The sequence below is a fragment of the Rosa chinensis genome, chromosome 3 (assembly GCF_002994745.2).
Source record: "Rosa chinensis cultivar Old Blush chromosome 3, RchiOBHm-V2, whole genome shotgun sequence".
Lineage (NCBI taxonomy): Eukaryota > Viridiplantae > Streptophyta > Magnoliopsida > Rosales > Rosaceae > Rosa > Rosa chinensis.
The window spans coordinates 49,572,755-49,643,653 of NC_037090.1; the positions used below are offsets into that span (position 1 = coordinate 49,572,755).

The 70,899-nt window shown below is 38.0% G+C and overlaps 4 protein-coding genes and 1 long non-coding RNA gene across 15 annotated transcripts; 2 read left to right on the forward strand and 3 right to left on the reverse strand.

Moving 5' to 3' along the window:
• Positions 1-5,036: 5,036 nt before the first annotated feature.
• Positions 5,037-17,012, reverse strand: LOC112192673 (pentatricopeptide repeat-containing protein At5g15010, mitochondrial). Of its 4 annotated transcripts, XM_024332516.2 has the most exons (4): positions 15,182-17,012; positions 13,552-13,638; positions 5,464-9,272; positions 5,037-5,375 (listed from the first exon to the last, which is right to left on the reverse strand). In XM_024332516.2, the coding sequence occupies exon 1, from the start codon at positions 16,913-16,915 to the stop codon at positions 15,284-15,286; it is 1,632 nt and encodes a 543-aa protein (XP_024188284.1). In that variant the 5' UTR covers positions 16,916-17,012; the 3' UTR covers positions 5,037-5,375; positions 5,464-9,272; positions 13,552-13,638; positions 15,182-15,283. The 4 variants fall into 4 exon arrangements, with proteins under 4 accessions (XP_024188284.1, XP_024188286.1, XP_024188282.1 ...); XM_024332518.2 differs by lacking the exon at positions 13,552-13,638; XM_024332514.2 differs by lacking the exons at positions 5,037-5,375; positions 5,464-9,272 and adding an exon at positions 11,531-11,861.
• A 4,740-nt stretch (positions 17,013-21,752) lies between these two features.
• LOC112193560 (aquaporin SIP1-2) lies at positions 21,753-26,174 on the reverse strand. Its single transcript, XM_024333750.2, has 3 exons — positions 25,686-26,174; positions 25,324-25,596; positions 21,753-22,120 (listed from the first exon to the last, which is right to left on the reverse strand). The coding sequence occupies exons 1-3, from the start codon at positions 25,983-25,985 to the stop codon at positions 21,974-21,976; spliced, it is 720 nt and encodes a 239-aa protein (XP_024189518.1). The 5' UTR covers positions 25,986-26,174; the 3' UTR covers positions 21,753-21,973.
• Positions 26,175-29,899: 3,725 nt separating this feature from the next.
• Positions 29,900-32,813, forward strand: LOC112194866. Of its 3 annotated transcripts, XR_005808754.1 has the most exons (6): positions 29,900-29,916; positions 30,041-30,069; positions 30,140-30,190; positions 31,025-31,091; positions 31,788-31,884; positions 32,559-32,813. It is a non-coding gene; the product is annotated as an uncharacterized LOC112194866 (long non-coding RNA). The 3 variants fall into 3 exon arrangements; XR_005808752.1 differs by lacking the exon at positions 32,559-32,813 and having other exon boundaries at positions 31,788-32,389; XR_005808753.1 differs by lacking the exon at positions 32,559-32,813 and having other exon boundaries at positions 29,906-29,916; positions 30,045-30,069; positions 31,788-32,389.
• Positions 32,814-40,152: 7,339 nt separating this feature from the next.
• Positions 40,153-47,067, reverse strand: LOC112193088 (glyoxylate/succinic semialdehyde reductase 1). 3 transcript variants are annotated; one of them, XM_024333117.2, is made up of 9 exons: positions 46,912-47,067; positions 46,680-46,807; positions 45,873-45,983; positions 45,698-45,799; positions 44,192-44,293; positions 42,802-42,917; positions 41,897-41,975; positions 41,616-41,786; positions 40,153-40,421 (listed from the first exon to the last, which is right to left on the reverse strand). In XM_024333117.2, the coding sequence occupies exons 2-9, from the start codon at positions 46,782-46,784 to the stop codon at positions 40,323-40,325; spliced, it is 885 nt and encodes a 294-aa protein (XP_024188885.1). In that variant the 5' UTR covers positions 46,785-46,807; positions 46,912-47,067; the 3' UTR covers positions 40,153-40,322. The 3 variants fall into 3 exon arrangements, with proteins under 3 accessions (XP_024188885.1, XP_024188887.1, XP_024188886.1); XM_024333119.2 differs by having other exon boundaries at positions 46,895-47,046; XM_024333118.2 differs by lacking the exon at positions 46,912-47,067 and having other exon boundaries at positions 46,680-46,880.
• A 9,750-nt stretch (positions 47,068-56,817) lies between these two features.
• Positions 56,818-60,335, forward strand: LOC112191909. Of its 4 annotated transcripts, XR_005808614.1 has the most exons (10): positions 56,827-57,025; positions 57,148-57,211; positions 57,668-57,723; positions 58,032-58,121; positions 58,330-58,377; positions 58,530-58,670; positions 59,183-59,387; positions 59,530-59,627; positions 59,774-59,878; positions 59,987-60,335. XR_005808614.1 is itself a non-coding variant. In XM_040516837.1 (8 exons), exons 4-8 carry the CDS (start codon positions 58,037-58,039, stop codon positions 59,196-59,198), a joined length of 426 nt encoding a protein of 141 aa, XP_040372771.1. In that variant the 5' UTR covers positions 56,818-57,025; positions 57,148-57,211; positions 57,668-57,723; positions 58,032-58,036; the 3' UTR covers positions 59,199-59,218. The 4 variants fall into 4 exon arrangements, 2 of the variants coding, with proteins under 2 accessions (XP_040372771.1, XP_040372772.1); XM_040516837.1 differs by lacking the exons at positions 59,530-59,627; positions 59,774-59,878; positions 59,987-60,335 and adding an exon at positions 58,752-58,895 and having other exon boundaries at positions 56,818-57,025; positions 59,191-59,218; XR_002933046.2 differs by lacking the exons at positions 59,530-59,627; positions 59,774-59,878; positions 59,987-60,335 and having other exon boundaries at positions 56,823-57,025; positions 59,191-59,251.
• The last annotated feature ends 10,564 nt before the right edge of the window (positions 60,336-70,899 follow it).

A 70,899-nucleotide genomic window follows, 5' to 3' on the forward strand; every position in this document is an offset into this window, starting at 1 on the left:
ATTGCATATTGATTTTGTTAGGTTGAGATGGTTTAAGCATGTGTTATGTTGGTCGTTTGGAGTTTACTCATACGAGCTTGTAAAAGCTTACCGGGTTTGTTGTTTCAACCCGGTGCACTATTCCATGGTTTAGGGGTTATTGTGCAGGTCAGAGTTACAGTCGTCGAAGCTGAAGTTTTATAGTTGTTGTAGCTTGGACGTAGAAGTGTATTTTGTTTAGTCTTCCGCTGTGTAGAGAGTCGGTGAACCTGTTTATTTTTGAATTGTTGTTCAATTTAGTTTGTAAACACTTGGTGATGTGATATGTGACTCTAGAGAACGAGTCGGTGTTGACAGATGTTAGTTCGATTTGTGTAGTTGCTTAATTTTATGAAAAATTTTATGTTTGTTCTTCTTGTGCATGTTATGTTTATTTATTTAAAATTCGAGCGTGACAGAACATGCCACATAACTTCAACAATTCTTGGTGCTTGAGAAGGTCTGCCACTAATACTAATCCGATGCAAAATACAAAGCTCAGTAACCGTATTCTTCATAGTACGTACTCAAAAAATTAATCTTATGGAGTTGCATCCGAATAGAATGAAATAATGAACTCGGTAAAAGAATTGAATCCTGAAAACGGAGAGCATTCCTAGCATGCCAAATAGCATAAAAACCAGCTCCAATCATTCCCCACCATAACACAAATAACTGAGAGCTATAACCATGACGTACTGGATAAGAAAAGAAAGAGAAAACATCATTGAAAGTACTATGAACCTAAAACAAATCCAAAAGACTCCCCCAAATAACAATTGCAAAAGAACAATGTAGGAAGTGGTGCTCTGCAGTCTCAACACTACGATGACATAGGGAGTAGACTGATGAAAAATGGTGACCTCGATGTTGTCGAATATCATCAGTAAGCAGCTTTCCATGTAAGTATTTCCATAAAATTACTGAGTTCCTAGGACGAAAACAACAATGCCAAACAAAACGAGCCCATGGAACACGGTTAGGATGCGTGGGCTTCAAATCATATGCAAGAGAAACAGTTAGCCTACCATCCTTTGCAGATTTCCAAACCAACCTATCCTCCATACCATCCTTACAGGGGAGAACAACCCTGTCAATTTGATCCCAAATAGGTGCACAAATTAATTGCAAATTAGTGGGACAAGCCCAACTACCATTGTGAATGAACTCTGAAAGATTCTTTTGAAGTGCTTTACCTACTGAAGTTGGAATATTCAAATGATGAATGATAGAAGAACCCAACCAATTATGGTGCTAGAAGTCAAGCTTTGTATCAGAACCAATAATCCACTACGAACCATTCAAAATATCATGAAAGAGAGGACGAAAGCCCGGCCAAATGGAAGAACGCTTATAGTAAGTGCATGGTTGCCCCAATCTATTGAAAAAACAATGGCGTAAAAATATCAAAGCCATGGAAGAAGAAGTTAAAACATCCCAAAATTTCTTCAAGAGAAATGCTTTATTAAGAACCGGAAAATTCTTGAGACCAAGCCCTCCTTCATTGATAGGAGAACAATATTTCATCCATGCCACTGTAGAATAACAACTAGTAAGCACATTCCCTGTCCAAACAAAGTTCTTTACCCACCGCCGTAAATCTGATAACACTGTCTGAGGCCAGGCATACTTTAATTTAATCAAGCTCAGAGTGTAGTATATGAAATATCCATATTTAATAGACCTAAGTCTTGGTCTCCAGAAAAAATAAATTACTAAATACCACTTCAACTTCATATCTCATCAAGGACATTCACTACAGATTTAAATACCCAGAAATTTGGTTGAGCATATAATGGCCTATCAACGAAAACAAATTATTTAATAACTCACATAATGGTAACTCAAATTATTTAATAGTACATGCAGAGAAAACAACGTTAATAACTCATATAATGGGCTATCAATGAAAACAAATTTTGCTCTGCTAGGGTTTCTTTGCCCTAGCCATCAAAATTGATCGAGACTGTTTGATGACGACGGAGGAGATGATGGCTCCTCCTGTACTTTCTGAGGATGCCGTTGTGAGCCTTGCTGGAGGAGATGATGCGATCCACAACTCGTTTTTCTACTTATATGGCCGACTCTTGTCCAAGAAGACGGTGGTGATTCCGTCGTTCTCGGCGGCGATCTCCAACGTTTAGGGATTAAGAGAGAGAGTTCTGATTCGGCAAGAGGAGGAGGATATCTTCGTCTTCCAATTCAAGGATAGGGAGGTGCGGAATTGGGTTCTTTCAGGAGGTCCATGGTTCTACAACAATTCCATGTTGCTGCTGGCTTAGTATGACGGAGTTTCTGCTCTCGATCCGGCACCGCTGTACTTTCTTGAGGTTTGGGTGGTCGTGAAGGGTCTGCGCATAGGTATGCACAATGAGAAGGCGTTGACCCTGATATGCCGTGCTCTAGGGTCTTTCGTTCTAGTCGACCAGGGGGCAGTGCAGAGGAAAGACACGATCTAGAGGATTCGTGTGATCCAAGACATTTGCAGGCGGATATGGGCTCGGCGGAAGTTTGAATTTTCGCCGACTATTTCGGTCTGGGTGGAGCTCCAATACGAGAAATGCCATGGCCTTTGCACATCATGTGGATTCTTCGGGCATGGAGGGGGGATCTGCAATGGCGGAACTAGATGGGGGTCGGAGTGGGCCCTGGCCCCCCCCAATTATTTTGAAAAATGCTGCTAAGCTATTGATTGGTTTGTGTTTTTATCCTAATTAAAAGTAAATTAAACTATAATTTACAATCATGGCCCCCCAGATTGAAGTCTTAACAATAATTACTCCTTGTAAACTGATAATTATAATAATTAACTTCATTAGTTGACTTATTTAGCTTATAGAATTCTATAAATTATTAATTAAGGTGCATTTAAAGGAGAATATTAATGGATGCTTAATATATGGCATCAAAAATGAAGAAAAAATAATTTTTCGTTTTTGTTATTCAATATTTGTTTGTATTTGAATTTTATAGTAAATATCAGTTGTTGAAAAAAAAATTTATCAATATTTTTGGCCCCCCCATTAAGAAGTTTCAGGTTCCGCCATTGGGGATCTGTGATCGGAGACTGGAAGGGGAGGCGTGGCCGCTGGTGGTGTCGGGTAGTGAAAATCTGGAGATGGACCGTCGGGTTGTGCTGAAATCCCTAGCTTTTGTGACAGAGGATGGTGGGCAAGGATGTCGGAGCTGGAATGGAATCATTCGCCTATGGAGCCGGTGGTAGGAGCAGCGGCTATGGCTGCAAGTAGAGCAGTGGTCGTTCCAGAAAATTCGGCGGGAAACCCTAACTTTGAATTAGGGTTGACCGCTCAGTTGACTGGGACGGGTCAACATGGGTTTGGGCCTAGTCTGCATGGGACGGGGCTGGGATTGCAAGGTCTTGTTTCTGATGGTGGGGCCAATATTGCTACTGGGCTAAATGCAGAAAAGCCCCTGGGTGTGAAAAAGAAGAGTTTTAAGCCTAGGTTGGCTTTCATTCCTCCGGAATTTCAGTTTGGTGAGTTGGTGGAGGTTCCGATTTCACTGGGGACAGTTCTAAAAAAGAAAGGCCGTCCTGTTGGACGAAGGAATAAGCGTACTTTGAGCAATGAGAAAGTTGAAGGTAACAATGCTGGTGCAAATATCAGCTCCAACGAGCAAGGGGAGGAGCTGGCTATTATTTAGTTGCTTTGCTTGGGGTCTTAAGCCTGTTTGAGTGTGATTAAGTTTCTATAAGTCTTCTATGATGTTTCTAGTTTCTTACTTGTAGCACAATTGCGTGACTGGCAAGTCAGGGCTAGTTGAATGATTTCTTTCCGTAGGAGGCTAAACTTTCTTATGCTTGGGCAGACTTGCTTAAATGTGAGCTTCCCAGTGATTTTAATTAGTTTGCTTTAGCTTGGATAGGTTTTACCGGATTTTTCTTGCCGGATTGCTTATGTAGGCTTTGTAAGCTATGGCTAATTGGCTGTTGATTTATTGAATAACAATCAACTTCTATTCAAAAAAAAAAATGAAAACAAATTATTTAATCTTATGAAAGGAATCTCTTGTACTAAAAAACATCCAATAAAACACCATTGTTCCATCATCGTTCCTCTTCTATCTATTTTCAGAATTTACCACACAACTACAAAGATCTAATAGGAACTTTAATATAAGGTTACGAAAAGATGATATGGAAGATGAAAAGCAAAAGCCAAGGAACTAATAGAAATTTCTGTAAGCACAATAGTTTATCGAAGGTTCTTTGAACTTGGAAAACTAATGTTGAAGCATTTTTGACCTTGAGCACAACACCTCACAATCTATACAAGGCTTCTCTAGTAAAGATGTTTACAAGAGCTCACATCATCATTTCGACTACACAATAGATTTCAATAATCTCTACTGTCATCTTTAGAGTCAAAATTTCAGTCATGTTTGGAATATATTGGATCATCCGTTCTAGTGACACCTTACAAACAGTATAGACTGTCAGATAGAAAAAATTAGCGGTCAAATAGTTTCCAATTGACTAAATTTTTGCAGGATTCATATATTAAGAGGGATCTATAAGATGAGTAATCTTGAATAGCAAGCTTAATTTTAATTTTTAAAGCCTTATATATAATCTATATTTCTTTTGTTTCCAGAATTCTCTATGATTTTAATTTTTAAAGCCTTATATATAATTCATATACCTTTTTCTCTTCATTTCTTTGCTCCTTTTCCTCTTCATTTCTTTGCTCCTTTTCCTGAGTGGTTTATAGGAAAAATATATGAAAGGTTAATCTCCAAAATGGAGATGCTATGAAAAATGGGGTAGGATTCAGTGCACCGATGTGCACTTGCACAGACATAAATAGATGGTTAGATTATATTAAATATACTCTTTGGTTATTAATAAAATGTCTAATTTCAGTTTATCCCCCTGAGATTTAGGGATAACTTCATGTTAGTCCATGTCCTGTCAATTTAACCAGTTTACCCCTCGAGCTCTTCAATTTTCCTCAACCGTGTCCAATGTCTCATTCTCCGTCCATTTTGGACGTTAAGTCTGACAAAGAAGCCCACTTTGGGGGCTAAAATTGTCATTTCGAGAAGGGGAAAAAAAAAAAAAAAGGCACCATGACAAAAATTGACCAAATCTTCTTCTTCTTCGACCAAATCTTCTTTTTCTTCTTTGATCTCCGGCTACCAAAATCACCGCCTCCCTCAAATCCAACTTTTCTCCTAGCCTCCACAAACCCATACCTGCCCACCATCTTTTCTCCTCTCCACAGACATTGAACAAAATCAGAACCCAAAAGGCTTCTTCTTTTTTTTCTTTCATAGATCAAAATCAACACAAGAAACAGACATACCGGCTGTTCTGTGTCACAGATTGAACAAACAACCTGAAAAAGCATCACAATCACCACAATGAGAACAGAAAACCATAAATTACAAAACAAAGAGCTCAAGTCATGAAATGAGTTCACATACTTGTTCAACATCGTGGCTAACGAGCTCATGCCGATCAAAGGGGTTGCTCAACATGCTCTGAAGAAATCAAATATAACCCAGATAAGAAAAAAAAACCAAAAAACTAAGAATTGAAACAATGTTCAGTAAATATATCAATATCGAGGCTTCATTGTGACAATGGCGACATAGGTAGATCTCATTGCAACACGGAGACCGAATCTAGCATCTCCTTCACAGAAAATGTGGAAGATGTTACTAGGCAACACCCCACTCACTCACAGAAGCTCTCAATTACAACAATGGCCTCCACCCCTCTCTCCCATAGACAAAAGTATAAATAAGCTCCAAAACACAAAAAGCTTCAACCTTTCTAACTTTGGGTGGCGCGTGTCGGCGCGTCAAGCCATGTTTCAGCCTGGAGTTGGCTTGCCGGTGGAGGTTGTCTTGCTGCGTTTGCAGGGGTTACACTATTGAATTCATTCTGACAAGGTGACATGGTCAAGTCTAAGTGCTGATTATGGCCGGCAAGTGCTATGTATGTACACCTTGCAACTGATGATTGAAGCTTCAGCAGTAGTCTCTCCTTGCAATTGATAAGTACTGCCCCCAACTGTGAACTTCATTTTCATGGTTTCAAAATTCCACGGAATGTCTCCCAATGATTTAAGCCAACAAGCTCCCAATACCATCTCACATCCAGTCACTGGCAGTATGTAAAAATCATCCATGAATTCGAATTGCTGTAGCTTAAGTTGTACTCTCACTTCTCTAGTTTGCATTTTTGCTCCACTGGCCAAAATCACATTTAATGGTGAAAATTGATGTATTTGAGCCTTGGAACCTTTGAGTAATTGTGGATGAATAAAATTGTGTGCGGCACCAGAATCAATTAGGATGTGCACTATTCTTTTGTTGAAAACTCCCTTCCACTGCATGGTTGTTGGTTGTGCATTTCCTCCTCCCATGACCTGTAGGCGAATCAATGGTTCTTCAATATCAACAATTGGTGGAGGTATTTCTCATCAGTTTCCTCAGCCAATTCATCCTCATTAGGTATAATCTCCATACTCATCAATTGACCCCTTTTTTTGCAGTTATGCCCAAGTTTATATGGCTCATTGCAGAAGTAACACTGATTTCTAGCTCTTCTAGCCTCAAACTCAGCATCAGAGAGTTTAACCCTGACATTGTTGTTCCTATTTGAGGAGGTTGAGTTACTATGGTTGATCCGAGGAGTGAAAGAAGCCGCACTTGGCCAAACATTAGCCCTCACCTCAGTTGTAACCTTGTTGCTGCTACCTATGGTTGTTTTGTGACTGTAAGAGTTTCTTGAGAAATTTATGTGGCTTTCACTCCTTGTTTCATAGACTCTAGCAAGCTCACAAGCTTCATATAACTAGGTCTCTGAGCTTGCACATCCACTCTTATCTCTTCCTTCAATCCTCCAATGAAACAAGATAATAATACCTCAGGAGGGAAACCAGGTGCCCTTCTTGAAAGTTTTGTGAATTGCTCCTTATAATTCTCCACAGAACCAGTTTGACTATTCTTGCTAAAGTAACCTGGTATTCAGATCTCTTGTAGCCACTGAATTCCCTCATTAGTAAATCAGCTAACCCTTGCCAAGTGTTTGGAAATTCATGTCTAAACATATACCATCTATCTAAGGCTTTATCGGACAAATATGCATTGTGGCAATTGATAGCTTCCTATCTTCATGTATTTGATAAAACTCAAAGTATTGATCAGCTTTGTTGAGCCATTCCACAGGGTTTCCTCCACTAAACACATTGAATTCCAACCTCATCTGTTTCATGGTAGGTAAATTGGGATCAATGAAAGGACATCCAAAATAATTTGGCTGCATCTGTGGACCTGGTTGGAAATAGTTTGTATGACTCTGATGATAGGGTGGAGGTAGTATGTGTGTAAATGTCTGCATTGGAACAACTTGCTGATAATAAGGAGGTGAGGCATGGGTAGTTGTAGTGGTGGCAAGGGTGGATATCACGTTGAAGTTTGGTGTGTTGTTCTTTGGGTTTTTTAAGTGAGGCATAACAGCCGGAAGTGTGGGTGTGAAATTGATCATGGATGTTGAATAAGGTCCAGAATAGGTAATCATAAAAGGATCATGCTCATGTATGTTTTGGCTAACACCTTGGGGATAGCCAAAAGTCATGCCAGCATGTAATGAACTAGGTGGTGCACTGAAGGGCTGTGACCCCATAGTAGGCTGCTGTATAGCCTGAAGGTGAGTTCCTCCCACAGAATTATTTGCTTGAGTTATCACCCCACTCATATTTCCATGTTTAGATCCGTTAATTTGAGAACCCCCCCTTGCTCTTACTAGCATGATTTCCCCCAATCAATGAATCCACAGTAGTAGTCATAGTCTCAGTAACAGTTTTGCACAACATATCACTATTACCAGTGTTAAAAACACAAGCATCAGAGGTGTGAACAAAGTTACCCTCAGATCTGGCCACCGTAGACAAGGAAGACTCGGTAACACTCACCAACCGCTGCTGCAGCATAGGTGACGGTATGGATCCAAATTTGACTGTCCCGTCCGCCTGAGGAATGGCAATGTCGCCGGCAGCTTCCGAAGGGGGTTTGTCTTTGATAATCGTAGTGAGCTGGAGTTTGAACTACTCCATCAATAAGGATTTGAAGTTAGCCAAGGAGGTGGCCATAGAGTCCTGGAGAGAAGCTTGAATCTCATCAAGGCGAGCACTAGTCTCATCCCAATGAAGCTGCAGCTCATACTCCAAATGAGAAAGCTCACCGGAAACAAGAGGAGCGTCCGAGACAAGAGGGGAAAAGGCCGGCTTAGACCCCGCACCCTTAAGCTTGCCCATGATCAAGTGGCTCTAGATACCAATTGTTAGGGTAAGAGCCCTAACTGGAGAGAAAATGCAAAGGAAACGAAGGAAAAATTGAAGAAAATACTGATATTCATCGATGATATTCGAGCTACAAAGTGAGGCTTATATAGCCCTTATCATGTGGCAATGTGTCGCACATGGAGTAAGCATGCTTAATTAAACCCTAACATGCTTAATTAGACTAACGCACTAATTAACAGAATGAACTAATTAACCACGTGCCTAGCACATGCACGAGCCCGACTTCTCCCAATTGACTCAGAAAACCATTTCTAAGCTATTTTCGTAACAATCTGGTGCAACACCAATCAAGTTGGCGTTGTGCCTTTGGGTGATGCTTCCTTCTGTCCTAGGTGAGTTCTTCCTATGCTTGTCTCACATGGAAACTGATGGAGCGAACAGGTCATCTTCCACCAACAGGGGTAGCGTTCTTCAGATTTGGAGTATTCTTTTTGGTAGTCTCTATTGACGGCTCCTTGGGTGTGGTCGGCGATCCTTCCTGCCGCTAGGCATTGTGGCTAGAGTTTTGTTGGGTGATCCATTTGGGTCTTTCTGGGCCTAACATAGCTAAGATTGAATGGCTCTATTTGGTGGGTTTCACCCGGGGTTAATGTAGGCTAGATCTCTTCTTTGGCCTGTGGTTCTTATACCTATTCCTACTCATGCTGTCCTGCTTCTACTTATTACGCCTTAGACATAGTTCGTCTCATCCGGAGCTCTGTGTCATTTCACCAATCAAAAAAAGGGCTAGCAGCGCAAAACCTAAATCTAGTCATGTCTCAAAGACGCAGCAATCAACACCTTCCTTTGATGGTCAAGGTCTATCCTTTCCGTACTGTTGCCTTAGAGAGCAGCTGACGTTTCTTGGGTGATGTCTTATATCGTCGCCCCAAAAAGAGTCGCATCACGTGTTATCTTTAGTATTAATATATTGGAATCTTCCTATAAAAATAAAAGATGCAGTTAATCAGTATGTAAAGGGATTTACAAACCTACTTGAAGCTCTAAATTCAGCAAATCCAAAAACAAGGGAAAAATCTTTTCCAAAATTCAAATGATAAAATCAAAAACTAAATAATGCACATAATTCCTGATCAAATTCTATTGCTGCAACTTTCGACATGAGAAATAAATGGAAAAGGAGAAGCATTTCACTGCCAACACATTTTATCAAATGAAAAAAAAAATGTAAATAGATATTTCTATTGCCCGGCCTTTAAATATGTTAAATGTAGGAAGGACTAGGTTTAAAATCCAGTGAACTTGCAATAACAGACAAGAAAGTTCCCCAACCACAGAAAGCATCCCGCTCACAAACAGAAGTCTCCAAGACTATTCAATTCATCAAAGCCTCCAAGATTACCCCTTAAATTAGCCCCAGTTGACATATCTGGCAAGAATTCTAAATCAATAGGAAAGTCATCCTACTACAGAAAAATCTCAAACACAGCAATCCCAACTATAACTTTATAAACTTGTTACATTTTCCTGAAGTCAACATAAACATCTTCCCTATAATATGTCTACTGTCATACCTTCCTCAACAAATCACCAATCTCTACAGAAACATTTCATTAGTATCATTATTGTCTTGGGAGGATGAACCACGTCCTCTAATAAGGACACTACCCAGAGAAATATAAAACTGTGATCAGGATAAATTAAAAAATTCAAATAAATGATTACTCTGTGCATTTTGCAAACAGATATGTGACCAACTGCTACCCAAATGAAAATGACTACTTATGCGGGTGATAACATGATTCAAGTGTTAAATAAGACATCATTAACAAATTGTCTTCAAGTCGTCCAAAGAATTCGGCAATTCTCAGATTTATAAGCAACTTTAGAACTTTTTAATCGCAATTTCGAACTACACATTTATTTTTTAGCAAAATCAATTTGAAAGATAAGTTGCAAGACATATGAGTTAGACTTTCATTATCATTTATCACGGTCATATTATGTACTTGTGACATCATAAAATATCTATAAACTTATTCCTAACTGTGCTTAAAGAAGTATCTAATATACATAAATGTATTTATAATTCTCAGTCTTCCGCCCTGAAAAGCTTTAATATACATAGACTTCCATTAGAACAATATTTATTCTACATTTAAAAAAGATACAACATAAAGAAAAAACATCACATGCAAAATAAATACCATACATAAAATGTACCAAGAGAATTCACAATATAAACAATCTCTTTGCCTTTCTCTTTTCAACCCATGTTTGAATGTTGAAAAGTAGGCATGAGCTACTAGCTCAACAAGTAACCAAATTGCATGATAATTTTATCTTCTTTTTTCTATTATCCAGGCAAACAAGCACGTTTATTCACCAAACCAATCATGTCAGTTCTGTTGTGAATTTGGCTCATTGATATGCCTAAGTTGATTAGAGGGTGAATGAAGATTAGTGCGCACAGGAATTCTTCTAGTATCCTAATGGGTTTTGGAATAGGAAGAGTTATTCCTATTGATTTAGACCTGGAAAGTAAGTTCTATTTTAGTTAGGAATAGGAAAGCTAGCTCTCTTTCCTTGTTCAAATAGTTTTAGGAATCCTAACGTGACATGTTTGTAACCAGCACCTGTAATCTATAAATAGAGATGCAGGGAGGTCACATAATGTGTCCTCAGATCAGAGAAGAGATCAATGAGAGATCTCAGAGAGTTCTCAGTTACATATAAACACGGGCAGGGGAAGCCAAGGGTGATAGAGAGATCTAGCAAAGTTGGGGATTAGCATAGGGATATCAATAAGTACTTGTAATCAAGTTGTTATTCTCCATAGTGCTAGTGATTCTCATGAGAGATCACGAAGTGGATGTAGGCTAAAGTTTTGGCTGAACCACTCTAAAACTGCTGCAGTTCATCTATTTTCTGATTTTGCTTAAGTAGTAAAACACAAAGATCCTAAGGGGGCTTACACAATAAGTTCAAATATTCAATGGCCTTAACACATGTCATCATACCTGTATAAATTTTTTTCATCCAAGATGATTTTTATAGCCACAAAAAGCTACTGAAAAGCAATGAACATGTCAATTTCAAGGTCATACTAGAAAAGAAAAATGGTCATGCATAGCTCAATACAAACATCCATACAAATCATTTTTAAAAAAATTGCCCGAAGTCATTTCTCTAGATTGATTTTAAATTATAATAATAAACATACTTTATAATCTAAAGAAAATCATATTTGAAATATACAATCAAACTATTCAATGAATTTGCAATAATAGCTGTCAACACATGAAAGTGCAGCATTAAATCAGTGTTGAATCTTGTGTGCTGTGTGCAGCAAACTTCATAGCTTGGATTGATTTAGAGGATTATTCTCCTATATTGTACAGAACAAATTGCAAAGGGTAAGGAAAAACCATCTATATATCCAAGGAGATTATGAGCTCTCCAAGAACAAAATGTTTGCTATGCTTAATATATTTTGACATGAGGGGATACGGGCTATATATCTGGCTGGGCCATCCTGGACTTGCAACCCAGAGACCTTGCACCTACAGTCTAACCAAATACTAGGATTAATTGTGGATCCAACACAACAATAAAAAAAGCATCAAGTTATTTCGTCTTATATGTTTGGATTGAAGATATTGTGTATCAAACTTGGACAAAAAAATAAGTAAGTTGGACAAAAAGAAAGTAAGTGACTTAGACAAATCTTTCTCCCAACCAAAAAAGGAAAAAACAAAATAGAGGGTTCCCGCGGAAAGAACAAATGATGTGGTGGACTCCATGTAATCTGAAATTTCCATCGGATAAATTTGATTGAAACCAACATCAAAGGATGGTTATAACAAATATTGGACAGAAGAAAGATTGGTGATCCCTTTAGATTTTGTTGCAGTTTCGATGTGTTGACTCTGTACCTTAAGTTTCTAACAGTGTAGATATAAATTAGACATGAAAAAAACTGAATATGTGAAAACCTGAAAGACAATACCAAAAAATCTAAAAAATTACAGATATTGTGGCTCTGATCCCATGAAAGATTTGTAAAAGTGTTGAAGAATTTGGGGTTCAGGATTCAGTTAAACATAAAATAATGCATGAATGAAATGTAATTCTCATTCAATTTGCTTCTGCTACCATACTGAACCATAACTAAAGACCATCTCAGCTATAGCCTATAACTGGCAACAAACTACCGTAACTTCAATTCTAAATGTAACACATCTTAACTATATCACTAGCAGCTGTCAATCTCCTAAATAAGCTTTTACTTCATAGGAGGAAGCGTCCTCATACATTTCATCTATTAGTTTCTGGGGAAACATTCTCCATACAAAACTCACCAAAATGTAAATGTCTGATTAATGCCTGCATTATTTCAAAATGAATGTACTATAGTTTCCTTGACACGTCATTTTGAGATTTAATATATTTTTGATAAAGCTAAAGTTGAATTGGAGCTACTAAACAGAATGTACTCAATTTGAATATTCAATGAAGATACATATACAATAGACACGTGAAACTTTATTCCTCCAAAATCTCAAGTCATTTCCAGAAGATTTAATATAGTTTTGATGAAACTAAATTTGGTTTGTAGCGGCCGTCAAGAAATACAAAAACTCATAAGGAATCATCAAAATGAAAAGTTCATCAGGTCAAAATGTCAAATTTAACATATAAAAGACTACCAATATTTACAATTCCAGCAATATAAAATTTTAAAAAATAAAATAAAATACCTCTGATCCACATGGATGTTTTCTCTTCCATTTTGATTAATTTGACAGCTTTAAGTATTTTGTAGGGCTAAGGTATAAAGTGATTGTAGGGATAGGAGGGTTACTGTAACCTAGTATTTTTACTTTTTTTGTTTAGTCTGATATTGTAACCTAGTATAAATAATTACTCAAGAGTCTTTGCATGTATATTTTATCATATTCATAAATTGCAGAATATGTTTCTCTTGAGATACCTTCCCTAGAACCGAATTATCCAAATTCCAACTTTAATCCTAGAGCTATCTACCTCCTTTTTCTTGTTTGTTATCGCTGGAATCCTGTTTTCTACTGTGGTTTGCTCTGCACCACATTGCTGCAGAACTTTGTATAAATTTCCATTTACCAAAAGAGTTTGTAGAATCATAGAGACATGCTGAAAAGTCAAAGAGGAGATCTAAACACAAGAACCTGCCTTTCCATTCAACACCACACAAACAGACATGGAGTCATATTTTGCTCACCACGAACTCTTGGCTCCAGATACCTTCCCACTCCAATCTGCCTTCCAACTCAAATTTTAACTCCGGGCACACTTGCAAAGTCGTGATCTACAACACAAACAAGCTAATAAAAGACAGCTCATTGAGCATGAGTTTTTGTTTTTTTTGGTTACACTCATTGAGGACAATTGGATGAGCAATACTTTACAAAACTGCTTCAATTTTGGAGGCTTACCAATCTGATTTTTTTTTTTTTTCTATTCAAACTTTAGCAAAAAAAATTGAGTAAATATCAGATATGCAGTTACCTTTCCATTGGACCCAAGGAAAACTGGAAAATATCCAGATGAATGAACTGTGATTAGTGTTGGGGAGATGTGCTTTGTTGGGAATTGTTTGGTTTATGTGGATGGTGAGGAATAGAAGGGTCTTTGATCATGTTAAGGGAAATGAAGTGGAGCACTTATGGTAGAGAGTTCATTTTTATTATGGGCATCTACTATTACAGAAGTAGGGACTATTCAGATTCCTCAATTCTTTAAATTGGACAACAATTAACAAAGTTCCAAATAGATTGTGGCCCTTAATCCTCAATGATCATTCCTAGATACTTCCCTACTTTTGCAAACCAACTAACATACATGCAATGATGCATCCTATATGAACAACAAACCAGAAATCAATCAGAAGTAGTGAATACTTATATATGACATTTTGTAATTGGTCAAAGAATTATGACTTTGTTCCACAAGACAGAGCAACCATTGCTACAACAAGTTGTATATATTCTCATCATACAAGAAAGGTAAGTAAGCACATATAGGAAAACATATAAAGCGGTGCAAATGGTCCTTGCACAAAAGTATAATGTTGGGTTTCAGCTCATGACTTTTTCCTAAAGCAAATACTGTAGTATTGCTGCCTTAGAATACATCAAGTGTTTTGCCAGTAGGTATTGTATTTCTACTGATGGATAGAGAGATGCTAATAAGGAAGCAATAAATCATTCATAATCCTAATTGATTAAGGAATAATGATTGTGCCTATATAAGGAGGTGTTGAGCTCTATGATTCAGTGGGCTTGCAGACAACATGAGCAGCAAATGGCTGCCAAGGTTTACAATGATGGCTAGCACAAGGGAAATTCACCCCTATAAGGATGAGAAAATACCACTCTAGGAGTTGGAGTGAGAGAATAAAATAGAACGTATAGATGGAGAGCAAAGTGTATTCTATTCTCGGTGAAAGAGAGTGAGTTAACGCAAAGAATAGAGTTTTTTTTTTTTTTTCTGAGAGTCCTTGTTTTCTTATTCTTTCTGGTTGTTTATCAACTGTTAGAGGCTAGGTAAAATTGTTGTACCCATAATAAAGATAGTAGAAGACTGCTTTTCTGACCAGTAGACATAAACGAGGATTAACAGAACATGAGATGATGCATTGATTTAACAAAGGATATGGCATTTGATTTCATAGTGGGCATACCCCAATTGCAACTAAACTGGAGGATAGCAAAACCCATATTTAACTTTACAGTATCATATATATGATCAAAAATGTTTATATTGACTACATAAATAAATGCTTCAGTTCTTTGTTCATGACAACAACAATTAAATAGTTAAAACATATTGTAACAGAAAATGTTGTGCACCTTTTTAAGCTCGTGGAAATCTGATGCTCAAGGTTGCTGACCAGCCGTGGCCGTGTGGATACAGAGACCATGAACTGCAGAGATTTTTCATTTCATTGAAATCTACTGCTCCCAAAAAGAAAAACCCCGCTCTCTTACAACTTTCCTACTTTCAGGTTGCCGACGGAAATGTTTTTCCTGAGGAGATTTCTTGGGGATTACTAGTTTAGTATTCGTAGCTGGCTGAGTACAATCCACTTGATCAACTTCTCCATCTGTTGTTTGGAATTTAGAAGTCTGCTTACCAGACAACCATGCCTGAAGCATCTCTTCTGTCCTTGGTTCTGGCAAATAGTGTCTATCTTTCATCTCCATATAATATTTGTGGGCTTCCTCCAACTTGGCATTTAGAAAGAGCCCATGTATGAGCACAATATATGAGCTACGATCAGGACCGACTCCATTCTCGCTCATCTGACTCCAAATCTTGAAGACATTATCAAGCTGGCGCCATCGACAGAATTTCCTAATCAACATTATGTATGTATCAGTATTTGGAGGGCAACCGGTGTTTTTCATCTTTTCCAAGAGCTCAAACACTTGGTCCCCGGTTGATAAAATACGGAAGAAGGCATGGTAAGTCCGAATTGTTGGAACAAGGCCATGGTGCAACATGTCATGGAGAATGTGTGTAGCTTGATCAATTTCCCTGGCCTTGCAGAGAGTCTTGATGAGGGAGTTATAAGTGACAATGTTGGGCGCAAGACCCTTTTCTTGCATGGTTTTCATGAGATTGGAAGCTTCTTTGAAGAGACCGGCTTTTCCAAGAGCGAAAATGAGGGCATTGTAAACCTTAGTGTCAGGCTCAACATTCATTTTGTTCATGCGGCGGAAGATGTTGAGCACCTTGGTGAGATTGGAGGATTTGGAATGGCAAGAAATGAGACATGAATAGGAAATGGCATCGTGGGGGACGCCCCGGTTGGTCATTTCAGTCCAAATTCGGTCGGCGTGGCGGGGACTAACGATGATATTAGACCAGCCGTTGAGAATAATGTTGAAGCTCTTGGTGTTAAATGGGAAGACATGTGAGTTGCAGAAAAGCAAGTGCTCAGCTTCAGGGACATTTTTGTAGCGGCAGAGGGCGGAGAGAAGGCCTTGGAAGTCATCCATGCCGGCCTCAAACGCAAACCGCTTATAGGCGTAGAAAGTGTGAATGGCCCTCCCAACATCATGAGCACAAGAGTATTTTCGAATCATGAGTAACAGAGTTTGAGGAGTGACAAGGGAGGAACCCGAACCCGAACCCGAACACGAACCGCTCCGCATTTCATCGATCAGGGCCCAGGCAGTGTCGAATTTCCTCATCTTCCCCAGAATGGAGATCATCGAGTGGTATTCACGCACGGAATGGGGACGCTGCTTTCCTGCCCAGAGGAAGAAGGTGAAGGCCGATTCCCAATCGTTGCGAAAACGCGAAAGAATCTCCACCACCAGCTCCGTTGAGGCTGAGGCTGCTACGCCGCACTGCTCCAGCTTCTTCTTCAGCTCCACACACCCGCTGCTGCAGGATGAGCGCAGATCCACAATCATTTTTATGGCATCAGCATCATCCCTTGACTTCCCAGAGTATGCTCCCGTTGCAAAGGAATGCGTTTGAGCCGCTCCGACTCTGACCCTCATGCCAATCATCACGCCATAGGGTTTTTCAACCATAATCGTGCACAACCACTTCAATCTGCTAATGTTTCTCATTTATTTTTCGCATATCAAAACCCTAGATTCTAAATCCCTCTTACACACCTGCGGCGCAGCAGCAAAGGACATGGATCCGATACTATTAAAATTATCCTTTTTCTATCTCTAGGTATTTATAATTTCACGTGTTTGGATGAGAGAAAAAATGATAGAATTTAATTTAAAGTGAGCATTTTATAATTCTTAAAAATCAATTTCCTCATTTGATATCATTAGATTAGTAATTTTAAATATCTCTGTGGGAAAAAACGAAGAAATTCGTTCTTTAAATTCCTCACTTCAATTTCCACCAAAATATGTGTTATTTAAGAATTCAATTTGCAGTATTTAATTTTTATTTTCAAAACAAGACTCTTTTCTATTTTATCTTTTTATTTGTTTAAAACTTTCTTAATTTATTACACATTTTAAATCCTAAATATATGCAACCAAACAATAGAAATTGCATCTCTAAAAAAAAAACAATACAAATTGTAATTAATGGAATTTTAGATTGATGGAGTTAAAGATTCCATCATTTATAAATTCCTACGGATTTTATAATTTTCTCATCCAAATGCACCTAAGAGTGTTTGGATACAGTAATTTCAATTAAAAGTGGTGCTAGAGACACCAAATTTTTTTACAAAATTTTAATCCCAAATGATGTGACCTTTGTCACATCATTAGTTTGTGTTGATGTAATTATCAACTAATAAATTAAGCAACCCAACTGCTTCCAATGCTCCGTATCCTCTGCCCAATTCTATCAAACCCTAGCCGCCATGGCTGGGGATCTAAGCAACGCCGGTCGGCGCTATCACCAAGCAGAATCTCCTTCTCCGCCTCTTGCTGCCTCATCGCGGCAACCCAACGACAATGTCGTTCGATGATCTCTCAATTGGACTTCCTCTCCACAGTTTGTAGGGGGAGAGGGGATTCTGCAGTAGCCGAACTCTTGCGCTGGAGTCCTGTGACTGGGAAGGATTTCAATCAAGATCTGGATCGGATCCGACCAAGCAGGGCAAGACTTAAGGCTGGCATGAAGCCGACAACATTGGTGAGGATGCCGGCAACCCAGATGCAAATGGTCTAATCATGGCAGGGAAGAGGTTTCAGTTCCCAATGGACGACGACGACGGGCCTTATGTCAGTTATAGCGGTGGAGGCGGCGAGAAGCTGGGTGCTTCCAGGTGCGACGGCTATGGCGTCTGGCGACAAAGAAGGGGTCGATGCTGGTTGTTTGGGATACATACCTTCCGTGCTCCAATTTACACCCCGAGCGGCATTCCGGTTTGTGGGTGTTGTGACGAGGGTGGCAGAGGCTTGGATCTGGGTGACCGAAGTCGAGCTGGGCCTATGCTTGATCAAAACTGGTCTGATGGGTCAGAATGGATCGACGAGGGGTATGACAAGGCTCGCGGCGGCGAACGGAGGTGAACTGGAGAGGCGAAGGCGCTTCTGGACGTTGAACGTCGATCGCCGGAACCAAGCTTCAGGGACTGTGAGTGTGAATGGTGCAACAATCAGCCAACCCAATCTGGGTTGGGTGTCAAGATCAGTTTTGTGGCCCAAGTCTTGCTTTAGGCCTAATTCTGTTTGGGTGTCCAAACAAAGTTGGGTTCCATTCTTGGGCTCTGGATCTATGTGGTTTCGAATTTGGGACCCAGGAGGATGGAGCCAGCTAAACCTCGTTGTCCTTGCTTGGATAATCAGGAGAAATTTTAATTTTTTGTCGAACTCTGCCTATCTACTATGTCCTAGTTTTGTCATAATTATAGGTTTTGCTTATAATAAGTGAGCACTAGTTGTCTAATGGGTGGTGCTAGCATACCACGTCCTAAACTTGCCCAAGAGTTGGCAAGGGAATGTATGTATCCATATCATTCTGGCTTGAGATAAATGGAATTGATTACCTTGAGATCAAAAAAAAAAAACTAATAAATTATGCAAATTTCCCTTTCAAAAAAAAAAAATTAAGCAAATTTCTTTTTAAGAAAAATTGTTATTTCATATTCTCGTTTAGGAAAAAAGTCTTTAATTATTTTTATTAAAATGATTGAAAAATCATGTCAAATTAATTCCTAAAACGTCAAGCAAAACTCAACATTTCTTTTATGAGTTACCATAAAAATTGATCGGTTTATGCATGTTTATGTTTGATAGGTTTAGCCCTTTAGGGTTTGATGAAAAAATATACATTTTCATTAGTGAGCAACTTAGACTAAGAATATAATCTTAAAAGAGTGTAAAAAAAAAAAATTCTAAGCATCCAGAGAACAACTGTGATTTTTTTTTTTTCCATCATTGCAAGTATAATATTGTTGATGAACTTCTAAGTGAGAAAAAGAACAGTGGCGATGTGGTACAATTAAGAAATGGCTAGAAGTGGATGAGTATTGACTTTAATTGGAATTTATGTTAATTGTCTTTCTTAAAGAAATGAATATTTTGAAGACAGATTGAAAATATAAAATCAAAAGCGATGATGTGTCATCTGCCACGTCATTTGGGATCCAAAATTTGGTATACAATTTTGGGATTTCAAGCATTTTCCTTCAAGTAATTGAGAATTATAATTGGAAAATGCTTTGGATCCCAAAATTCCATATAAAAAAACCATCCCAAATGACATGGCATTGACCACACCAGCCCTAATTAGGGCTGTCAATTCCGACACGACCCGATAACACGACTCGAAACCCGCACGAAATAAAGCGGGTTGAACCCGCACGATTAAAAAACGGGTCAGCTGTGGGTTAACCCGCCATGACCCATTTAATAAATGGGTCGGCCACAGGTCAACCCGCCAACACGAAGTGAACCCGTATAACCCGATTATGTTATACTTCTTCTTGAAATTTAGGACGTTAGGAGTATTTGATCATAGGATTAGACAATTTGAAATATTTTGCTTTATAATTATTGGCTTTAATTATTTATATTATTCGTCATTTGGAGTTTTTAGTGAATTTAATCAATTTATGCATTTTTTTAGTTAAATGGGTCGCATTGTTAACCCTTAAATGGGTCATTTTGTCTAACACGACATGACCTATTTGTTAAATGGGTTAAGCTGGTTGGAAAAGGGTAACCCGTTTAATAAATAGGTTGGGTTTGGGTTTAGATTTTTGACACGATTATTAAATGGGTTGGGTTTGGGTTTGTATCTTGCGACACGACAAATACCTTGACCCGACACGAACCCAACCCGACACGACCCATTAACAGCCCTAGCCCTAATGAACCTCAAAATATTCAAGCTGTCATTTTTTTTATATATATTTAGAATATATATTTAAAGGGTTAAATATTGTTTAGTCCCTGTACTTTGCCTCTCTCATCGTTTCAGTTCCTGACATTCTAATTTAATCTAAAAACTCCCTGATCTCACAATTTCCCTCTAATAGGTCCCTTCCGCGTCAAATTAGGAGTTGGCCTTGAGTGAAATGTCCAATATACCCCTCTGTTATTTCTTTTTAATTTTTTTTCTTTTTTCTTTTTAATTTTTTTTTCTTTTTCCTTTTTTCTTTTTTCTTTTTTCTTTTTTCTTTTTCCTTTTTAATGACCATCATATCCTGCTGCATCAGTAGCGCCACGTGATATGTTTTAAAAACATTTAATGCCATTGATTTCGAAATTCTAAATTATATGGTTTCTCACCCCCATTTAATTACAATTTATTTAAGGAAAAATTAAATTAGATGGTTTCTAACTTTATTCTTGTTTTAAATGAGGATGCCATCTATAGAAATTTATTGCGTTTATAATTAGTGAATAATATAAGGAAGATATGATTATTATTATTTTTCTTCTAATACATAGATGTCTATTTTGGTCTTTTAAATTTATCTATAAAATCATATTTAAAATATAAATAATAGGGATGTGTATTAAGTAGTTTGGGGTGTGTATTTAAAATTTCTCGTGATTAAATCATTGAAATGACTAAATTTTTTATTTTAAAGATAATAATTTGTTTGCAAATTATATGAGTGAGGTTATTTGAGGAAGTTTAGTGAGGTTTAGTGAGTAAATTTAGTATTTGAAAATTTGATAAGAGGTGTAAAAAGTATAGAGGTCAAGTGAGTTCCAATAGAAAAACTCTATTTGAGGAAGTTTAGTGAGGTTTAGTGAATAAATTTAGTATTTGAAAATTTGATAAGAGGTGTAAAAAGCATAGAGGTCAAGTGAATAAATTTGGAGATTCCAATAGAAAAACTCTAACATATTCGGTTAACATTTATTAGATTGTGATTACTATTCTATTGCTTATAAAATTCAGGGGGGGAAAAACCCACAAACCAGCATCGTGCGGGCGAGCTGCCTAGTTATAATTTATAAGTGCCTAGTTATAATAATAAGTGAGCGATTTTTAGGGGGTTTCAACCCACAGCCAAAATTTCTATGTATTTAGACTTTTTTTTTTTTTTTCAAACCCTTAGCCACCCACCCATACCTATGCCAGTGAGAATCGAACCCATAATCTTTACGATGTTAGAATTATAACCTACCAACAGGTCATAGCTCAGTTGCAATAAAATATATTTAAGTACAGGTGTATCAAAATTACTATATCTTTTTATACATAATATCTTGGGAACTTGTCTCTTGAATATGTATGAAGATATGTGAAGAATGATGCAATTAGTGACTTGATTGTTCGTTAGATTCTTGAAATGTGCGTGGCGTGACGACTGAATGTCTTGGTATTGTATGCTTAAGATCCTAATTCCTTTTACTTTATGCCGTAATTGTGTGACTATGATCTGGCTCTGAGCCTTCCCTTATGGATAATGAATGACAAAAAATGCATGTGATCAAATGAAGGGTTGGCAAACCTACAACTTGGATATAAACAATATCACCCATGGAACACAATAATTCATCCATTCCTATAATACAGCTCCTTAACTAGGCAAGGTCATTTTATTATTCATCCAGTTTGAAGATAGTTTCAGAACAACTAGCCACTAGGTGAGGTAGCAAATAGCAGAAAAGAAAAAAGAAAAGAAAATGGTCCTCCTTACAGCTATATCTACGAATGAAAATGACCTAAAAACATCTTAAGTTTCTTCAAGCCTTCTTCTGTTTGGTTGGCGGGGGAAAGAAAGCACGAAAGACCCAAGCAGCCAGTACTGCTCCTATGAAGGGGCAAATCCAATAAACATAGAACTGCTCCCATGTGTTGTGTCGGTTGTCTACATATGCCCAACCAAATGCCTGCAAAAGAAGGCAGATAATACATTGTGTAAATAAGGCCACAACGGGGAAGAAAGCACAGAGTATTTCACAGGTTGAAGAATTAGGCAGACAATTATTATTTATATGAAAAACAAATACAAGCATGAAAAGCCAGAACATATCCAGAAATATAAGAAACATACATCAGCAAAAGGGAATGTTAAATGAAATTCAATTCCAGCATAAAGCTCAAGTTTTTTTTAGCCCTAATTGTAGAGCCATTTTCTCCTCATTCATAATTCCACCATAAAATGAATCCTACAGAGGGATCAGATTCTATAACTATTCAATCATAGATAACACCCCAAGATCTTTTCAAAAATGAAAAAATAAAAAAGGGAGATAACACCCCAATAAGGAATCTCTTCTTTAGACATTTTAACGGATTTCTTGTAGGACCTACTTTTCGATCAAATCTAGACATCTCGACGATTTAATTTTTAGGTTTCCATGAGAGTATCATGGCTGCAAATGCTGAATTGGAAATTGTTAAGACATGAGGATATCGTGATTTACCATTATAAACATTTTGGTTGTACAAATTTGATTTTGTTCATTAATTTAATCTAGTTTAGTACCTTAACAACTTCTAAAAGGGATCAACATGTGCAGAAGTGATATAGGCATGGAGACCTAAAATCAGAAAGGTCTATTAAATAAAGAATATATATGACACCACCCCTTCCCATAACTAAAAAAAATGCACAAAATAATTACGAAAACAATTTTTGGTGACAATATCTGGGGATGATTCAATTAGCTTATGTGCAAATATTGCACAGGATGCAGTTCAGAATATTTAAAATAAATATGAAAAAAGAGAAAACATTAATTATGGAAAAATTAGTATGGCCTGAAACCTTTGACCTTACCCATCACAATACATCATCTCCATGCAAGGTCCAAGAGATTGAGCAAGCTCAACCTATCAGTGATTGAGCAATCTCCTCCTATTACATGATGCAGATAACATTGCTGAACAGTTTCTCATGTTCATCAAGCTCTGAGGTTGCGGATGTTGCAAGTCAAAGCCACAGAAAGTCTTAAATCCCTTTTATACTGTGGAAACAAGGTCCAAACAACTCTGGCATGCATTGGCTATGCAAAAAATAGTGGCCGTCGTCATGCAATAGGTCATATGGTACACGGTTATCTTCTACGCAACCGACAGTGATCTATAGGACCCAATTGATGACCCATTTGATGTTGTATAGACACGATGGTGCAAATCTTCACTTTACTGGCCAGTGTTGGTCATCAGTGGAGAATGATGCAGAATGGCCTTACGTGAGATTGATTGATATTAAGGATTGTAACGTATGTCTTCTAGGTTATCCAGCTCGGGTGAGCTCATTTATCTAAGGGTTTTCTGTGCTAGGTTAGTATTGGTGGTTTATTGTAGAATTATTATCTTTAACTTTTTGAAATAGACAATTTTTATCATTTTCACTTGATCTTTGCCATCCCTCTAATTTATCTCCTAATACAAACGCTCCTATTTCTCCTCCCCAAACCTAAGTTGTCCCCTTCTCTTCTAAACCCATCTAAGTTCTCACAGTCCCAATTGGTGCTAAATATAAGCTCAAAAGAAAATGTCCAGTCTTCCCACTAGAGAATAACCAAAGCAATACGCAATTTTATAGAATGCATCAAAAACGAGGGAAGGTCTAGCTTTGTGCCCAAATCTGAAGCAATCAAGTTTGTAGGCACAAGTATTCTTCAAAAGAAGAAGCCTACATCTATGAAACGACGAAGACACACATATACATAGATGTGCTTTTTCGGGGAAGACCATTACTAACTGAAGCAGCATAATGTATAGAACATTTTATCCGATGGAAACAAAAACAAGACTTTTCAACAGAAAATGAATCCACAATATGAAATCCAAATTAGGATGAGGAAGAAACAACTTCGGACTTGGAATAATTCAGAAGATATGCCAAATTGGAAGTTCTGGCGTTTCACAAACAGAAGAGTAACTTTCTAACTGAAGCAAGAAAATTCATTTCATTACCAATACTTTGACTGACAAAAAAAATAAAATAATAATAAGTTTAAGGATGGGGCAAGTAATGCATTACAGTAGCCTCTGAATTATTTTCTCCGCTACTACATTTTGCACTTTTTGAAATGAAAAAGTCACATAAAACCACTAAAAGCAGAGATACTTTGAGGAAGTGAAATGATATCTCACTGGAAGCAAAGAAGGGTCTATATCATCTCTTTTATTTTCCTACCATCATCTTTAATATTGGGTTAGCATAATTGGGTTCAAAACCCTGTTTTACAGACAAGAAAATATCATTTTCACCTTGTCCACATCTCCCATAAATGATATATTGAAAACTATCTTACAAGCAGACTAACAAGCAAAATAGCAATGTCAAAGAGAAAAGAAAGATATTCCCAGATGTAATACAAAAGTAGCCAAAAACATTTAGTATTATGACAAGTACTACCAATAGATATAGGTCATTTGATGCACTCAAAGAAAATCCATCTACATATCCAAGTGTACTCATTCCTAAGTTCTGGGAGAAGTAAATTCCTCAGTGATGCATCACCATGTAGAAACCAAAAGTTTGTTGGAAGCAGAGCTATGTAGCAGAATGACAATAGAACAATTTGGAAAAAAGTGTAGACATGTTTAAAGGATTGTGGTTTTGTATTAAAGTCGATTAGTATTTATCTTAGTGCAAGGACTTGATATGGTATAGGGTTGATGTTGCAGGCCAAGTTCAAACTATATTAAATAACTCCACTCAATTACTAAGCCCCATATAATAAAGAGTTAGTCCTTGAATACATATTAATGCAATTCACAAATGCATTTTTAGGCTATTGTCTTTTGAATGTAGTAGGAGTCATCAGTTATATCTTTCAGAAGTCCAAATGAGTGAATTAGTTTGAGGCATTTCACCAGTACATGTGTTGATGGCTCTATAAAAAGGGCTACTTGGTGAGCTTTCAAGCAGAAGTTGATAGTGAAAGGTGTGACTAGGGGTGAAGCCAAAAAATTTCTAATTTTGATCTAAGAGTACTTCCTAAAACCTTACCGGTGCAAAGCTGGTGGTTTATATCTGTTTCTAAACTGAATTCCATTTGTTCTACACACCATTGTGACTCTGAAAGAAAAAGACAAAAAAAAGAAGAAAAGAAAAAGGAAATGGTTTGCTTACATTAGCAGGATTCATGGAAGGCCCAGTATAGACAGAACCAGCAACAACCAATGCGACAGTAACCACAGCAAGAAGCAATGTCTTCACGAATGAGCTGCGAGGACCCCTGAGGATGATGACAAGGACAATGAAGGAGATAAGGAAAGTCAAGACCCCCTCGGCAATAGCTCCGGTATGCAAGTCAACTTTTAAGGAGGGGCCTCCAATCATGTGCTTGTACTGAGGGGGGATGACTTCCTTAATGGCCAGAGCGCCACCCACAGCACCCAAAGTCTGTCCGATAATAACATAAACAGATAAACATAAACATGTCGCAGATCTCTAATAGTTGATCGATAAGGAAAAAAAAAAAGAAAGGGCACCTGGGCAGGAAAGCGGAGGGCCATGGAGAAGAGGGTGTCGGCACCAACGCCGGCGGCATAGAAAGAGGCAGTGCCAGTGGGGTTGAAGCTGGCCCCACCCAAAGCGTCTCCGATGATGGTGAAGACGAAGACGAGGACGAAGACGAGGCAAGTGGTGATGCCGAAAGAAGCCCAGAGCTCGGGGCCTTGAAGCCCAATTGCATTTGCGATCAGACTCGTCATCAGTCCAAGCGTCGATGCGCAGAAAACCCACATAAACGTCAACACCACATCTCCCAAAGCAGCTTTCATGGCACCCATCTCTCTCTCAACCTCCGCCTCCGTCTCTCTGTAATTATATCACTTCTCCACAAAATTGAAGATTCAAAATTAGAATTCGAATCAAACACCCCACTCCGTTTTGCTCGGTAATAAATAATTGTAATTTGTTAATAGTGGGCCATAAGTCCGTTTAACATTGTTTTTCAGCGAGTTCCACTAGAAGCACAGGTCGGGTTTTCAATTTCAATGTAACTACTAACTACTTCGGATGAGTCCATTCAGCTAACCAAGTTATGAACAGCTACGACTGTTCATGCCGGCTGTTTGTTGATGACAGATGTTTCATTTACGAAAATTTCTAAATTAGAAAAAAAATAAAAAATACTTAGTTTTATATGATTTGGTGTAGTTGCATAAGTCTCATTTTCCTAAGTAAAAAGTTTTTGACTCATGCAAAATTAATTCTCAATTGCTGACGTAATAAAAAAAATGATAGATAATGAATTAAGATCTTATCTATAGATATTGAGCAGTTATCTCGAGAGAAAGTGTAGATTGTGTTTTTATCTTCTTCTTTTTTCTTTTTTTTCTTTTTCTGAATAAATATTTTTATTGTTAAAGGAAAAACACATTATATGCCTTAGTCAAAATAACTGATGAAGAGAGAATCAAGAAATTACAAATCACATTTCAATCAGCATTTAGTATCATTATTGTAATTGATATTTCCGTTGTAATTCTATCCCTATATAAAGAGACTATGAAATGAAATGAGTAGACAAATTCCAATTCTCATATTACTTTTACATTTATCTCTTTTTAATTTTAATTTTTATATTTTGTGATTTACCATATTACCCAAGTATTGTATATTAAAAGTAACATATGATCTAAGGACTCTTAAGTCTTTTCACACTCACTTGATCGACAAAGCGAGTTTTGTTAAACATAGTAGCCACTTTGCACATGTCAATTGAGTGTTTTTTTTCCTTAGTTAAAAAAACAATTAAAAAATCGAGATTAAGAGCCGTAACAGCTGAGATCGGGATCTTGTTGACCCAAATGATAGGAGAGGAGAGACCGAAAGACATGATAAAGTTGGCAATGAAGTTTGCTTCTCAGTAAATATGAGAAAAGGCAATTCTGTCAAACTTTGAAGCAAGACTCTTGATATCTCTAATCAAGGTCGAGCCTCCAGGGGACCTCGCATGTTACGTCCCGAACCTAAATTTATTGGTTTACTAATCATTTAGACAGTAACCGACAATTACTTGCACTTTTTGCAATGTTTAGATACTTTTAGTGGCCCTAAAAGTTCACTTTTTGTTTGGGTCAAAATTTGAGAAAATTTCCTTCATGGAAGTTGTAGAAGACGTTAAACCGAGTTCGTAGACATGTGGCACGCTAAAATCGGAGTTATAACGAAGAAGTTATAAGGGTTTCAAGTCAGTGGCATTTTTATAATTTCGCTGAAAACGTATTCTATAAATAGCAAGTCTGACTTGCCATTTCGGGAAATACCCAGAAAATTTCCAGATTTGCTCCTCCCGCCGACCTAACTTCCTGACGTCACTACCGCTTCTTCCGACCACCTATGGCTATAAAATTAGTACACCCATCTCTTCGTCTTGAAACAAGCTTTCCACCAATATATGCCTTGCATCCTATCATGCACCATAGATGACGAATCGAAGCCAAGAATTTTACTGTAGCAAATTGGGTTTTCAGGCTATTCCTTCAAATTCCTGCCATCTCCGGCCACTAAACCACGTCCAATAGAAGCGCCTCGAGCCAGTGATCACTTCCCCTCAAGCTACTAGCTCCAATTCACAGCGAAGAGGAAGAATCGAAGTAAAACCCGATTCTAGGGTTTTGACATTTCTGGAAAATTTTCACCGGCCAAATTTGAGTTCTTCAAGGTTAAATTGGAACTTGTTGTAGTTGAGAAAAATGTTGGGTTTGTTGAGTAGGTGGTGCTGCTAAATTTTGTTGGCCATCAGAGGTGGTTGCTGGTGGCGCGTGAACCTCACGCGCCGTCACTGTAGGTATCACGTGGAGGAGCATAGGACAGCTTTTTAAATTCAATTTTTTAGCCTATTAAATCGTATAAATGTTATAGAGCTTATATGTGAAGTTTAGTGAAGATTTGGGAAGTTTTGCATCGATTATATATTCCTGGAAATTTAGAATTTCGTTTATCGATTTATGAGAATCCGACCGTCGGATTTCTCTCGAATCTACCCTAGAACTTGTAAATTAATGAAATGGTGTTGGTGGTAAAGTTTGGGTTGAATCGGAGAAGGAAATAGAGATGTTGGCTTAAGAGGATTGATTTTGGGAATGGTATTTAATTACCGAATTGTTATTCACGGAATATAATTGTGTACAGGGCGCTATACTGAGTTACTGCTCGACGAAGGAAACTCGTATGCATGGTCGCCTATATAGTACTGTGAGTGGACTTTTGTTTTAAATAATGATGCATGGATTCTTTTCTCAAATTAAGGCTTTATTTGTTTTTAATATTATTCATGGATTTTGATTTTGATTATGATTTATCTCGGTTATAATTTCAGAATGATTTTGTCACTACGTCTTAAAAAGGATATTGCGAATTTCGAAATAAAGTATGATTTACGATTTTAGTGATGATTTTCGACGAATTATTTTCCGAGGTGGTTTCTGGAATTAAATATATTTCTATTCGTCGATTTGAATTTTTTTAAAAAGATTTTCGAAATGGGATTTCGATGGAGATGTTTTTCTTATATATTTATAGTCGTTCGGTTTTAGCATTGGGAATGCCTTAATAATAATTTTGAATTCGGTTTTGTTTCTGATTTACGATTTATAATTTAATCTTATGAATTGTTACCCGTTTGAAATTAATTTGGGGTGTGGGACACGTCGTTGCTTTATTCGGATTTATTATGAGATTTTCATTGGAATTATAGTTATTTATTATTTCTCGCCTATTTGATTATGTTTTCGAGAATATGTTGGCGTGCGGGGTCACGTCACTAGAATATACCTATTTTTCTCATGAGATATTGGGGAAGCTTTATGGATTTATGGATTTATTGGTTTTCGATTTTTTTCCTCACCATACTCAGGTCGTTCGGATTGTGTCTCCTCCTCACTTACTTTGTGTTTGTGAGTGGCAGTCGAGGTGATTTATTCTCATCCTCACGTGAGTAGTAGTCGAGGTTATTAGTTCTCCTCCTCACACAATCTATGTGTGAGTGGCAGTCGAGGGTAGGTAGAGCCTATGTGTAGACCCCCGTATTCTTTTTATTTTATTTATTGTTTATTTGAATTTGTCGAATAACGTATGAAGCTACGTATTCGTATGGTACACAAGTATTTGAGCTTAGGTTAAGACTTTGAGGCCATTTAAAGGATTAAGAAATTTAGAGAAAATCCAATTTGGGACTAGGAGACTATTTTTAAAGTTTCGAGGCTTAGGACAAGCCCGGAAAATTTTCCCGAAAGGATTCGGTGAAATATCGAAGAAATAAGGATGTTTGAAGAGGTAATTTTCGGATTGGGATTGAGGAAATTAAGAGAAAAAGAAAGTTGGAGCAGCCCAAGCCCACTTGGCCCAAAAGGAGGGGCAAATTCGACTTTTCACAAATAAATTAGGGAGAGGTATTTAAGCATCTCATTCACCCCAAAACCCTAGCCTCTTCCTCATTTTCTCCTTTTCCTCTCTCTCTCTAGTCTCTACCCGAGAGCTTCTCTCTCCTCCCCCCCACGCCGGAAATCGTCGCCGCCGTACCGCCGCCGTCGGTCGCCGCCGTCGCTGGAATCCGAATTTCAACCAAAATTTCCAGATTTTCTTCTCTTCATTCCCTCTTTCCATTTCTCCAACCAAAATCAAGAAATTTGGCCATCCAATCCCCCAAAAACCCTAGAACCCGAAGCTAAAATTGGGGCTTTTGTGATTTCTTCTTTCCAAGCTCAAATCAAGGTATTTTCCATCCTAATCTAGCCTCTATTCCTTCGATCTATACATCTTTCTTACCAAAATCGAGTTTTTGATTTCCATTTTGAATTTTTGGTGCATGAACCCGATTTCTCCTTAAACCATGAAGCTAGGCTATGGATTTGGCAAGGATTATTGGTAAGGATCTATCCATGCAACCTTGTTTTCGAGTTTTTGGTTGAGATGTTGATGTTGGACAGATTTGTAGGTGAAGAAGGCCAAGGAGAAGGAATAGGACATGATTTTTGAAGAAGAAAGGGTAAGGAATGGTTGGACAAACCCTAGAATTTTTGGAATTTATTTGGTTGATTTTGTTTATGTTGAGCTATTGTTGTTGTTGGAAAAATTGTGAAATTAGAGATTTGCGGATGGTTAAATTAGTAGGATTTTATTAGCATAATTTTCATAGTGTTGGAATTTTGTTGTGGAAGGTTTGGTGATTATTGTTGTGTAGTTTTGGCCAAAAGAAAAAGATAAGGAAGAAGAAAAGAAATGGATTTGTTTTTGGAAAAAAAGGAAAATAAAGAAAATGGTAAAAATTGGATTAAAGGAGGTTTTACTGTGGTAAAGTGGTAAAAAGTGAAGAAGGTGAAAGTAAAGGTAAATTCGGTAAAAAGGAGGTAAAAGGTAAAAGTGAAAGTGTAGAGGTAAAAGTCATGGTAAAAGTGAAAAGGTGAAAAAGGAGAAGTAAATGGGTAAAAGTAAAAGTAAAAGTAAAACTTTATTTATAATTATTTATTTATTTGTTTTAATAAATAAGAATTATTTACTTATTTATTTTTAATAAATAATAAATAATGGTAAATAAAGGATTACTTGGTCAAAAGTCAGAAGTCAAAGTCAAAAGTCAAAAGTCAACTCGAGAGTTGACCATGGTTGACCGACCTTGTAAAACGTGAGGATCTACTCGACTTTGGTCGCTCGATAAGGACGTTTTCCTTTTTAAGAAAGAACTTAGTTTCCCAAATTGGTAAAAGTTGAAAGAAATAATTAATGGTCTTATTGAAATAAAAAGGGTTTAGTGTACACGGTTACTTAAGGTTGATCATGATGTTTACCTGGATAATTACTTACAAATTAAGTAATGGTTCAGGAAACACGATCGTTAAGGAAGCTTAAGCGGAAAGCATCAGAGTGTGGAGTACGCCAGCATTTTCCAGGTAGGGTGAGCTGTCCCTTCCTTATTAGAGGCTTTTCGATATATGTGGAATGCTCTAGTATAATATTATGTTGCCTGCAAGTATGTTTTTGGTTGTTCATTAGTCGATGCCTCGTGATACATGTGTTTTCAGAATCGATAATTGTTGATTGTGAAAACTGAGGCTAGACTTGCATGTTGAGATACTGTACCCTTTTGTATGTCTGTGTTTGTGACCTGAAAGTGAATGGGACCTAGACGCGTAGATTCCTAGGGATCCCACGGTGTCGATAACCGTGAACCTCCGGAGGGGGCTGTGCTCCTATGTTTGTCAAGGAAAGGTAAATACAGACAGTGAACCAGTCATAGGAGACTCAGAGCCAGGAAATGTCACTTTCGCTACTTGTAGTCACAAGGACTACAGAGTAGTTGGCTGGTTCTCGAATTTAGGACGAACCAGGTCGGTCACCGATTTATTTTGGTTTAGTCGGCAGGTAAGTATCTCGGAGCTCCAAATTGTGTGAAGCATGCTGCATATGATTTCCTGAAACGAAACAACTGTGATTGTTTTTGTTTGCATTTGTTTTACTTGATTTTACAAATGCGCGCAACCTATATTCTAGTAGCTATGTTTTACCTATTAGATTTCAAACCTAACTAAGGTTGGGTCGGCCCCTATTGGGCTAGCGAGGACGAAATGCTCACCCCTATATTTCAGGTTATAACAAGGTCATTCCGGACGATTTGGATTAGAAGTGGGTCGTTGGCCAAGTTCGTGTGTTGCTATTCCTGTTGCTTGAAGTTCTTCCCTTGTGGTATTCCATCGTTTTACTCGTTTTTCATTCCATGTTGAACTCTATGAGGTCCGCCTACCTGGGAGCGCGCCTCACCCCTTTGTTTTATTGTTGTTGTTGAACTTTCCTTTCATTTCGGTTATGATGTAAGCCCTAAGGCGCCACAATGCACTTGCCCACTTTATTTTTAAGCATTTCCAGACTTGTTCTTTTGAGTGTTGGGTTGTTGATTTAAAATCCTTTCTAAATTTAGTTTTTCTTGGTCTCTTATTTTCTAAAATTTGTATTTTCAAAAGGCCTTGTAGTATTAAGTTGGTAGGTCTACGGTATGTCTACAACGTATCGAGCTCCTATTGGCTTAATATTACGGCGCTGTGGTATACTCATTCGGGTTGCCACACTATGGGGCTCCTTTACCCGTATGGTGATATTTCTTCCCCACATCCTATTATTACTTGATTAGCGGGGCTAGTCCGATTTCTCTTAACCAACGGGCTGGTATGTTTTCACGAGATTTTGAGTTTAAAGTAATAAGTTTTATAAACGTTGCATGCATCGAGGTTTTATAAGTTTAAATACGTGGGAAAATATTCAATTTTTCTTCATTTAAATTATCTTGTTTATTTAATTTTGTCCACTCACTCTAACGTATTTTTCAATATTTTCCCCTGGGCCCTTCGGTTTCAAATGCCCAGTTTGCAGGCGAAATTAGTTGAGGTCGGGCGTACACGGGTTGAGGCATAGTTGTCATTGCTTCCACATTGTAGGATTTATTGATCCATTACCCCCTTTACTTTTCATTCTGTTGTACCTTTGTTTAAGAATTGCTCTGATAACCGTGGAATTATTATTGTTAAGTTGGGAATTGTGTAATGTGAATTGGAAAATGTTGTGATTTGGGGAGCAAGGTGGCTCCAAGAGAATAAGGATGGATGGTTTAGAAGTGTAAATGTTTTCTACAGGTTTTGGGCAGTCCATTTTTAGGGGAAGTTCCGTAAAATTTTTGGTAGAATTTCTTCTAAGGTGGGCCCCGCAGGGCCACTTAGGATTTCGGGGTGAAATCTAGGGCGGGTCCTGTCATTGCATGTGCTATTAATACAATTGATGACCGAAAGAGAATCTCCTTCCACTAGGATAGATTTGTGATTAAACCTGAGAGCAGCTTGAAGGTCATCATTAAGAGCAATGCAGTCAACAATAAGTACATTAGAGGTGCCGAGTGTTGCATCCCGTATCTCAATTTTATCGGTTTTGCTAGTCATTAGGATGGTAAATGACAATTACTTTCACTTTTTGTCTAGTTTCAATACTTTTAGTGGACAAAAAGTTGACTTTTTATTTCATTCGTCATTTGAGAAAATTTTCTTCACGAAAGTTGTATAGGACGTCAAATCGAGTCCGTGGACACATGGCATGCCCAAATCTGAGTTCGTATGTGAAAGTTATGATCTAAAAACCCCGAGCTACCATTTTCGTACATGGATATAAATAGGGAAACTTACCATTTCGGGTAAGCTTCATTTCAGAAATCACCAAACCTTACCCCGAGCTCTCTCTCAGCTAACTTGGACGCTGACCCCACCCGAATACGTTTTCCAGCCATAACTTCTCCATCCGGACGTCACCGGTGCCGTTGGAAAGCTCTCTCCTTCCTCTTCAAGTATGTGGTGGTTTGGTGGCTCGATTTGAGTCGTAGAAGGTGCAGCAAGGAGGAGAAGACAACAACTTCGTTGTTTCGGGTTCACTATCGGAACTCACATTTCCGGCCACCTTCGACGGTGATTCTTGTTGGGTTTTGAAGCTTGGGAGATGTACATCAATCCCTTCAAGTGACTTGAAGTAATTTGCAGTGTGGAGGCCAAATCGAAGGAATGGAAATTCTAGGGTTTTAATCGCCCTTTTTACTTTCGAGGTAATTTCCAGCAATTCTAGGCATTTCTTGTCACACCCCAAATTTTGAATAAAAGAATTCAATCCGAAACGCGATAACTTAACAAGCACAAGAAAAACACATATAAAAATTTTCATTTAAATTAAGCAACTAAACAAACTGAGCTCACAATGTCAATACCGACTCGTTCTTTAGAGTCACATATTACATTATAGATAGTTTACAAATTAAACTGAATGACAATTCAATAAGTAAACACACCCACCACAACTCACTACACAACGGAAGACTAAAACTAAAAGTACCTTTCGACTTCCACGCTACCGAATGTACACCTCATCTTCGACGACGATTAATCGATATTCTAACCTGCACAATAATCCCTACACCATGGAATAGTGCACCGGGATTGCAAACAACAAACCCGGTAAGCTTTTTAAGCTCATATGAGTAAACTCAATTAAAATGACTCACGTCACTCATGCTTATAATTTCTCAGCTCGTGAGATAATTAAAGCAACAACATTTAACTCCACAAAACACAACCAAACATCAAGTTCATATCATATCATATCATATCATGCTCACGTAAGTTAACTCATATCAAAATCAACATGCTCTGACTCTCGACTCATGCATCCAATTTCACAATACTTCAACTAAACAATTAAACTCAATTATGTTTTAAACATTTTAAAACACAACGAACTACAAAATCAACCTTCATTTGTCTCAACAAAAGTAGTTGTCACCTTAGTGACGTTTCAAATCATTTTCCATCTCAACAACAAATCTACGAAAATCACACTCACTTCCCCTCAACATAAAGCATTTGTCAAAAAGATGACCTCACGACTCATTTCACAACTCACTACAAATCTCAAACCACAACCGCACTTACAATTGAATTAAGTAAAATCAGTAATCCCTGCATAGAAACTTAGTTCAGGAGATCACATTAAAAACAAACAATAGAAATCATATAAATCCTTGCATAGAGTTTAGTTTAGGAATTTACATTAAAACAAACAATTCAAAAAGCGGTAATCCCTACATATAACTTAGTTCAGGATATTACATTAAAACAAACAATTCAAAAGACAGTAATCCCTGCATATGACTTAGTTCAGGAGATTACATTTAAAATCAAACAACTCACACCAGAGTCGATGATCACCCATCAACACCAAAGTCGATGATTACCCATCAACTCCAAATAAATCATCTCACAACATGACTCGTTTTCAAAACTCGACATCTTTACCCCTTAAGCTAACATACATCACAAAAGTGAAAAAAAAAAAATCATATTATCCCAACTCACCCATAATATGAAAATCAAGTGCCTCTTGGACAATAAAAGAAAGAACCCACACGACACTCTCAATTAATAACATGTATTCAAAGGCTTCATGTAACCCTCGTATTACTCCCCTGAATATACAATGGTAGACAGACTAGAGCTCTAACTGAATCGTAGCCTGTCACCTCGGCCGAGGTTCAAACCTACGATAATGATTGCCTCTGTCACTACTTGTGACCCGGATCCGTAGACCCGAAAATATTTAAAGTCCCACGTGACTCAAAACTTTACCGAACTCGACTACTCATTCAACACAATAAGCAACAGTTCAAAACGATATTCTGAATAAATCACAATTCACCCATATCACAAAATCATCTTTTATTTCCAAAACCATATATTTTTCTCAACATCACATTGCACAACAATAGTAAACTACACACTCAATTCCACCAAGATATATATTTCATGTAAATATATATATATATATATATATATACGTAGTCATCCACTCAGGGATGTCACTAATACCAACTATACTTTTATAAATTATACTTCTCAAAAATCATTTTATATCAAAACATTGTTTTAACCTACCCATGAACCGTTGTCGATCAAGTTCATATATTTTAAAACAAATAATTTGTTTCGAAAATGATTTAACAATTAAACAAGTAATTCAGAGTAATAAATAAATCCGTTCGTAAATAAACCACGTGAGATTTACTCACCTCTAAATCTAGTTGCGTCTTCTTAACAGCTCAAAATCACAATCACAACCGTTCGTCCAATACAAATCAGTCAATCACCTAATCAAATATAATCGCAACTTAGCAAACGAATCATAAAACACACTTAAATGACGATCCCATGGTCGGATCCTCATCTGTGACCACACAAGTCATCAGAACAGCTCTACGATCAACATATCACAATTTGGAGTAAATCTGACGGTCGGATCCTCTCGGATCGCAAACCGAAGATAACGTGTAAAACTGTAACTGTAGCATGCATCAACCTTTTCCAATATGACGCTATAATATATCAAAACGATCGTATGGATGCGTAAATGCATAAACTGAATACATGACCCAAAATTATGGTCTAACGCGCTGCCACGCGCCGTTGGCAGCGAGCGGTCAACGCCCGGTCAACGGAGGGTCAACGCCGGCTAACCACCTCCAATGGAAAAGTCACCAACTATAAACATGTTCATTTTGAAGAGATGAGAAACCTTCATACCTGGAGCTAAGCCAGATTCAGTCTAAATCGTCCTAGATCAAGCTTGGAAGTTGGATTAATCTCGGTCATCTGATCACGTTTCCAGATTCAACCAGAGCCGTCTACATCTTCAAACCTTGATCTTTCACTCTACACTTTGAATCGTCCTTCAAGGTGGGTACGGGTGTGATCTAGAGGAGAAGACGTTTCCAGAAAGCTGACGATCTGCCCGAGGGGATGCCATAATCGGGAATTTTGGTCGGATCCCGAAAGCGTAAACTTTGGGCGCTCCGATCTGCTACTTCCGGCTAGGCACCGAGCAACCCACCACCACAGGGAAGTCAGCGAGGCAAGTCTGAGTCGTCCTTGGCTTGTCCAGTCGCCGGAGGTGGCTGGAGTTACGAGATTGAATCGGGTCGGATCGCCGGGTATCGTCTCGGGTCGGATCTCGCGGAGGAGAGAGAACAGAGAGAATTTTGGGAGAGAAAATGGAAAAAGGGAAATTTTGGGGTTTTATGAAAAATCCCGGAATTTTTGCTATTTATAGAAATTTCCCAACTTTTCAATCGATCATAACTTTCTCATACGAATTCCGATTTCCATAATCCACATATCCACGAACTTGTATCAACGCGCTCTACAACTTTCGTGAAGGAAGTTTTCGAAGAAACCCAACATATAAAAAGTCAACCTTTGCGCCCCCCCCTAAAGTAATACTTTCCGAATAAAAATTCGTCCGAAACACTTCCGCTCCACCCTCGAACCACGAACTCGTACAAACGAACACTTTATTAATCCTAGGAAACATTTAGAAATTAATAACAAATTTCCAGGGTCTTACATTTCTAGAATTTGTTGGGCTTGATGAGAGGAAAAAATTGGCATAGGTGATTCCACCCTATTTTGGGGTCGGAGATGGCGACACGTGGGGCCCACACGCAACCATTGTTGGTAGCGCATGGGGGCTCGTGAGTGCCGGTTCTGGCCTTCTAATTTGGTTAGTTGGGTTGGTTGTAGCATGTAGAATTTGTAGAGATGATTTGGTAAAAATCAGAGAACGTTTAATATCAATTGTGATTTTTCGAAGTGCGGAGTTTCGGTGTCAATTTACAGGAATCTGACCGTTGGATATCCCTCGTTTCTATTATAGAATACTTAAATCGACGAATCGATCTTAGTGGTGAAGTTTGGGATGAATCCTATAAGAAATTGAGATGTTGTTATACAAGGGGTTTTGGGGTTTCGTTTTAAAATCGTATTTAATTTTCGAATCGTTTTTTATGAAATATAATTTTGTACAGAACGAGGTACTGACCCATCGCTCAATGAGGATCCATACACTTGCGTGCCACGTTAGTTATAGACTGTGAGTGGACACTCTAGTTTTAAATATGTGCATGCAAGAATTTTTATTAATTATTGTTTTATTTATTTTGATGCATATGAGTTGGGTTCGGAAAATAAAATTTATCTGATTTTAATTTATTGATTTGATTTTGGAATTGGATCGGGATTTATCTCTTGGATTGTCTTCGGGAAGGGATTTACGATTTGTTTTGACTTTGAGCTTGCGTTTAGAAATATGTTTAGTGATTGAATTATGAATCTCTTTGATATCACTCTTATTCATTATCGATTTGGGAAATCGTATTGTCTTTGTTAATCACTTTTGCTATATCGTTTATGAGAATGATTTTACTTGAGATTTTCCGAGTACGGTTGGGAACCATACTGGTGTCTTATTTACGAGATTTTGGGGAAGCTTACTGATTTTTGATTTTTCACATGATTTTCTTATGCCATACTTGTTGTGACCATATTACCATGCCATACTTCTTGCTCAACATTCTTCTCCTCAACTTTTAGATTTGATTTTTCTCGAAATTTTATGAAATTGGTATGGGGATTACTTTTGTTTCTGGGTCTTGATTGATTTCAGTTCTGGGTTGTTTTTGTTTCTCAAAATTGCATCTTGATATCAAATTTGCATAGGTTAGAAGAATTATACATGCAAGGATTTTGGAACTTTGTGGGGTGGTTTTGGGGAGAAGGAGAACATGGATGCAGATTGTATCCAAAATATGTCGAGTTCAATCCGAATTGGGTTGAGTTTGATATACGTATCTGCACAAATGAGAAGACGGTCATAATTCAATATCCTTGAAGCTTGACACCATCAGTCGCTTACCGGACCGGGCTTTTACTACGGTGATGAAACATAGCAGAGAGGCTATGGTGGGAAGGATGCCGAAGGTTAATTGACATATTTGTGAAATATGAACATGGGAGATTACAAGAAGTGAAGCATCTTTTTTTAATTGGTTTCTATCGGTACCAGCCCATGAACACAATAACATGGGTTCTGAAATAACCTGTGTTATAGAACTTGGAAACTTTGTATATGGATCTTTGATATGGAAAGAGGGAGAAAGGAGAACACCGGGGGGGGGGGGGGGGGGGGGCCTAAGCAAAAAAAAAAAAAAAAATAATAATAAGGGTAAATTGGTAATTTTAAATTCAAAATTGTCAGCTGGCAGATGTCGTAACGGAGCTACCGGCCATATGTACCAATCTTCAGTCGGGCAGAGAACTTCAGGTACAGTATTGATAGTTTTTTAAGTTCAGTTACCAAAAGTTATAAGGAGACAAATGTTGAGTACCGTACGGACCATTTTCCCTATTATAAATTGAGAGGTTAGAAATTGTGGAAGGGTACAATTGTCATAGACTAAAAAGTTTGAAGATAGAAGTGGTCCTATGTGTACAAGAAAACTTAAGTGATTTTATGGGTAATTAAAGTTTCAAAATGACACTTATATGAAATTTTTTTATAACAATTTCTAATCTATAATACAGGAAATACCGTATTTAACAAGGAGGATTAATTTTAGTTTAGTACCCTGTGGTTTGGGGGTAACATCATGTCAGTCCATGCTCTTTCAATTTGATCAGCAACACCCCTGTGCTTTCAAATTCAATCAGCCGTGCCCAAATTTTACTGTTCCGTCCAAATTTTACTTTGTCAATCCATTCAAAGTTAATGTTCAAATTGAACGGAACAGTAAAATTTGGGCACTGCTGATTGAAATTGAAAGCACAGGGGTGTTGTTGATCAAATTGAAAGAGCAGGGACTGACATGATGTTAACCCCAAACCATAGGATACTAAATTGAAATTTATCCTAACAAGGAACGCATGTTCTGACACTTGAACCCTAATTATGCAAACTGACCGCCAAAGCATACATGAAAAGCTTCCATTATTGAATTCAAGGAAAAAAAATTCTCATTCATTGAATGAATCATAACATGTTTACAATCATGAATGGCTTACATTCAATACAGCTGAGACGTAAAGTTCAAAAATGGGGCTTTACAGCGACCCCTGACAATTAAGAAATTAGTTATACATGGTTTTAATTGAAAACCAACAAAAATTCATAGAAAGAAGAAATCAAAAACTAAAAAAATACAAAGTTAAGAAATCAGAATTTAGACTGGTTGATCAAGAACTTCGATTGGTAAACAGTGACGGCTCACTTTTCAGCTCGGATTTCTCGCTTGATTCTTGGGCATTTCTAATGTCCCAACTCCCTAGGGTCCTTTTGTATACCGACCCTGACAAAACTTTGTTTTTATTTTTTCAGTAATTAATCTGGTACGGTGGTATGTGTCTTACAAACATTTGTAAGGGAGAGATTCAGAATTTGTCTCCCGTAGCAGTTGTGTCTTGGTTCTTTTTTTGGTCAACGAGTATGAGTTGTGTGATTAAAAAAAAAATATATATATATATTTAAAAAAACAGTTGGCCTAATGTCAAACTTCTAAGGCAGAGGCACCCACGATTAGGAGCTGTGACAGCGATAAAGAAAAGGTTAAAGTGAACAGGGGTGTGGGTAGCTGCAGTGGTATTATTTGCATCTAATTTAAATATGTAACAAACAAAGGCCTATGAGGAGGGAATTCGAATAGTTATGAAACAAAAGAACAGTATAGGGTGCATTGCTTATAAAACCACGCATTAAAGAGAAGACAGCGAGTGCGCCTAGCTGATTTGAGATGGAGGTTCAAGAGCCTTCACGGTCTCATACACAGCTGAGAAGTCAAGCTCCCCAAGCCCCATGCTTCTAGCCTTCTTGAATGCCTAAAAATATGGCATATAGGATTTTTAGTTCTCATGTCCAAACAAAGCCAAAAGAAACAAATAAAATGAGATAGTTTCAACGTAATACCACAATAGCGTAGCCACTAGTGTGTTTTGGCATTTATGCATTTGAAATAGATAGTGTTGAATTCATTTTATCTCCTTGGACTTTACACCTAAAATCGTTTATGTCTTTGATCATGCATACCCTTATACTTTTCAATTTGATCAATCATAGTGATTAATCAAATAATTCGTTAACTTTTTTCATGAATTGCTTACTTGACCAGTCCAATCGGGCTAATTTTAGCCTTGGAGTAAATAGTGTGTTTCTTGAGTGATATAAAGCCAAAACTAATTACCACGCAACAATTCATGAAGAAATTGATGGATTGTATCTAATTTGGTTATGAGTGATCAAGATAGAGAGTACATGCACACATGTGATTAAATTAGAAATTCATGGACATAAAAGATTTTGAGTGTAAAGTTCGAGGTAAAATGAATTGAAATAGAGATATACTTTGATCAGAGACAGGGAGTACGTAGGCTAAATTAGCTGAACCTCGATATCAAATCTGTGTTCGTGTGGTGTTCATTTACTATTGACATTAGTTTGAACAGTCCAAAACGGAGAAGCTCCCCTACATTGTAGTGATATGACCCTCACAAAATCTCACTTCTGCACAAAGCAATAGCTTCAAAGAAAAATGGGTAGGCTGCTAACTACTAAGCTGGTATATACTACACATTTTCTCCGTCAGAAATTTTGGATCTTAACTTTCTTTGTTCACCAAAATAAAAATTGGACTGAGAAATCATGTGTATGATCTGAATTTAAACAACATATAACACAGAACTAACACACTATCCTATAGGCTCCGAGAAAATCACATCGGCTAGAACGTGAGATGACATGTGTCAACTCTATGTTGTATGTTTTCAATTTTACATCGGCTAGAATGTGAGATGACATGTGACAACTCTATGTTGTATATGTTTTCAATTTTTTACAGTTGCGGTCAGAATTTAAAGATCAGTCTCAGCCTCTCAGGATATTTAAATTACAAGTGACTGGAGACACTTTTTTTTCACTAGGTATGAACACAAGGGCCACAAAGAAATGAGGTTGAGAAGTAAAATTGTGAGTAGTTCAAGAAGCTATTCTCAAAAAGAATGAAGAGCGTGTATTACCTCATTAGCTGCAGCAGCTACTGGCATTGATACAGCAGTTTCATCCCCAAGGGAAAGAGCTAATCTCATGTCCTTCTGCTGATGTTTCAAAGGAAATGCAGGTGAATGACTGCCCTGAATCATAGTGGGTCCTTTCAACCTAAACATTGGATTTGCAATTCCACCCAGATCCTGCCAGAAATTAACTTATCAACACTAGGGGCAAACCTGAAGGAATAAAACTCAACTCTGCTAAGATGACGGATCCAATACTGGTAAACGGAATTTCAACTGTTACTCACCAAAACATCAAGAAGAACTGAAGGATCCAGTCCACTTCTACCAGCAAGAACAAGTCCCTCAGAGAATGCATTCATCATACTGCAGTGGAGAGAACACCATCATAAATACCAGACATTGCACTGATTATGATCAATAATGTTGATATTCACCAAAGAATATTGATATATACAAATGTACATATTACAATACAAGGGTTAAGTTGGGTTATTATGACAACTTGCAGGGGATTGTGGTCTTTGGCCCGTGTTATATGAGAGTTTCATTCTTGAAAAAAAATCAGAAACTAATGCATTAGGTCAATATCAAATTATATTAATAATCTATTAGTGGCTTTTTAATGGGGAAACAAATAAACATCTTGACATTGCCAAAGACAGAGCTTATCCATCAAAGAAAAGAACTCATGTTAAATGCAATTTGGTTAAAACACTATGACTACAGACTGCATATGATCACATGAGATGTAAAACTGAATCCTAACCCTCCAGAACACTTCAAACACACATGATTATTACAACTTAAATAAAACATTAAAACTCGAAAGCCCTCAACCTATGCCAAGTTGGCCAACAGGCATATATATTCTTGAAAAGGTATCAATATATGTACATATATAATGTTCAGGTGAAGGGTGATAAATACCAGACCAACAGACCTATTTTTCTAAAACTTCTTTTTTATCTTCCTTTCTTCCTCTTCCTCTCTTTGCTCCTAGTCTACAAAGTTCAATGCAACAGGGAATACTGCTTTTGAGCTTCCACACGCTAACACATCAGCGTATAAAATATCCCTACTAGCAGATATGCTCCCCCATGTAGTTGCTATAATGTTTCTACCAAAGAGAGCTGCAAAAATGATTCTCCATCGTATTATGCATCATTTCTTTGCAAAAAGGAACCATTACCTGCCCATTATCATATTCACAACAAGTTTCATTTTAGCTCCATTTCCAACCTGCCCCAGGTAGAAAGACTTCTTTCCAATGACATTAAAAGCTGGAAGCACTTCCTCATACAATGCCTACATTTATAAATGAGTAAGATGCTGCAGCAATGTAGAGATAAACAAGTCCGTAACTCACACCAAGAATTAAACATACAAGGAGGCCTATTCCCAAATTAAACTATAGTTATCAATATTTGGATTTAACACAGAACAGATGATATAATTATATGCAGTCTATAAAGCTTTCTCACTTAATGAAAAGGAATCAAATGGAAGTAATCATTAAAAAACAATCTCAATGCTCCAAATTCTGCAGCTCTCTGGCCACAGGCAAAGGAGCTGTGATAGTCTTACAGGAGATAATTTTTATTTTTTTACATTACTTCATCCTTTAAAGGAATCAAATGGAAGTAATCATTAAAAAACAATCTCCATGCTCCAAATTCTGCAGCTCTCTGGCCACAGGCAAAGGAGCTGTGATAGTCTTACAGGAGATAATTTTTATTTTTTTACATTACTTCATCCTTTTTCTCTTTTGTGCCTTAATTTCTTTTCTTTAAATTGAAGAAGCCTACAAAACTTTAAGGTGTTTCTTGTGAGTCAATTTAATCACATAGCCCAAGTTGCATGCTTACTTTGTATTTTGAAGGTGGGGGGTGTTAGCTATAATCAAATAAACAAAGCCCAAGTCCTGAACTAATACAAGTAGTAAGTAGTAACTTTATACATTCCAGGACTCTAAGTAAAGCTTTAACATAGTCTTCTATGGATTCCAAGAAAAACTATGCTTTACTTTTTGAGCAGCAACACAGTTTTTTTTTTTTTTCTCAAGAAAGAATCTTTTATTGATAAAAATAAAAATAATAAAAAATAAAATAAATTAACACGCATACACACATTCAGGAAGCACAACTCGAAAGAAACAAAAGAAAAAGGAAACAATTAGCGGCCACAGGTCACCAGCTTCAGACAAGTAGCTCCCTGCAGCTTCCTAAACGGTTAATGGTCATTTGAGTACTATTGTTAAATTTTTTTATGTTGGCACCAAAGTGCTAGATTGAGCACATTTCAGGTACAGTTTATGATAAAACCCCCCAAAAACGGCAACCTTCTTTGTGCATGTGTGTGTGTCAACAAATGTTTCTACAAGAACATCAAATCTGTGTTGTCATAATTGAAGCCAAACAAGTTTTCCCATAAAAAGGAAAAAAAAAAAAAAGAGGTAAAGGCCTTACGGCCCAATTACATGTAGCTAGGAGTATAAAGGGTTTCCCTATATAATGAAATGGAGCTGAAACCATGTAATGTAACGAAAAAAACTACAAGTTGTCCATCTGTATGACAGTTACCTGCTCCCCAGCTGCAAGTATAACTAGTTGACCATCTTCTGCGGGCTTTTTGCTACCTGAAACAGGCGCTTCAAGGAAGTAACCACCTTTTTTTGTAATCACCTGTACATCATTGGTAGAAACCCAACTGATATGTAAAAAATATTTCTCTGATCATACCTTTTCCTAATAAGTTATTCGGTTAACAAGCCACAGCATGATTCAAGAAGGTATATACAAAGGAAACTGCATCGGAACACTACTAAAGTATTACTCTTTTGAAGTTGCTTGAGAGAGTGTGTTGCCTTCTTCAAATGCCACTGATTAAGTACTTTAATGCGTTTCTTTTCAATTTCAGTATATGCAAATAACATTCCATAAGTGGGAAATTATTACAAGAGATGAAAGCTAATGCAAGAGTTAACAACTCTAACCTTTCTTTCTGGCATGCTCACACTCTAATCCTACTGCTTACCCTAATGTCAGAGTCTCAAGTTCGGTAAGAAAACTAGTCAAGAAACTTATAGAATGCATCACACTCTCTTTTAACTCTAGAAATATAATTGAGAGATAGCATTCTTGTTCTTCAATTCTTTGCCAAAACCAAACTAGTAATTCTTGGTTTTCGTCATCTTATAACATTTACTTCGTCAAGTTTAACTTCATTCATGCATTTAAATTTAATAAATACTGTTGCCTATAAAACTTGGTAGCCCAATTCTTATTCCCCAACAACTTCATGACCTTGCACAATTCTTAGAGATGTACCTTCCTACACCTCTAAATCATCAAATACAAAACATATCTGCTGATTCAAACTAATCCTGCATCAGTCAACAACTACAGATAAGAAACATTTTTCATGTGAATTAACTATAAGATTAATTTCTCATGAAAATTCTAGCATGGTAGACAAGCAATTTTTTATAGGTATTTTGTGATTTGAGACAATTATCTGGGACTAATGATCACTACTTCCTCATATAACTTCAAACCTCAACATGGATTTTTTGGCTAACAAATTCTACTAAAGACATAAATAAAAGCATCTTAGTTCTGTTCTCTGGCAACAGTGTGAAGTGAAATTTTATTTTGTCTAGCTTTTTTTACTAGAATACGTATAAATCTATTATTTTTTTGGCAGTAATAGGGCCAATAAAGAACCTACATCTAACATACTTTTGTTTTACAAGCTCACATAAGCATTTTTAAACATTCTTACAACATAGATAAAAAAAAATATGGATATCTGTTTTAGACTTCTGTCCCAATAATGTGTAACTTATATGTAATATATTATTTTTCAGAAAATTTACACATTGACAAAAAAAAGGTGAAGATTGGAGAGAGAAAGATAGAAATTTTTTTGGCTAGGCATTGTCCACTAGCCAAATATAGGCAGGATAAAGAACATACTAACCAATACTAAGATACCATAAATTGAAATCTGAAACAATCTGATGAATGCAATATTTGTAGCAGAAAAGAAACAGAGGAAGAGAAATAGGATTGGTATGTAACTCAAACCTCACTAATCTTTGAAGAAGTACCAGCATCAACTGTAGACATGTCAATGTAACCTTTTCCACCAGAAATATGCTCTACAATGCCATCCTTTCCAAAAACAACCTAAGGAGTTTGCATTTTGATAAGTAAAATCAAGTAAATGAAGTGTCAAAATACCAAAGTGAAAAATACAAACCGCAAGAGCAGCTGAAGGATCAGATAACATTGTAAAGGTAAACTTGCACTTCTTAACTACTGCTGCGGGGGATTCTGCGACAGAAGCACCATGCTCCACGAGTTCATCGCACTGCAATTGAAGTGTTTGTTGGAATATGTGACAGAGGTTAGTCTAGCTCAAGCTCTACTGACCATGTAGAGTTTTTGGTTAAGAAAACAGAACTACATTGAGCTCTCAGTGGACCAAAAAGATCAGAAATATAAATGACAACTAAGATTGGAGTTAGATTACAGGTTTTGCAATGAGTTATGTGTTAAATTACTCTATTTTGAAAAGCTTACATATTAATTCACAAATTTTAATCCCTCAGAGAATTGGTTGATTGGTCTTTACTTGAACAATTTTCAGCATCCTGCTCAATTGCCTGGGTGCATTCTACATGATAAAGGTATGGACTCACCATTTAAAACAACAAGACTACGGGTATGCGCATACAACATAGACACTATAGGTGCCTTGGTTTTATATGAGACAACCTTAAGATAATACCAGGAATTATGTGATAAACTTTTGATTTACTTGGTAGACTAGAGGACAGAAACCCAGAAACACAGAAAACGGACAGAAGCACTAAACTAGGACTGAAATCCCAGAAACATTGTTATGGAGACTACAGTCGATCGCTTACTCTTATGCAGTATTATTATTGGCACACACACATAAGTACAAATGGCTCAATGATTCTCAATTATCATGATGATACTTGAGCTTGGCAGCTGACTATCATCGGTCAACAAATATTCAGAGCACAAGAGTTGATGGTACCTTAGAGAGGGTCCTGTTCCAAACAGTAACTTTGAAGCCATGGCGGAGAAGATTCATGGCTATGGCTTTTCCCATTATTCCAAGCCCCAGGAAGCCTACCTCCATCTTCTCTGTCTCTCACCAAAATTCTATAACACAAACGTATAAACTCTATCATCCACTAAAATATACAAACATTAAATGACAAGAACATGAGCAACTCTTCCAATAGTTACAAGAAAAGAATTGCCACCGATTATCCGAGACGCCGGCAGCAGTTTGCTCCTGTCGTTTTGTGAGAGGATTGATGCGTTCTACTTCAATTATTCTCAGAGCTTTGTCCTCCTCACATCCCACCAATTTGGAGCCCAGCCCACTTGCTGTCCTCCACGTTGGTCTGTTTCTACATTTTTTTTTTTTTTTTTTAATTTGAACGATACGCATCTCCTCTTTTTCATATATTTAACATAGGGTTAATGCTCATACACCCCAAATTTGGGAAAATACTTCTCATACACCCCAGTGTATTATTTTTGTTCCCTTTTACACAACTTTTTCTCACTTTCTTTCCTACCTACCCGTCTTTTCAAAATCCCTACCATTAGTACCCCTTTGTTGTTTTGGTTTGTTAGAGTCTGCATCTGCATATGTCTCTTTCATAAATTTATATTTGTTATTTTAGAAACGTGGTGGGCCCATCAGAGTTTGTTTCATTTGAATATATGTATGAAGCTGACAGTCATCCTCTAATTCGAAAGGTAAACAGTACAATTTACTATTCATAATTTCAATTGTAGACAGACTTGAGCTTGTTGCTATATGCAAACATACTACTAAAGAACTGCAGAAAGAGAGAGAAAAACTGAGAAAATTAAAAACCTATCGGGACAGCCTTGATAGAGAATCTCCCAATTACTGGGATATTATTTATAGACTTCAGACTAGAATCTATAAAATAGAAGAAGAGATAGAAAATCTCCTATATGTTCTGGAAGAGGAACAAAAACCTCTGAATTATTTGAGCATTGGTTAGATCCGCACCTCACTGGTATCAGAGCTTGTAAAAGGCTCAAAGGAGAACCCCTCCTTAATGGGGACAATGTCCGAATTGTTACTAGAGAAAATAAATTCTCTACTAAAAGCTTCTGATGAGAAATATCAGAAGATGTTACTAGAAATATCTAGATGTCAGTCGACACTAGAAACAATACCTGCTATAATCCACCAATTGGAAAGATTGGAAAACAAACTGGATTATATCAAAGAACTTCCAAAAACGGAAGAAGAAAGACTGACAAGTGTCAGTAGAAAAATCAAAGAACAGCAAAAAACGCTGGAATCTATACTGAAGGACAAGAAATTGCCTACAGTAAAAAAGAAGACTAATGGGTTCAAACCATTAGAGAAACCAGACTCAAATCGTGTTCCTAACATGATTTTTCTGGAACCATCTACTAGTCATACTAGTATCCGGTATGAAAATCCGGAGAATTCAGAAAAAAGAGAAATGAAGATGTTAAGCATCTTTGGAAAAAAGAAAGGAGTTCAACTCCTAAATTCTGAAGAATTTGAATACAATGAAATCGAGCATGAGGTAAAAAACTCCTCAATTCCAAAGCTAGATTTCAAACAGATCTACCGACGGGGAACATTTGACCTGATGGACAGCCATCATTTCAAAATACTTGAATTCACAACCCCCTCAACAACAGGAGAAACAGATCTCTTGATGATCACTCCTGCTGAAGTTGCCAGAGCACAAGCAAAGCAATACCAATTTATGCACATTGGAGCAGTCCAAGTCGGCATAAAACTATTGGCAAGAGAAGGCATCAACTGTTCAGTCCTATGTGTCCTGCAAGACAACAGATTGACAGACTTCCAAGCTAGTCTGTTTGGGACTCTAGAAGCATCACTATGCAACCAGGTAGCATATTTCAACTGCTTCCCCAACTTTTCAACCAGCTTGAAGGATGCAGCCCACTGCCTCAGACTGAGAGTCAAGACAGACGGGATCTCAATGAAAGAAGAAATGCAAGAATTGGCAATAGTATACAGAGTGTACTATAAACTGATGAGCACCACAGTGGAACCAAAGACAAGGATCTCCAACATCCCTGGTCTCACTACTGGATTCCTCACCAACCAGAAGAACCATTCACAGCAGATTCACAAGGTTGCTTGGAATGAAGTAACTTTTCCTCTTGAATGGAAACTGTCCGGTCCAAAAAAGCTGCCGGAAAGAGCAAAAGCAAAGATCTACGAGAGTAGACGCACTGGAGAAATCAGCCTCAACTTTGAAGATCACAGGAAAAGTGATGTCTGTCCTGAAAACATCAGGATAAACAGCAATCTTCTGAGAAGAAGCTACAGCACCAGAGAAGCCGGTGTCAGTGGTACAAAACCCACTATTGAAGAACCAATATCAGAAGAAGATCTGGAAGCTGATCTATGCAGACCAGTCCATATGCTCAGAGCTGAGAAGCTCTATGATCTTTACAAAGAAGCTGAGAATTGTGAAAGTCCTGAACGATTAGAAAAACTAATCGAGGAAATGAAAGAATTCAAATGCAGAAAGACAAGAAAAGTCTTTCCTTACCAAGATGTAGAAATGGAAGAAGGAGGAAGCTCCAGAACTTTCATAAAAAAAGAAACAAGGGAAATAAAACTCCCAGTCCAGAAAGCCCCCACGGGTAAAAAAGGAGAAAGAAATTCTCAAAGATTCGTCCCCGAGGACAATCTGCCAAGAGTTCCGATCACGAACTATGGCATCTGGCTGAATCTAGACAAGAGTCTAGACAAAAGAAAAACTATTGACCAATGGGTAGATAGCCTGATGATGGCTTCTGCACTGACCCTTGGAAAATTTGAAGCACCAGATTTGCAGGTGTACTATGAAACTACTCTCACCGGAGTAGCAAAAAAGTACTACCTATCTTTCAAGGAAACCACCAGAGGAAGAGACTGGCTTGAAGAGATAAAAAATTCAAAGTCTCCGTATGATTTTGCAGTACCCCTGTACGATCAATTCTGTGGAGATCTCTCAAATCTGAGTGAGAAAGCCAAAGAAACGGCAAAGTCGAATATCTATGCTCTCAAGATCTGTGACATGAGATATTTCGAAGAATACCTGAATGAATTTCAGGAATATTACTGTACAATTGGTGAACTAGAGAATACTGATCTAGTTAATCTGTTGCACAGAAAGCTCCCTGAACCATGGAGAACAGCTGTGAGGGAAAGCATAGCTGAGAAACCAATTGAACGATTTTCAGTTGGAGGAATTGCCGACAGAATCCGGCAACTACTGAAGGAGCAATGCAAAGCCAATCTTAGAGCTAAGATGGCCAAAAAGCAACTCAAAGGAGTTGAAAATTTCTGTTACGGAATACTGGATATGCCCACAAACTGGGGATGTCATGAATCCAAATTCCACAGAAAGAAGAAAAAGGAAAAATATTACTCTAAAAAATTCAAAAAGAGTAATCAGAGAAAGAATTGGAGATTCAAGAAGAGCTCCAATTACAAGAAGCAACAGGATGAAGATCCAAAAAAGAAATTCTTCAAGAAAAAGAAGAATACTCAGCAGCATAAACAACCTAGCAAGAAAGCTTGCAGATGTTGGTTGTGTAAAGCTGAAGGGCACTATGCCAATGAATGCCCAGAAAAGGGTAACAGATCTACTAAAGCTCTCTTTGAAGAATATGAGCAAATAGTAGAGGTAGCAAACATGAAAGGCTACGAAATAGCCTATTCTGATGATGAAGATGACGACAGGTCAGTCTATTCTGCCTGGTCTGAAGAAGAAGAAAGTTCTTCAGAAGAGTCTGAGATAGATTCTGAAGTAGAATACTTCGAATCCAGACAAATGAACGTTTTGAAAGTCAAAAACTGGGAAGAAAGCAAGACAGAATCCTTCATGTCTTCTTATCAGGTGAACCCTGGTTCATTCGTCTGTGACTACTGCTTATGTCACGAGAAGAATGGTCTCCCTATGTTCTGTGAAGAGTCTAAAAAGACGTATCACAAAGAATGCTTCATAGCTGAAGCAAGAAGAAAAACCAAGAATGGTCTTGTCAGCCAATGGGTTGAGCAAGAATATGAAGAGTATTTTGCTGAGAAAAAGGCGAAAGAAGTTGAAACTCTGTTCCAGGAAACCATGGAACAAACAAAGAAAGTTGCAGCAACTGTAGTCCAAGAAACGACTATGGAACAACCATCTTCCTCAGAAATAAAGGAAGAAATCATCGGTGAAGAAACAATCGATGAAGATATTGAACTGGTTGAAATACCAGAAAATGTTCATCTCTTAGAAAGACAAGAGATAGCTGCGGATACTGGTACATGGGATCTACTTGGCCAACCTTCCGGCAAGTTTGATTACAAAGTCAGATATGATCCTCCCCCCTGGTTCAGTAATCCAGACAGCAAAGAGATAACTCCTACAGATTGGGATGATGATGACAAATCACCCACTCAGGAAAATGTTCCAGAAGAATGTAAACCGTTCATTCCAACGGAACAAGCTCAAGAAAATGAGCCTCACCAATCGAAAGCCGTCTCTACAAGTAGATACAGCAACTACATAGAGATCGGACTCAAGTTCCCTGATCACAGAAAATATCATCTACATGCTTTTGTAGATAATGGATCAGGCTTTACTGTTGCAAAGAGATTTGCAATTCCAGACGAATTCTGGAACGAAGACAAGAAAAAGTCAGCTACTGGTGTTACATTCGATGGAAGTCATCTCACCATGAAGAAAGTAGCAAAAAATGTTCATATCACCATTGGTGGAGGAACATTTATCATCCAGAATGTTTGGCAATCTGAAGGCCAAGGATCTGATTTCTTGTTGGGCAATGATTTTATTCTCCAACAACGATTCATTCAGGATGAAGAAGCGATAGGCTTCAGAAAAGGAGAACGGGTGTTCTGGGCTGACCGCCTCCCACATGCATTCAGTGTGACCGGTCCCGGTTTTACTACTCAGTATCAGAGATCGCAACAGAATAGTGGTGATCTTACCCCCTACAAACCCAAATTTCAACCCATACTCCAAATCAAACAACAAGAAGAACTGCTTGTTGAAGAATCTTCAGAAGAAGAAGAAGAAGCTAGTGAAGATGAAGAAGCTAGTTTCATCCACGAGCACAACCTCAAGCACTTTCAGAACAAGCTTGAGTCTCAACAAACTCCCACTCTTGACAAAATCAAGAAACTACTCGAGCAGAATGTGGACACAAATCCTCAGAAGTTTTGGGAAAAAGACCCAGTGGTCTGTGAATTGAGATTGCATGACATGAATGCTATCTGCCATGTCAAAGCCATTCCTCAGTACAAAGAGGAAGATCAAAAAGAATTCAGAAGTGATATTGAAGGTCTCCTGAAGAAGAGATTAATTCAACCTTCCACTAGCCCTCATCATGCTCCAGCATTCTACGTGAGAAATCATGCAGAGAATCTAAGAGGAAAAGCTAGAATGGTTATTGACTATAGAGATGTCAATAAGAAGACTGTCAAAGACGGATATCAAATCGCTCAAGTCAGAGTCTTGATCAACCAGCTCAGAGGAGCTAAAGTCTTTTCGAAATTCGATGCAAAGTCGGGTTTCTGGCAGGTCAAGATACATCCTGAGAGTGTACCTCTCACTGCATTTGGAACACCACAAGGTCATTACGAGTGGCTAGTAATGCCTTTTGGTCTCAAGCAAGCTCCCTCAATCTTTCAAAGAAAGATGGACAACATCTTCAAGCATGTAGCGGAGTTCTGCGTCGTCTACATAGATGACATCCTGGTCTTCTCCAAAAACAGAGAAGAACACATGAAGCACCTCCACGAGGTAGCAAAGCTGATAGTCCAGCATGGAATTATCCTAGGTGAGAAGAAAATCTTCTTTATCCTCGATGAAGTTGATTTCCTAGGAATAAACATCAAGAATGGAGTCATAAAGCTCCAACCTCACATCCTTGAAAAGATCTGGAAGTTCCCAGACAAAATCCCTGATGCTAAGAGTCTAGAGAGATTCCTTGGTGTCATAAATTATGGGAGAGATTTCATCCCTAGAATCTCAGGGTTAACAGCAATGTTATCTCCCAAGACAAGTTCCAAAAGAAAATGGAACTTCACAGAAGATGATGAAAAGATCGTGAAGCAGATAAAAGACCTCTGCAAGAACCTCCCTCCTCTTCAACAACCAGAAGAGAATGATGAAATTATCCTCCAGACAGATGCGAGTGATAATTACTGGTCCGGTGTTGTTCTGGCGAGAGCGCCTGGAACTAACATTGAAAAGATCTGCAAATTTTGTAGTGGCAAGTTCAGCCCTGCAGAACTGAATTATCCCACAGGGGAAAAAGAAATTTTAGCTGTCAAGAAAACAATTTTAAATTCTCCAGCTTATCTGGGAAAAACCTTTACTGTCCGCACCGATTGTGCTAGAGTAAAGAATTTTAAAAATTTTAAACTTGACAAAGCTGCTGATAGAGGAAGATTAGCCAACTGGCAATTGTTTCTTAACCAATATGATTACACTGTTGAATTAATTGCAGGAAACAAGAACTATCTTCCAGACGCATTGACCAGAGAACTGGCAATGTTCAGCCAAAGAGAAGACGACGAAGGTCGTAATCCCAGAAGCAGAAGGACTGGGAAAGAACAGGAATCTGAAGAAGATCCAAAAGAAACCAAGGAGAAAATCCTTAAAAGGTTTCTGCTAAGCTCAAAAGGCTTGGCCTCAACTGATCAATCCCAGGGTAAAGGATTGGCTAGCCCGTCTCAAACGGCAGACGGTAAAGGCACATCAAGACCGTTGACGGCTGCTGCTTTGCCAAAAAGCAGACCAACTCCTAGTGGAGTTATAAATGTTTTTAATTATGAATTAAGAACTTTTGATACTCCTGTGTTCAGAACTGGCAGGAGACTAGCGTATCACCAGAAGGCAATCCTGGACAATCTCTTATTTGCCTTTCAAGAAAGAAGCAGTGGATTAATGTTCCCAGCTCTGTTTGCATTAGCTGAAGAACTCTACGAGAATGGTAGACCACAAGGTGAAGAGCTTCATACACAGCAGAGTGCTGTAAGGAAAGAAAAATTATCCTTCCTTGAAAGTCCAGAAAGTGCTAGGGTCCCTATCATAGCACTCAATGAATCAGACTGGTATGAATTCCATAATCTGATAGGAAGGCACAATCCTGAAAGCCTAGTTCCTCCAACCCTCTTTATTGTCTCAGGACCATATGTTGGAAGATACCTGGTAAATGTTCAGAGTGAACATCCTCAAGAACACAAGCTATGGCTTGTTGAAAATGGTTTTGTCCATAATTTATGGACTAAAACTAATGATGATCTAAGAGGTTTGCCGCCTATTATTGTCAACACGGTCAAGAACATCAGAAAAGACAACTGTATGCTTCGTCTGAAGTTCAGATCCACACCTCCTGAATAGATCCAGAAAACAGATGGTGAAGTTGAATATATTCCTCCATATCATTATGTGAGAATTATTCAAAGAAGATATCTTCAACCAGCCTGTGTAGCATACAACGGCCAACCAAATTCTAGCATTCCCTGGATGAAGGCCATGGCTCTTGACTACATCAAAAAGATCATCTCTGAAGACATCAACAACACATTCCTGGCAGCAGGAGAAAAGACAATTATCACTGCTTACGATCATCCTGACGTAGTCAGCAGCGATATATTCCTATCTCTAACCAGAAAAGAGATAGACTCGACAATGGCATGCATGCGTTGGGTGGAAAAGCTTGAAAATGACAACCACTACAAGATGTATGTTGATACAGACGTCGAGGATAATGCAACAACAACTCGCATGGCCCAGACAGACAACAACTCCTTTGTCTTTGGCCACCATTCTGAAACGGACGAGAACATGTGAAGCTACAGGTGAAGAATCAGCACCAAAATAGCAACTGTAGAACTTTAGACTTTTCTAAAGCTACTTTTGCTTTTTCCTTTTCAAAAAAGAAAAGGTTAAGTGAAAAACATTTCACTTTTTCCTTTTGCTTTTCCCTGACCGACCTCCACCAGCAGGAGCACTACGAAAAGCAGAAGTCACGGAGTTGTCCTGTACATTTTTGTATTTTGAATTCTAGTTTGAGTTCCGCTCCCTATATAAGGAGCTTTAGCTTCTCTTAGAAGGCATTCGAAAATTAGATCAGAAAAACCTCTCTGAAAAAATAGAATAGCAGTGTGCTTCCTTTCCTGCTTAGGTGTGAAGTAGTGTGCTTCCATTACAAGTAAGTAACTGGTCTCATTCTTATGGATAGCTAAACAGCTTTTGCTGTTTACCTGAGAATGAGGCTCTGATTGTCTAAAGTTTTATATGTATATTTGAATAAATAAATTCAGATGGATGTTCACCCACTTCTTTAATTTATAAAATGTTTATGTCTTTATTTTTACATTTTGTACTCATAACTATCATGCATAGTTTACTATGTCAAAGTTTGAATATTCGAATGCATACATGCATCCCATGGAAAGCTAAAGTTCTAAAGCTTTACTGTTCAGCCAAAAGAATCAGTTTTAAAACAGAAAAATTAGGACAAGCAGCAGTGATTCCGCCCTGTGAGTAGCCGTTTAGACAGGAAGTCGTTAGGCGAAATGTGGCATGATGAAGGCTAGTCTTGTTTTTGTTTTAATGTTTTTTATTGTTTCCTTTTGACTGAATAGAACGGTAGAAGAATCTAAGGTCAACATAGGATACAGAAGGCATTTGTTTGTTAAAACTATCCATGTGAGTCTTTGTCTTTTGTCAATAGTGAAATACCAAAGTGTTGGGCAGTTGGGAAAAATACCAAGGATTTTTGGGTATGCGGGAATTACCCCTTTAACATATACTAAAGGTGAATCCACTAGGGGTGGGCACTTGAACCCGAAATCCCGAACCCGAACCGGTCCCGTACCGAAAACTGGCGGGACGGGACGGTTTGAAATCCTGAAAATTAACTATTTGGTCCCGTCCCGACCCGTCTCGTTTTAACGGGACGGGCTTCGGTTTGGAAACTTGGAATCCCGAAAAGACCCGTCCCGTCCCGTTTTAATTTCATTTATTCTATTTTTCTTACTTTTCTATTTATATAGCATTTGATTGGTTGATTTTTGAGTCTATAGTCCTAACATGAACTCGAGCACACCGGATAGGCCGATCTCAATTTTGATCCCTTCATTCCTTCACGCGATCTATACTCACACTCTCAGTCTCTCACAGTATCACTCAGACACTCACCGTTCCAAGCTTAGAACCCTAGATCCCCAATTCATCATTCATCAATTCGTCCTCTTGCTTTGTTGTTCCGATCGGATCTAAAAGCAAGACTGCTCTGCTCTTTGATCAGGTACCACTCTTTCAGCTTCTTTGATTATTATTCGTCTGCTTTTTTGTGAAATCGAGCTGGGTTTTTGTAAAGAATCGAAATTGGAAACTGGGTTTTGGGCTGTGATAAGCTCTGTTCTAAAAATCGAGGACATGCGTTGTTTTGACAGTGTCTGGCGACGAGGTGTCGTTCGAGTTGTCCTGATCTGCGGACTATTGCGGTGCCGGAGCGATCTCCATGGGTTGGGTCATGGGTCCTAGGGGTGGCTCTCATGATCGAAGGTTCATCTCCATCTGCATTCTGAAGTTGGATTTGGGGTTTGGGTCGTGGGAAGAAGGAGATGGATGAGTACCATTCTGGTGTATTAAATTGGTATTGATTGATTCGGTGCACTGATTTAAATTACTGTAGCTATTAATCTGGTGCATTGATTTGGTATTTATTGATTTGGTGTATTGATTTGAAACTGATGTGGCTACTATTCTGGTGTATTGATTTGTTATTGATTGATTTGGTGAAGTTAATATACGAGTGGATTGATTTGGCATGATTTGGAGTTCAGAAATTGCAGGAATTGCAGAAATTAGGGAAATTGCAGGAGACCTTTTTTTTTTTTTTCCTTTCTTTCGGGATGTCCCGGTCCCGTCCCGATCCCGGCCCGGTCCCGTTCGGGTTCGGGATGGTCGGGATCAATTCTCAAAAAGTGCCATACCGTCCCGTCCCGTCCCGAGTTTTATTTCCTGGTCCGGGACCGGGATCACCAGAATTTCGTCCCGTCCCGTCCCATGCCCAGCCCTAGAATCCACTGTTATACTGTTCATACTATTGACAACTGTTCATAAGCGTGTGAAAAGACAGTTTTGCCCTTTGTGTTCCATCAATTACCGGCTGCCACTGCGGGTTAAAAGGTCGGGCGTTGTTTTGACGCGATAGAAGGGAGTGAATTTCATAGAGGTTTGCCGTTGTTTTGACACGATAGAAGGGAGTGGATTTAGCTCTTTCCAATCTTCGATCTGTCAATAAAAGGTAATCATGAATCATCTGCTCTTCCCTCTTCAAATCTCATCTCCCAGATTTGATATAGAATTTGGAATTTTGATTCTCTGATTTGATGTGAGATTTGCCAATAATTGATCGTGTTTGGGTAGGTGATCTGTGACAACTAAACCAATCGTGCTTAGGTCTTGAAGATAATCGTGCTAGACCAACCAGGTGAGAGGTTTTGTGCTATGATGGAGATAATCGTGTCTATTTTTCATTTAATCTCTTGAATTTGGTTGTTTCGTCCTTGGGTCTGGAAGTCTTCTTCTGCTATCCTTTTTCTTATATTTTGTGTTTGGTGTTTATTGGGTTTTTGGTTTTTGTTGGTTTTGAACTGATATGAGTTTTGGTGTTCTAATTTGGGAATTGTTGTTTTTTCTTTCTTTCTTTCTGTTCGTTATCTCCTCTTTCTTTCTGTTCGTTATCTCCTCTTATGTCAAGTGATTTTTTTTTTTGCAAATCTCACTGCTCTTGCCTCCTCTGGGATACTGCTGTTTTTTTGTTTGATTTTGTTCTTTTTTTCTTGGTTTAGTTAGTGGTTGTAAGTGTGAGTTTGGGGTTTTTGGTTTCTGTAGATAAAAAGTAATGATGAATGTTGGATTAATTGGGTTTGTTTTTATGTGATAGAATTGATAGAAGGGAGAAAAGCGAAACCATTCCAATCTTGGATCTGTGGGTGACAGGTAATGGTGAATCTTGCTCTTTCTTTTTGATCTAGAGTTTGATATCAGAGGTTCGATAATTTTGTAAATGTAAGGAATTATATTGCTATCAAAGATTTGATAGAGAATTTGGATAGAATAGTGGAATTAATTGATTTTGTAAATGTGAGAAATTATACTGTAGGTACTGTTTGTTTGTTTCTTTCTTTCATATTGTTTTTATTTATTTTTATTTCTTTACTGTTAGGTTGGTAGTTGTTGATTGTGGTGTGTAATTCATTATGGTCAAATGAGTGTGTTATGAATAGATGTTGGGTTTATTGTTGCAGATTTGATGCGAAAGACTCTGTCTTTGATTGTTTTGTTATTGTTCCTCAATCTGTTGTTTGCTGGTGTTTCAGTGTTTTGCTTTTATTCAGGTATGAATGAAGTTATTATGTGTGGTTATTGTTATTTTTAATTGTTATAATTGCTTTTATTGGTAACATAGATAATAAATTATCAGATAGTTAATAGAGCATATATGTGCCTATGTTGGTACGAAAATAAAATTTATGTAAACAAAATTTTTCCAGAAAGAGTTAGATAGGATCTTGAATAATAAAGGATATTGTTTTCATTCTGCAGATTCGAGGAATAGTTTGGTGTTACATTGTTTATCTACTTCAAATTTAGGTAACGTTTTTGAAATTTAGCAAGATTTTGGTTTATTAATTTAATCTATATATATGTATGGATATGTATATATGATTGTTTAAATATATATATATATATATATATATCTAACTATGTTGCATGCTTCAAGCAACTTATACTGTTGTGTGCAGTCATGGCACCAAGGATTCCGTGGACAAGGGAAAAAAGGGTTATAGAACAGCATGATCATCAAGATTGTACTGATGAAGTTCATGAGACTTTTTCAAACAAACAAACAAATCGGCAAATGCAATCACGAAAACAAAAACAGGGTATGAATTTATGATCATTTTGCAAGATTAATGTTTTAGATTGCTACTTCAATTGATGTCCTTTTTAAATTTCATTTGTAGCCTGTCAATTGGCAGTGATGGAAAAGAATCGGTTTGTGAAAGCTGCTGCCTTTAAAAGTTCAAATTGTAGCTTATATGCTCAGTATCACACGCGAGTTAAGAGCGTTCAGAGAGATTTTGGTGGTGATGTGAATTCTGATGTTGGTAATAGAATTTGTACAACTAAATGTAGTGGATGAATTAATATTGAAAATAAAAAGATTCATTATATGTAGTGTTTATTCATGGATAGGGCGTCAACTATTCATTCACGCTGCACTATTCATTCACCACGTCGCACTATTCAGTCAAGCCCGAAGTAAATGACGTTTTTGCCCTTAATTATTTCTTAAATTATCAGTCTTTTATAAACACCCGCCGACAATAGATTGCCAGAACTCCAGAAGATTCAGGTTTTTTCGCTCTCTCGCTTCTCCTTATCAACTTGACAGTGGTGCAGATATTTAGCAACTGGAGGGTTTGATTAGATACGCGGCAAGGAATATTGATTTCTGTGGCAAAGGGATTGATTTCCCTCTCAAATCAATATTCCGTCTCTAACCTGCATTTGATCAATCGGCACGAGGTTATTGAGCTTCCTCGAAGATAGACAAAGCTCGAGCTTTCTGGAGATGACGATCTTCTTCATTTTAAGAGGTATCTAATTGATTTTTCCACAAAAAAATCTTCAAAATCAATTTAAATCTTCATATGTGATTGATTTAGGATTTGGGCTCGGAGATATTGATTAAACACAATATTGATTTTGCTAACAATTTTCATGTTTTTCTCTGACAAGAATTAAGATTGGGTATCTGCCCCTGAGGATTCTTAGCAACATCGGCTCCTCAAATTTGTTAGATCATGCCGAAGAGATTTGTATAATCTCAAGTCCAGGTACCTCATGATCTTCATAGCTCTCACTTCAGATGGAATAGTTCAAATTGAATAGAAATAGTATTTGAAGGAATGACCTTAAGAATTACAACCTTGCACTCATTTTTTGCCAATTTACATGTTGGCATTCATTGTGATATATAAAGAAAGTAGTTGATTCTTTCCATCTTCGGGGAGCCGCTATCACCATCTCGATTCACTGTTAGTCAAAGTCAACCTCAACGATCAAAATCAAGAACAGTAAAAGCTTGGTAAGATTTCAACCAAGCAAAATCAAGATGCATATCATAGTTGTTCATCTTTTGTTCATATACCCAATGTGATTACCTTTAATTCACTTTTCGTTTTCATGTTTTCAGTTGTAGTAATTGATTTATCAGCTTTTATAATCTTTCAAGACAAAACCTTTTATTGTTTCTTTGTTTTGTTAATCGAAGTTCATAGTTCATATATGAAATTTCGTTTTTTGGTGTAGCCTCTGTTCTAGCTTTTGAATAATTGCAAGAACAACAGGTTTTTTTAACGCTGTTAGACAGAAAGAGTAAAGTAAAACAAATGAAAGAGATCTGGTTCTTAATCTGATTTGGGCAGCCAATCATAGAATCAATCATACGGTTATTTCACTAATGTTGAAAGATTTTAGTTTTCGTTATCCTGTATGGAATGAATACAGGGGAAAATACTTTCGTCATTGCATATTTTATCTTTCTCAGGATTCAAAAGAGAAGTTTTTTGGTTGAGCTTTTGTGTAAAAGTAGTTAAATTCACAAAAAATTGAATGCAAATGGTTTGATTTTCAGTTGCAAAGAAATTTATAGTGGAATTCGACTTCGTATTGATGCTTTGAACTGTGATTTTGGAGGTTAGGTTGTCTGTGCTTAAAGGAAGCAGCTTCTTTGCTGTTTGAGTGAATTAGAATTTGGGTAAGTTGCTATGTGTAATCATAGTGCATTATGTTTTCACTATTGAACTACATACTACAAATTGAATTTAAATGTATATTTGGACTGCTTTTTAATAGTTAAATTCTGTGAAATTCTAGGATAAGATCAGTTCTAAATTCTTCTATATCATGAATGTATGTAGAGATTGTTCCCTACCCATTCCACTTCAATTTTCACCTTTTTCTGCTATTGTTTTATTAACTTTTGTGTAGTTCAGTTTTGTTTGAATCAATTTTATGCATCTCTGATTATTGGAAATGTTGAAATTCAAAAAGTATAAACCATGTGTTTCACAATTGCAGCAACCAAAAGAATCATTAGTTTTCTTCCTAACCAAATCTTAACTGAAATGGAACAGTTTAACCAGTGATTAATATTGTTTCAAAATTATTGTTCTGTGTTTAGGGTATTGTAATTAAGAATTAGGTGAGAGCCAGTGAACCCAGCCATGCTAATATTTCCACTTTCTTTCGTCTCTGTCTCTTTTTAACTCAATGAATTTGTGTTTTGGTGTGTGGAGCTATTAATTCCTTCATTGCTAAACAGATGGCTTATGATCTGATCGTTTACATATTATTAGCCCATGTGTTTATCTTGCAAAGTTGGAAAAATGTGTTCACGTCAATACTCAGGTCATTAGATTTTATGATTATGCTTCCTTTGGTATAGTAAAAGAAATGTCAACAATTAATGTCACGAGGACCTTTTTTAACTTCTGTTTGAGAACATGGGAACATTTGTACAAGTATTCATTTCTGCTCATATTGATTTATATCAGTTTCACGGACATGAGCTTCTGCAAACTTAGTTTCACTATCATTGACGGTTCATACATAACACTTGATACTTGATACTTAATACTTGATTATCTATATGCCAAAACATTCATGTAGGGTTCCAATATTTTATATATAACTAGGATGAGAAGGATGAACAATTATATACCCAATTTCCTGCAACAAACTTTGAGGGCTAAAACTGATGAAACTAAAGAACGGTACTAAGCAAGTCTTCACTGTTAAAGGAATCTTTCCTGATACATAGCGATATGCTCCCAGACAAGAAGACCACCTTAAAGCTCCACAGCAAGCCAGGTCTCACCCACAAAAAAGAGACATTCGGACACAGATAGCAGGCCACTCCTCAAATCGCCATCACCATTACCATCAAACAAATTTCCAAAAAGGTAACTTCTCCCTTTTCCTATTCTTCTGCACAAAACAATACCGTATAAATTTCATGACCTACTTTTACCATCTTAGATTGCATTACCCTTTCTATTTCTGCACATAAAAATAAAAACTAGCCTCTAGCCTCACCCCACCTCCATATTTACATCATTGTTTCTGACTTCCAATGCCAACAACTCAGTTGAGACTTCCAAGTAACTGTCAGCTTTTGCAAACGATGAATCTAACATTTTATAATCAGCTGATAGTTCGTCTTAACAGCAATCATATTGCCAAGTCTGACCATTTTTGTAAGATATATCTATTTTTAGCGCATTGAAGAAGTAGATCGGAGATTGAGCCAGAAAAAACCATTACCGTGTCCGAGATGCTTACAAAGATAGCGTAGTGTAGAGAATACCTGGGATGATCAGTCCACTCCCATTCAATAACTTCAAAGGACATCATCAACTATTTTTTGCAAACTACCACAACATCTGTACCGATGGTGATGTTACTAGGACATGATCTACTTCAACATTTGTTATGAAACAAGACTTAATCTTTTGTTAATATAATGATCATATCAACTATATTTTTTATGCTTTTAAATTTAGTCCTTAAATAACATTTTGTTAGTTCCAAAACCCGCGGCAAAGCGCGGGCACAATTTCTAGTTACCTTCCTATGCGCGGCGAAATAACTCGGATCTTTCATATTTGTGTGGGTGTTTAACCCATAGGTCATAAGACCAAAATCTCGACTCCAGGTGCCATAATTAATGATCGTGCTTTTATTTGTCAATGTTTGAAATGATCCGACTATAAGAGCTCACTAATCGACATTCTAGTAATTCTACACCTAAGTATACCATCAGGGCACCACCTTCAAAATTAAAATAGAAATAATAAATAATTGTTAAAGTAAAATCCTAATTTGTATTTGACCCAAACTCTAAGTTACTTGACCCAGTGGTAATAGAGTTTAATTAGAACAATCTAGAGATTATTTTTCCTTGTATGATTCAGACTCTATGCATTGTAATCCTCTATATAAAGAGACCCCTATTATCAATGAGAACACACAACAATTTTCTCTCAATTTCTGATTCCCTAAAACACATTATCAGCACGAACCCCTAACCCTGAAACAACTAGCCAAATCCTGATTCAAGAAGCTAAAAACCTTGAATCCGAATACAAAACTTTGAAGCCTTTTCTGCCTCCGCCTCACACCTTGAAGCATTCGATCCCAAGAGTCCAAAACCGGCGGCGCCACTCAAAGAACCGGTCGAAAACATACCGAACCGGCCACCGGAAGCTCCATACAACCCTCAGCAAATATTCCACCTATTCACCATCTTCCGGCCATCCAATTTCAACCAAATTGTGTCACCAGATACCACTCGATCAGAAGATTCAGGGACAGGAAGAAAAAGCACAAAAACCGGCCTAAAAGTGAGTGAACCGGAATCCGGCAGAAGGAAAAGAAAAGAAAAACAAAATTAAGGAAAAGAAGCCCAAGCCCAAGGCAAAGGCGCACAACCACATCAGCACCAGACACCACAGCCACGTCAGCAGAACAGTCAGCTGCCAAGTCAGCAACAAGGGGACCCACTGCCACGTCAGCTCAATAGTCAACATCGGTCAACTCTCGTTTACCTGAAACAGTCAACTTTCCGGCGACTTTTCGGCCACTTTCCGGGGACTTTTCCTGGCACTTTTCAGGCGACTTTTTCCTGCCAAAATTTCCGGCGACCTATTTCAAGGTATTTTTTACTAAACGTTCCCCTTTTTTTAGAGTTTTTAATTCAATTTCTCTTCTTTTTCGGGGCCTTGCAATCTCCCTTCTTCTACCCCTCTTTCTTTATCATAGGGGAGACCAAATTAAGCCTAACTGTAGGGGTTCGTGCTCACTCCAAGCTTGGAGTTTGTAGAGTCCTCCAAACTTAGAGTTTGTTGAGATAAAACGATCGACTGTAAACATCATTGTTTTGATCTAATCCAACCCCTCTTGGAATCGAATTTCTTGGAAGCGACTACGCTCGGAAATTCCTAATTTCTTGGAAGTGACTACGCTCAGAAATTTTATTTGTTTTCGTGGTAGCCTTTTTCACTCCGAAACTAACCCTAATCTCTTGTTCTCTTTCAGGATGAGTAACATGAACAAATTGGACTTTGCTCCATTGGGAACAACTGGCTCTGAATATCACAGGTGGGTTCGTGATGTCTGCCAGCATCTCAAGGCCGATGGAATCCTATATACGATTCTCGAGCCTAGCCATGACGTGTTAACTATTGAGCAAGCTCAAGATTTGGAAGCAAATAGAGTAGCCTTAGAGGCAAATAAGGCGAAAGCCATCATCCTAATGACTCGTCATGTGGATGATTCGCTCCAGTATGAGTGTATGAATGAAGAAGACCCCAGAAGGCTGTGGGTTTCACTCGAAGAAAGATTTGGCAACGTTCGTGACTCCCTGCTTCCTGACCTAGAAGTGAGATGGCATAGCCTCTGCTTCTGTGATTTCAAGTCAGTTCTTGACTACAACTTGGAAGCACTTCACATTAAATCCTTAATGGAATTCTGTGGTAAAGAGATTACAAATGGGATGTTGATTGAGAAGACTCTCTCTACCTTCCCCGTCTCTGCATTGATGTTTGCTAAGAACTATCGAATTGATGTTACTGCAGGACGGATCACAAGGTTTCATGAGCTCATTGGAGCTATGAATGTCGCTAAAAAGCATGACAACATCCTTGTAAAGAACTATAATTCGAGATCCGTGGAAATAGAGCATATTCTAGAATCCAATTATAGTCGTCCCCCTATGAGAAGGCGCCAAGAGCGAAACCCTAACCTTAGGGACACTTCTGGACTTTCTGGTCCATATAATCGCTCTACTTGGGAAGGTAATAACCAAACTAGGCGAACACGGAATCGAAAAGGTCAAAATGGAAAGAGAGAGAGAGGCAACGCCTCTGGCCATGTTAGTGGCGCCACCAACACTAAGAGCCATCTAAATGACACTTTTAAAGCACCTCAATCAATGGAGTTTGAGCAAAGAGATGTATGTTCTCGATGTGAAGTGTCTGATCATTGGGCACACATTTGTAGAGCTAGTGAAGAACTTGTCACCGCCTACAAAGCATATTGTGAAGCAAGAGAAGCTCACTATATGGAACAAGAAGATCAAGAAGATGATCTAGAGTGAAGGGTTAAAAACTACAAATCTAGCTGGGATCAATAGATCGCCAATTTTGTTTATGTCTTTATTTTTTTCCAAGAGATGTAATAGGCGATTGCCATATATTTTTATAGTAAATGCCATTGGTTTAGTCTTTCTTCAAAGTAGGCTCACCCAAAGTAAGTGTGATGCCTAGGAAGGTTATGAGATTAATGGTACTTAAGCCAGCCTTGCTCCACCGACATCTCTCTACTCACCTGGTCACATTTATTTTGGAATTACCGAAAGAAGTTAGACGACTACCATTATTTTGCATTAGCTAGCATTTTGGATTAGATTTTCTTTGGTCAAAGAGACAATGATGAAACTCCGTTGACTTATGAATAAAATTTCGAGTTCTTTTCATTATGACTCAATTTTGATTCTGAGCATATTACTTTGTGACTACGATGGCTGGGCCATTGGTATCAATTCAAGGACATGGAATAGCCCAAGTTCCACTTGCCAAATGGCACCTTGATTACTGTCACAAAAACTCTCTACGCTCTTAGGGCAAATCATACCCTATGAATAGCCAACGGATTCCATGCGAAAACGCATGTAGAGAACGAAAATGAGATCCTTTGCAATACCTCTAATGATTGCGAACAAATGCGCATCTTAGAGATGTTTATGTGTCTCTCTAGTGGACTCTATGTCACTATCCGAGTCATTAATCCAATAAAAGTTATGAGAGAAGAGCTCTTGGATTTAGACACATATTGGCTTTGTCACGACAGGATAGATCATCCTGGTCATGATATGATGATCCGTCTACAAAAGACTTCACATGGACATTCTATCTCTCGAGCGAAATGAAGCATGAATCAAAAGTTGATTCCTAGATTAAGTGTGACCGACGCTGCTGCCTAAGGCATAGCCTCCGTCCACCACCAGCCTAGGGCTAGCATAGTCCTCATCCATGACTCCATGGATGGCGTCCATCATAGTGATGGCGTCCTAGGTGATGCTGCAATCACCAACTTGCTTCAAATAGCGTTTCAGACGCTCAGGCCTAACCAATATTCTCATTAGTTGCTTCTAAAGCCTCTCGCTTGTTTTACAATGCCCGTTCCTTAGGTAAACTAAGACTGAGACAGTTCTATGCAAAGGATATGAAAATACTAATTTTGTTCTTACATAGAATCCATGGGGATTCTTTGGACTGATTCAACCAACTAGCGGACGTTTAAATATCTCAGGATGTTGGTTGACACGCAAACACGCTGGTCACGTATTGTGCCATTGTCCACTTGTAATGCTGCTTATGATACACTCCTAGCACATATCATATGACAATGGGCTCACTCCCCAAATAATCCTATTCAGTCAACTGGATTTGACTATGCTAGTGAGTTTACATCGAAAACTTTCGATGGTTATTGCATTGGGACTGATGTTGGACATCATATTCCATGAGCACACCCAAATGGTCTCGCAGAAAAGACTACGATGATAGTCAGGACATTGGTAATGCGCGCCAACCTCCTTATATCCACTTGGTGACAGGACCTGACCCAAGAATCACCCCAAATACCTGGATACGAGCCTGCGGGGCCACTTTAAGCGAAATCCTACCGAAAATTCGGTAGAACCTCCCCTAAATATGGGCTACCCAAAAGTTTCACAAACCTGGTCATGAATACAACTTTAACTTCTACTCAACATACAATAACATATTTATAATCCAAGCACATATATTACATTCGGAAATTCAAATCCCAACATAACCTTCGTAAGCAACAACAATCCGAACAACAACATCCATCAAATTTAAAAAAACAGGGTTATCAGAGCAACACTAAAACTAAGCCGATATCATACAAGGTAGGTTAAGTAATAACCTACGAACAAAAACGGAAGCGCTGATTTCCAAAGTCCTTGAGCCTGGACGCAATCTCGGCTAATCTGAAATCTGGGCATTTGAAAACGAAGGGCCCAGAGAAAAACATATAAAATCCAATAGAGTGAGTGGACAAAAGCGAAACAAGAATCCGAACAATTTATGGTATGCTTCCCCATTTCTCTTTTAAATAAAACCATCATGCAGCGAGACTCTATGAAATTCTAACTCAATCCTTTTTTCCAAGAAAATCATTTGATGACTAGGAAGGACTGCTTCCTAGGCATCTCATACCATCTGGGAGGGACTGCCACTAGATGACGCATCGGAAGGGACTGCCAACCAGAGTAGGAGGCGGTGGTTAGTTGGAACTGCCAACTAGCCATAGGTAGTAGACGGGACTGCCGACTAACTACCTCAAGTCATCTGGAAGGGACTGCCAACCAGATGACGTATCGGATGGGACTGCCAACCGAGTTGTATTCTGGAAGGGACTGCCAACCAGACTATTACCTAGGAGGGACTGCCAACTAGGTAAAATACGCATGCGCCAAAACTGGCCTCCTTGTCAACTATTTCCTTTTTAATCCTTTTCTTTCCGTAAAATCACATTTACTCAAATAACAATCCATTTCAAAATTGTATACTATGCTGCATGCATTATTTAAATAAAATAAAGGTCCACTCACTATTGAGTCCCGCAGCTAATCCTGCTGCCTTCCTGTATCCTCCTCGCTCGAGGGCTCAGTACGTCCTGTCACAATAGAATAGAATATAATTAACCATAATAAGGAAATACTCTCAAATCAACTCATTCCCCTTGGAAAAGCATCTGTTATTCCTAAATTGTTATAAAACTCCCACACTTCAATTCGGAATTAAATTCTATAATTCCTTACAATCTCAATGTAACATCCCGTATCGTCACTTACCCGTTTACTAGTCATTTGGACGGTAAACGACAATTACTTTCACTTTTCACCCTCATTCGGTATTTTAGTGGCCCTAAAAGTTGACTTTTTGATCGGGCCAAAATTTGAGAAAACTTCCTTCATGAAAGTTGTAGAGGACGTTAAACCGAGCGCGTGGATATGTGGTACGTAAAAATCAGAGTTTGTATGCGGAAGTTATAGCCTAAATACTAAAGTCACTGTTCACGGTAACTTTCTATATATATAGAAAGTTACCAGGGTAAGTTTCCATTTCGGGAAACCTACCCTCCTACCCCGATTTCTCTCTCTTCCTCTCTCTTCTCCCCTGCATCGGCCTCTCTCCTTCTCCTTCATTTTTTTGCCGCCGTCCGGCCACCTGGGGACGAGTTGCAGGCCATCGCCGGCACGCCTCCTTCTTCTCTACACGCTAGTACCCTTGAGTCACGGCGATTTGGCCGGAAAGGTGAGAATCGACGGCTTGAAGAAAACTGTAGCAGATTTGGATTTCCGGTAAATTCTTCCATTTCCGGCCGTTTCCGACCACCAAATTGGGACCGTAGGAGGGCCTTGAGCCGGCGAACGTTTCCCCTAAGGCCTCTTGCTCCGATTTGCATCGTGGAGGTCGAATCGACGAAGAACATCCTAGGGTCCGAAGCTTGATTTCTGGGTTTTCTTCATCGGCTTAATCCGAGCTCTTAAAGGTAAAATTGGGACTTGTTGCAGTTGAGAAATTAGTTGGGTTTGTTGTTTTGCAGCTACTGTCAAGTTTTGGTGGCCATCAGAGGTGGTGGCCGCCGGCGCGTGGGACCCACGCGCTGCCACTGTTGGTGGCGCGTGGAGGCGTGTAGGGCAGTGTTTTAATTCCGGTTTTTAGCCCATTAAATCCTATAAATTGTGTGGAGCTTGTATGTGAAGTTTGGTAATTTTTGGAGAAGCTTGGAATTAATTATGAATTTTGAAGTTTAGGGTTTCGATTATCGAATTACGAGAATCCGACCATCGGATATCTCTTGGTTCTGCCTTGGAACCTTTAAATTAACGAATTGGTATAATTTGGGCTAAGTCCGAGGAGAATTGGGAGGTGAAATTATGAGGAATTGATTTTTGGAATTGTATTAAATTATTGAAGAATTATTCACGGAATATAATTGTGTACAGGACGACGTACCGAGCTATTGCTCGATGACGGAACACAAATGCGTGATCGTCGGAATAGTACTGTGAGTGGACTTTTGTTTTAAATAGCGATGCATGCATTTATTTTCTTAAAATAATGCTCTAGTGTTTATTCATATAACTTTTTGAGGAAATGAATTAATTTTCGGAAATTGATTTTGAATTATATCATGGATTTGCTTTCAATAATGAGTTTCAAAGGTTGGTTTTAATTTATAATATTATTTGATGAATTTCTTATTCCAAGGTAAAACTTCCGGAATTAAGCATATCCCTAATCACCGAGTTAAGCTCCTGAAAGATTTTTAAGATGAGTTTCAATGGAGTTGGATATTCTCAATTGTTTTTTTTTTTTTTTACTTTCGTTTTTGGCATCAGGAATGCCTAATTAAGGATTTTGGATTTGATTGATTTCTGATACTACTTTGATTTATGCGGATTCGGAATTTATACTATTTATTTTATATTTATATTCAGCAAATTGAGATTATAATGAGATTTCGATGAAGTAAAACTTTATACTTATTTATACCCTATTTATATTGGAACTTGAGATGATCTTGGCGTGCGGGGTCATGTCTTTATACACTTGGATTCTTATTTCGTGAGATATGTGGGGAAACTATACAGATTTATTGGCTTTCGACGATCTTCTTCCTCACCATACGCGGGTCATGTGATTAGGTCTCCTCCTCACTTACTTTGTGTTTATGAGTAGCAGTTGAGGTAGCCTTCTCCTCCTCACGTGGGTGGGCAGTCGAGGTAATGTTCTCCTCCTCGCACAATCTATGTGTGAGTGGCAGTCGAGGGTAGGTAGAGCCTGAGAGGCTCCATTCCCGTATGGTGAACTCTCTTCCCCGTATCATTTTATTGTTGTTTTTGACTAGCGGGGCTAGTCTGTTTTCCGTTAACCAGTGGGGGCTGGTCCTATTTCTCGAGCATCGGAATTTAAATTCTTATTTGTGGTTATTTGTGACTAGCTCATTTCTTGAGAAGAGCTTCTCATGATTTGTTTTCTAAATCATTGCATGCATTGAGAGTTTTAAGGAAATAAATGTGGGAAAGTATAAAATCCTTTTGGTTTAAAATTGTTTATTTTGTCCACTCACGCTAACGTTTTTATGTACTTTCCCCTAGGCCCTTCGGTTTCAAATGCCCAGTTTGCAGGCGAATTGGTTGAGGTCGGGCGTACACGGAGTTGAGGCATAGTCAACAGCATAGCTTCCGCGGTTGCCTTTGAGTTAGGTTGTCCTTATTTACCTTTCTATTAGAATTGCTCTGATTACCTATGGGATTTATGTTTTTCAAGTTGAGGTTTGTGTTTTGTGAATTGGAGATTGATGTTGAGTTGGGGAGCAGAGTGGCTCCAGAAGTATAAGGATGATTTGATTTAGAAGTGTAAATGCTTTCTACAGGTTTTGGGTAGCCCATTTTAGGGGAAGTTCCGCCAAATTTTTGGTAGAATTTCTTCTAAGGTGGGCCCCGCAGGGCCACTTCGGATTTCAGGGCACTTCGGATTTCAGGGTGAAATCCGGGGCGGGTCCTGTCAGTTGGTATCAGAGCATTAGGTTGTCAGATTCTGTAGACTCGTTTCTATTCTGTTACCTTATATGCTAGGTGTTGCCCAGTACCTCCCGAGTGATGGCCCGACTGCAGCGGTTCCCCATCGTGTACTCTTCGGTGCTGTGGTATTCATCAAGTGTGTAAGGTACATGTCTAGTGGGTATTTCCTTCAAGTACTATGCCTCGTGTACGCCGACCTCATAGGAACTTCACTGTGTATCGGATTGTCTTCATGTCTTATACTTGTCCGGTTGTGGTAGGGTAAGAGCACTCTACCTGGTTGTGTTGTGCTATGAAATGTGATTCGAGGAAATGTTGCGAGTAACTTTTCCTCGATGTCAACGGATTATTGGAACATGGTTTAGGGTACGAGACCGGAGTTTGATGGTGTGTTTCATTTCTGGAAATGAGCAACTACGGTT

What these genes read in the sequence shown, in the direction of transcription:
- LOC112192673 (XM_024332518.2), bottom strand. Translation starts at nt 16,915, where the DNA reads ATGAGAAACATTAGCAGATTGAAGTGGTTGTGCACGATTATGGTTGAA.
- LOC112193560 (XM_024333750.2), bottom strand. Translation starts at nt 25,985, where the DNA reads ATGGGTGCCATGAAAGCTGCTTTGGGAGATGTGGTGTTGACGTTTATG. An exon ending in CCCTCCGCTTTCCTGCCCAG is followed by an intron (nt 25,597 to 25,685) that starts GTGCCCTTTCTT and finishes ATTATCGGACAG; the next exon opens with ACTTTGGGTGCTGTGGGTGG. An exon ending in CTTCCATGAATCCTGCTAAT is followed by an intron (nt 22,121 to 25,323) that starts GTAAGCAAACCA and finishes CTTCTTTTGCAG; the next exon opens with GCATTTGGTTGGGCATATGT.
- LOC112193088 (XM_024333117.2), bottom strand. Translation starts at nt 46,784, where the DNA reads ATGGAGGTAGGCTTCCTGGGGCTTGGAATAATGGGAAAAGCCATAGCC. An exon ending in CTTCTTCAAAGATTAGTGAG is followed by an intron (nt 44,294 to 45,697) that starts GTTTGAGTTACA and finishes AATGATGTACAG; the next exon opens with GTGATTACAAAAAAAGGTGG. An exon ending in GTGAATATGATAATGGGCAG is followed by an intron (nt 41,976 to 42,801) that starts GTAATGGTTCCT and finishes TCTCCACTGCAG; the next exon opens with TATGATGAATGCATTCTCTG.
- LOC112191909 (XM_040516837.1), top strand. Translation starts at nt 58,037, where the DNA reads ATGCGAAAGACTCTGTCTTTGATTGTTTTGTTATTGTTCCTCAATCTG. An exon ending in AGTGTTTTGCTTTTATTCAG is followed by an intron (nt 58,122 to 58,329) that starts GTATGAATGAAG and finishes TTCATTCTGCAG; the next exon opens with ATTCGAGGAATAGTTTGGTG. An exon ending in TTTATCTACTTCAAATTTAG is followed by an intron (nt 58,378 to 58,529) that starts GTAACGTTTTTG and finishes TGTTGTGTGCAG; the next exon opens with TCATGGCACCAAGGATTCCG.